General features: G+C 41.4%; 1 protein-coding gene across 1 annotated transcript; it reads right to left on the reverse strand.

The window, feature by feature from the left end:
• Window positions 1–9,995: 9,995 nt before the first annotated feature.
• On the reverse strand, window positions 9,996–57,490 carry epha4l (eph receptor A4, like). Its single transcript, XM_088299890.1, has 18 exons — window positions 57,066–57,490; window positions 55,536–55,603; window positions 52,763–53,426; window positions 35,325–35,480; window positions 30,537–30,872; window positions 25,735–25,859; window positions 25,497–25,656; window positions 24,179–24,290; window positions 22,875–22,933; window positions 22,507–22,620; window positions 20,131–20,316; window positions 16,779–16,840; window positions 15,949–16,158; window positions 15,684–15,833; window positions 15,257–15,453; window positions 13,769–13,927; window positions 12,273–13,395; window positions 9,996–11,310 (listed from the first exon to the last, which is right to left on the reverse strand). The coding sequence occupies exons 1-17, from the start codon at window positions 57,151–57,153 to the stop codon at window positions 13,281–13,283; spliced, it is 2,961 nt and encodes a 986-aa protein (XP_088156016.1). The 5' UTR covers window positions 57,154–57,490; the 3' UTR covers window positions 9,996–11,310; window positions 12,273–13,280.
• Window positions 57,491–72,089: the final 14,599 nt, after the last annotated feature.

The raw sequence follows: 72,089 nt of genomic DNA on the forward strand, positions 1-72,089 counted from the left end.
TATGTATAATGAAGTAGAGGTGTCTCTCATAACGGCATCACTACAACCAAGTAGTCACTGGAAGGGTGCCACAATGCAAACCATTTCCAAGTCATAACCCCCCCCCAAAAAAAAAAATATATATAATGCTCGTGTCAATGTGCTCTGGACATCAAAGAGTCATTAAACACACTTTCTTACCCCCTACAAATGTGTTTTAATAATATGATATGTCCAAATACTTTTGAGTACCTGAAAATACATAAAAATATATGCTATATTTATGAGTAACCGCAAAGTAAAAGACTAAGGCGGAACTCCACACAACACTTGGTCAGTGTCTAGCACAACATTTCACAAGTGGCTTTGTGTCCATGCAAAATATGAATGTAACATATATAATGTACCGATTTGGCGATAGTCCAAATGATAGCATATCAAATGGCACAAGAGCTTTCACACCGATGAAAAATCTGTTTCCAGGTATGAAGCGAGTGGGTCACAGCCACCCACAATGCACCTTTTAGAGTTTTTAATACAGTTTATAAAATACACATATTGTGTTTTACAACAATACATAACCATATTTCTATATTTAACATGAAATGGTGAAGCTTGTAAAAATATACAGCGAGGCGCACTCACCGTCAGTTACATTCAAATGAATGGAAGTCGGCCCCGCCTCCGAATATATTCCCATTTCTTTCATCTTGATTCTCAACCATGTCCTTTCTCTGTACCAACCTGAGTCTGCCTTAATTGACTCTCCATCTTGTTTTATGAATTGTAAAAAGTGATGGTATGGGGGTGGTTCTCAGAAAAGTGTGCTTCAGCATTGCGATATGAGACCCCGAAAATAAACGTATTCAAAACCAAACCAAACACAAATATACTTTTAAACAACCTGCAGTGTGCTCTGAATGAATAAAGAGAAAAAAAGAAGGAATAAAGTTCACTTACCCCTTTGTTCGCGAGAGATTGTTCAATGTCATGGTCTGTTCTATTGTGTTATGGCTGAGCATTTATTATTAATAATAATAGCAATGCGTACTTGAGCACCAGGCACTGAGCACTCAGGTAAACAAATAAAAACTCTAAAATAATTAACAAACTGTGCATGGATCCCCCATTAATATTTTTTAACATACGTCTGAGCTTCTTGGTTTGGTTGGGTTGGTGGTGCATGAGCCATTCGCTGAAGTGGTGAAAGAATTGAATAGCCTGCTACCAATTGCAGATTAAATTGGATATAATCATTGGTGTTTTCAAAGGCAGTTTAGAAAATCTACCATTTTAACTCTATTATGACAATGAATTGGATGATCTGCATACTTCCGAATGTAGTGGGAATCAATTTAGTGACGTATATGAAAATGGATGGCTCTCAGAAGTGTGTGACATGAATATAAACTAATTTAAAAAGGGACAAAATGATACATGCCTTAAAATCAAACCTTCCTGCAGTGTGCACTGACAAAAATAAAGATAGTTAACCCACCCCTTTGTTCACAAGAGATGGTTGAATGTCATGGTCTACTCCATTGTGTCATATTGAAACACTTGGAACCTGAGCGCCAATCACTGAACTCTCAAGTAAAAACAAGTTCCTTTATAATATTACTATACTAGTTACTTTTTTTTAATCGGTAATTAATTTATTTAATAATGATTTTGACACTTAGAAATGAAAATATATATATTTTTTTTACTGTACTGTAGCTGGTATAGTAATGTAGATATTTACTGTAACTATAAATTGTGGGCTATAATATTAAATCTTTCAACTCTATAGTGGGAGAGCACTATATTTGATCAATATTTGTATCAATACAAATATATATATGTTTTTAAATATAACTATTGGAATTTATATTTTGTCCATTAAATAAATCATCTTAGACTGTAAACCTTGTTTAATGTTATCAACATACACAAATTAACTTACACAAAAAAAAAATAGTGATGGATGACCTATAATTGGCGGCACGGTGGACGACTGGTTAGCATGATGGCCTCACAGTGCAGAGGTTTAGCTCCTTAATTTGTAACATGTTACCAGACTGAGTAACTGTAATAATATTACAAGAAAATTGAGTGTAACTCGTTATATTACTTGGGTACTGCCAAAATGTGATATATTACTGTACTGTGTTAGTATTGTAACGCGTTACCCTTAACACTGACAAAGATGATGATCCAAATTTGGATGAGATTAAATGGAGGAGTCTTAAAAATGTTCAGGTCCTACTTGGAGGAAAAGAGTTACTTTGTGACCATTGGAAGTTCTGACTCTGAGTGAATGGCCATAACATATGGCATGTCACAAATCCATTGGCTCCATGTCCACCCTTCATGACGCCATTTGATTTCCCGATTGTCTTGTCACAGCTGACCAATGAAATTACCGAACACGTCATAATGGACCAATAAAAATGGTCCAAGTCCGCACTCACTCTGAATATTTATATCAGTCATTCGCATATCAGTGAGAGGCTTGGATGATGAAATCTCTTACCAGAACTGCCTGCATGCGACGAGTGAAGCGTTAAAGTGAAAGTTCATGACATGAACATGACCCCCCCCCCCATTTGCATTGTATTTTTGGCTCTCTAAGAGTGTTTATAAATGCCCCACATGTGGTGCAGTACATTGGTAGAAGCGGTGTGATTTGTGCCATGGCATTTGTGACTATTTTCTCATCAAACAAAAACATTCAGGTACTTGTACCCTAAAAAAAACTCCTCTATACAGGACTCGCGTCACATCTAAAGGTTATCGTTTTTCGCACAAACACCATTTCTTAAACAAGCACACAGATGTACTTCATTCTTGAATTTTATAGTGTCTCCTGGGCTGATTGTATATGTACACACCAACTTGATGCAACCCAACGACCAGTCAGGCTTGCTTCTCTTTGGGCTCCGGAGGCTAGTTAGCAAAGGCTACCATCAATCATTTACCCGTAGAGAGAGCTTCAGTCAATGAGGTCGTGTGTGGGTGAAGAGCCCGGATCAGCACCACAATCCTTCACTCCAGGGGAGGGGAAGAGATGGAGCCAGGGTTGGCTGTGGGGGGCCAAATCCCAGAGAGTGAGGGATGTCTTGAATAGGACGTGAGGAAGCAAGCTCAGCAAGGTGGACTCATGAGGCTACGAATAAATCAGAAAGTAAATAGCTATTCTCTCAACCAGCTTATTACAGAGCTTTATTGCATTCTCAAAGTTTTATTGTCCAAAATCCAGCTTTTTGTTTCAGAAAAGCACAATACCCTCATACATTGTAATTCACTGAAAAGAACAAGAAAAACCATGCTTTTGCTGGGCTTTCTTCAAGGTCATTTTCACATCACTTTATTGAATTATTTATTTAGTACTAGTAGTGCTTTTTTAGCAAACTGTATATTGACGACATAGTCACTGTTTCCTGCCACTTTACATACCAGTCTTCATTTAAATATCATGTAAACGCAGACGAAATGTGTTCATTCAAATGACAGTCGTCTGGGTGGACTCTTTACATCAAAAATGCAAAAAAATGGCAGTAAGAACTAATGGCGTGCATTTAAGAGGATTTCCAATGGATTTGCAGCTGTCAACTGGATCATTTGAACAGCATTGTTGACGGCAAACTTCAAAATGCAAAGATTAATAGCATATATAGTGATCTCAAATGTTTGGTTTCTGCCAAAATGTTACAGCGCATGATTCATCCATCCTTTTATGAGAAATATTTAGGGACTCCTATTCATATCAATTTACATATTTCATCTTTTGATTCCAGTGTCATTCAGAGAGTAATGAGAAATTCAAACAATTGCCCCTGTAATGAATGGTATTTAATCCCATTCTCCAACTTGATGAAAAATCAGGATTAAGACTGTGGGGAATGTGTGTCTGTGCATGCATCTATATGTAAATGGGTGTGCGTGTGTGTGGGGGTGCGCACGCGTAGGTGTGTGCGTCTTTGCAGGCCCATGTGTCATAGCCCACACGAGAACAGCAATTAGAATCTTATTGCTGTCAGAGGTCTAAAAGCAAAAGCTACAATGAACAGCAAAAATATCTTTGCCTGACCCTCACATTAACCAGTTCTCTATCTTTTTTAATCAACCCTCCTTTTTTCTCGCCATCTCAAACCAGAAAATGATGGATGACCCTAGTAATGCTTTCATCCCTCTTTCATTTTTGTTTTAACTGAATACATAACGAAGACAGGGGAAAAAACGTTTTAAACGTTTCAGAAGACTGATTCACAACTTTCCATCTCTGAGTTTATTTTGATTTTTTTTTTCTTGTGTACCTTGGTCTTTCTATATATACTGTCCATATCTGTTTGCCTGTCAGGATTTTCAACTTATCTGTCCTTGGGATAACCAGGGTTCTGCTTGAACTGACAGCCTACTGAACCTTCATCAAGGGGGGGCTGTCAAGAAATGTTGGGGGAGGAGGAGTCAATTGATGGTGGTTGAGGAGGTTCCTTGATTAACAATCTTGCCACCATGAAAGCCAATCCACATCCCCCAATTACTTCCCTTTTGGAATTTTTGGATCCTAAGGAATAAGAGCAAGAGCCTTGGAGACTTGAGAACACTTGCTTGCATGCTTTCTCTTGAGATTAAAATGTTTGTGTCGGTATTTATCTAATATGTTCATGCACTAGCAAGGTCACAGGTCAGCCTCTCCAGTTGGGCTGACAGTGTGGTCAGGAGATCTTGATGAGAAGCAATTGAGTGGTCAAGTAGGTGACCTTTGGTGGCCTTCATTTGGGAAAAGGCCACCCGCTGGCACTCTTTAGCCCGGAGGTGAGATTAGTCTGGTAGGGCTGATAAAGCTCCGCGTTCTTCCAACAGGGAAACACTCAACGAAGGATTATGCGCCTGGAGAGAGGCGCTTCTCACACAAAGCAGGTGGGCAGACGGCAAAACATCTTTACTTTGGGGCTCCTCGTGGTGCTGGTTTGGTGTCTGTAGCCTGGAGCTTAAACATACCAATTTAGAAGTGCTGCAAACAATAGATGGTGTTTTGACAGACAAACTGGGATAGTCAGTGAGTGTTTGGCTCCTTATCACATAGTTTGGCTACCAATTGCCGTGTTTCTCTCAGTTTTGTGTTCTTGAACTTTAGACAGCTGTTCAAGGCCATCAACTATTTGGAAACAGAAATGTTTTATAAGGTGCAGAGTAGACAGTTCATAAACTTAGCGGAAAAAAATGCATGCTCTGCTCCCAGATCCCCCCCATCACGTCCTTTTATTATTCCTTTGTGTCCTATCATACTCGTCTACTGTGTAAAAGTGTTAGAGACCCAGGAAAATTTTTAGCACAACAACATTCTTTGACATCTGCTAATACATACAGTACAATCGCTGGATTCAATAAATAAACGCTCCCTCAACATAATTGGAACCAGTGTGTTGTCTCAAAAGGTCTGTCTTACAAAAAAAAATACAGACCTCTACTGAGGCTAAATAATAATACCACATAGTAGGGCTGGGCGATATGACCTAAAATCAATATCGCGATAAATTAGGCAGTTTTACCTCGATAACGATAAATGCGCGATAAATTCCCCCTGAGGACCAAAATCTAAATAAATGCAGGAAATGCATATTAACTGCTTTTTTTATTGACCAACTGGTACGCATTACTATCAATGAAAAATAGAAGTACAAAAATCATTTGAATAAACATTCAAACTAGCTTGCTTTGCGTGACTTGAACAATGTCACAAAGAACAGGAGAAAAAGGGTACCTCTCACAAAATCTTTTTATGTAAATATATTGTGCCGAGATGCTGTAATTCCATTTGCAAAGGCCTAGATTTGTGTAAAGGTATCGTGTAAACAATCTAAATAATGCCATGTGCAAAGGCGCTAGTCGCCTGTAAACAAAATGCTAAATAGAATGGGAAAAAAATGTCAATGGAATGCCAATGCCAAATAAACGCATGTGCTTCATCAGGAAAATGTGCCGTCTCGATTACCCTGGTGCGCAATCGCCACTTGCCGTCTATGTAATGCACATTCAGGCGCAAACAGGGATCCATATTGCGACAAGACCACAAGTCGGATGTGGATGCAAAATGCTTGACATGTCTCCGCTCCCGTCCCGATGTTGTCCATATCGGAAGTGCTGTTTGCGGCAAATATTTTCGTACCTCTTGTCGGCTACTTTCATGAGGCGTTTGAATCCTGTCCGCTCCATTGTAACAAGAGGAGCTCTATCTTTAGCTATGTGCTCGGCTATCGCGTCCACCTCTGAGACGTTCTCTCGTATGGTGTCGCCTCCGTTATGGGCTGTTGTCACTTGTCCAAACTTGCTCCTCACTTTGAACTTTTAGCACAAGCTCCAAGTCAACAGCATGGTTGTGTTGTGGGTGGTGAAAAAGAAAAGGTTGGACGCGCTGTTTCTGGTGCTTCCGACGCACTTTGTAGTTCATGTTTTTTTGCTTAAACATCGTCTTTATGGAACCCAAAACATTTCCAAACGACAGATGTCCACTTTATTTTCGGGACAAGCGCGACAGGAACAATTTCAACTAACGTTACTTCGTCCGCAGCCGTGTCAGCCGCTTCAGGATTTGAATCGCCAGCTACGAACGCGTCTTGTTTACATTCTTGTTCAGAAGGGAGGAGTCACGTGACTACACGCGCTGGAGCCGTCTTAAAGGGGCATGAGCATCGCCGCAGACAGAAAAGACTTCTTTTTCTTTTTTTTTTTTAGACACCGAATTTACCGACATGGGCAAAATGATGTCGGTCATTCTAATAAATTTCGGTAACGGTAAATTTTCGGTTTATCGCCCAGCCCTACCACATAGAGATGGATTCCCCTCTACTTCTGTAAGAAAGAGACATTTGCAGTAAATTACTATGCAGAAGGGTACAGAACTTCTCGTTTAAAAACTTTCATTCATCATTATAGAAGTAGGAGCTGAAGGGGACATTATTGACCGATATTGACACGGAAGGGCAGAGCTGAAATTCCAACCTGAATATGAGAACTGTGAGGCAGATGACCAGTAGGCCAATATAAAGCTTCCTTTATCTGCTTATTTTGGAAAATGTGTTGAGGTTGCCGCTCCCCCAGTTCCACTGTTATGTAAGAGTGGGGTCAATTTACGTAATAAAAGCCCTCATACTGTGATTATGTGAACACCCATGACTTCAGATCCACAGCAAGGTTATTGTAGCTCACAAAAACAAATGAAATAACTAAAATTAAAAGTGACAAAATGATTCATTGACAAAATAATATAAAAATGAGAGTGTGTTTAAAAAATTATAATTAACTGAAACTAGATTTTACATTTATAAAACTACCTCCAATTAATGTGGTCATTTTTTTTAGTTTACATCTTTGTCATTCAAACCATACATTAGCTTTCTGTGTTCATTTTAGAAATAATTTTTGGGGTGTTACTGTACGGCTGCACGGAAGCAGCAAGATCGTTTGGGTAGTGTTTGTTTATTTTATTACGCAATATTTAGTGACCTTTTTGGTCTTTCTAGTTTGTGCTTGACAAATACTTTATATAACAAAGACTAAAACTAATACTAAAATGAATAAAAACTAAATTAAAATAAAGCATTCATGAAAAAATAAAAACAAAGAAACCAGCTATAAAAATGTAATAAAACTAGCTGACTTTAACAAATAAAAATCAAAAGGAAACAACCAAATTACATTGTTTACATCAAAGCCAATAGAGAACAAGTCACACATTTAGTTAGATGCGCAGATTAGCTTTAGCTCAATCAGCTATCTACAAACATCACATATTTGATTCCTCAGTAAAGTTATCATCGTAGTGGGGGTGTGGCCATATTTGTGTTTAATGATTTTACATGAACACTGTTGACAAGTGTAATTCGGCGCCGTTGTAATGAAGTGTCCCACTAGAGGAAACAGTATCCTTGTTGTCCTGCAGATGTTTGCATTTGTTTGGCAGTCTGTTAGATTCGGTGCTCGACCTGCAGCCACGCCTGTATTTTCCAAACCCCTTTGCTCGTCTTGTAAATTTGATCAAAGATGTCTGCTCTGTCTTCATAGTTGTCACTCATCAGAAAACACCACACCGGTGACCGAAACTGCATTTCCCTTGAGGATCTTGGCTGTTGCGATTTTTAAGTGTGTGCAATTCATACGCCATTCAAGACCGATGGCTTGACATGTACGTATTTATATATACAGCAAACGACCACGCTCCCTATAACTTAATGCTTCATTTTTTTTTCACTTGCTCCATTTGAGAAATTAGTTTTCCTGGGTTTGTTTAGTTCGCTGACAGCTGCCTGTCTCCTGTTCCCTTCCATTACTCAGTCAAGAAAAGAAATACCTTCACGCTGTGTAGCCACTAAGAGGGAAAACATTTACGTCCGTTTTCATTACTGGGTGTTTTGAACCATACTTTCTGCCTTTAGAGTTTGACAACAACAAGCTCGGAGCTGAGAGATTTGAAATGCATTCCACACATTCCTTTTTTGTTTGACCATAACCATGTTTCTCAGATTATAATACCAATTATATATATCGTGCCGTTTCACCACTTTACCTCTGTGCTTCAGGGTAAATTTTAATATTCTTTGCTTTTAACAAACGATCCATAAAAAACTTTGAGGTCTTCAGATTGAGGAAAAACACAGTGCAAAGCAGCCTTTTATTTTCATGCTCCATTCCTGTGGAACACCCTTCTTGATCTGAAAGCTGCTGCTAGCGAGGACATTTTTAAAGGCAAACATTTGGCCTCACAGTGCAGAGGTCGGGGGTTCGATTCTGGCTCCAGCCTTCCTGTGTGGAGTTTGCATCTTATCTTTGAATTATGATGGTGATGATTGATTGGTGTTTCCTCACTGCAAACTGCCAACATGAATATTGCGCTTCAAAGTGCCATCATAGCGTGTTCATACTGTAAGTTTTTTGTAAGAAGTGTGGGTGTGGGTTTGTGTGTCTGCATGTGTGTGAGTTGCACTGGATTTTATTAGTTGTTTTGTTTGTATGAAAACTGCTACATGGTATAAATAACCACCTTCCATAATTACGACACACCGATTAGCAAAACCATTCATAAAGAGTGGATACACAGGTTGATTATGTACCTTGTGTCATCGAGTTGAAGAACATTTGATTTTTGGGCCTGTTACTATACGTGGGTGGCAAAGATAAACTGAAAAGAATTTTTTGTCAAAATAATTTTACATTGAATAATTTCCCGTAGCACACCAGATGATCTCAGGGCACAATGTGCCACAGCACACTGGTTGGGAATCACTGGTCTAGATTTTGAAGGTTATTGTTATGTACGCTAAGTATAAAATATTTACATTTCTAGACAAGAATCATGTTCATTTCAATGTTTGTAAACACAATGAATACGTTTTTCTGACTGGTGCATTTTTTGAATACTGCTCTGCCATGTACCTCCAAATAAGGAACAAACTCTCCACCACGCTCAGTCATACTAATTGCACCACATCATCCCACTTAAACTTGCTAAATCTCTGCGGAAGCCAGATGTTCCAAATGACTATCTACCTCTGCCAACTTCAATTCATTAATGTATGCATGCGTGTACTGGTGTTTGCGCAATAAATTGACAAAACACGCACAATTGGCAGGACATTCACCTCAGCTTTGTTGTTCGTCATTTCCCCATCATCCCCTTTCTCTGTCTGTTCTTATCAAATCAAAGACTGCACAATCAGTGGTTTATCCCTGCTGGAAATGAGCAAAGGAAGCAGATGTTATTCGTGCACTAAAAAGTGGCATTGGCAGCCAAACCTCTGTGACTAGAATCATAAACACATTTAACTTGGGAAAACAAATCCTTAATTAGGGTAATTTTTTTTCTCTCCAATGTTGGACAACAATGCAAGCAAACAGTAAGAAACTGATGATAGTGCTTCTTTGACATATATATATTTTTTTGTTACATGAAATAAAATTCGTCACCGCTGCAGTATGCAATCATGTGTGCATGGATGTGTGAGCGTGATTAAGAGTCAGAGGGTATCGTCTGGTTTCTACTGTATTAAGTGCGCTTCGGCACCCCTTTATTTTCTTCACTTGAGGCTATTATTTTACAAACTAGATATAAAAGGACATAAATAAATGTCATAACTTACATGTACCTATATCTTCTTGACAAACAGAAAGAAAAATATGATCATGTCAAAAAAGAGAAGGAAAAAAAAAGAATCAATGTTAGATCTACATGACTAGATCTTATGGCATTGGAAGGTATACAATTACAAACATCAATATCTGCGGGGTGTTATTTATGGTCATTTTTCTGTGTTTTTTTCCCAAATCATCAGACATTGAAGTAAAGGGAAAAAAAATATTTTACAGTACATTCTGGTTTCCTTCCCAACATGTCTTGCATATTTCCAAACAGGTCCTTTTACTTTGATCACTAAAATCTAAAAGTTACACATTACCATAGCGCTGTATTAAGGACGGAGGTGTTTCTGTGAAGTGTCGCTTATTTAAGTTAAAACATTCACATATGTATAGTTTCAAGAAATAAAAGAAGAGCAATTGAAGTCCGCTGGGCTATACCTATATATGTGTGTGATGTGTTCTGGAATAAAAATGAAGAATACCAGTCTTCCCTTCTTTGACACCTTGTCCTTTAAATCACCGTTTTGTACTGCATGGGGCGTCACCTTCTCATATCCAGAGACTGTTTTATCATCACAAGTTTGACAAGTCCAAAATTAAGTCCGAGACTTTTAGTCACACTTGTCAGTGATCGTGTATTAAATTGTAATCCGTGAATCACTGCCAAAGCACAAACAGGTTGCTTTCCAGAAAACTATTAGAGAGTCCAGCTCACGAAGACAGGAACAACATATTGTACATCATGTTTTCTTTAGCAAACAAATGCATGTTGTTTTTTCACAGACTTCACGGTGGCTTGTGAATGGACAAGGTTAGTGTTTTCCTGGTAGGTAAAACATACGTCATACTCACTTTACATTCACACACTCAAATCAGACTCTTCATATTTTACATGCAAGCAAAGAAGAAAACAACAATAAGAAATCCTGAAACATAAAAAAAAGAAAAAAAAAACAGCCCAGCATCCATTGGAGCAGGACTTTCTAGATTATATTACATTCTTCATATAGTCTTTTTCTATGCTCGTAATCATTCAAAATACTCCAGTACAGTGCTGGATGGCCAAAAGTCAACGGTGGGAAGAGAGAACTTCGTCTCAGTGTCAGGAGAGACTGAAGAGGAGGGTTTAGGAGGAGGAGGAAGACAATGAGCAGGGGAAGGAATTCTGGGGGTGGCGAGTGGAGACAGCATCCTGAGGATGGACGACTGCAGCTGGGGAGCAAAAGAGAAAGAGATAGGCTGCATCAGTCATTGTGTTTGTCAATATCAATGATTTCTGCTGGCCATCCAGTCCCGGACGGCTTCATAAAACATTCAACTCATCTGAAAGCAAAAGCAGAGATTTCAGGGACAGTGAGAGGCCTCATTGCTTACAGGCACACAACAATAGATAAATAACAAGATGTTTATTAAAGTCTTGGAATATATTGACTCATCAAATTAACTCTGTAACATCTAAAATAAAGGGGACTATAACTGTATGTTGTCCTTATAGAATATTTCTAATAATCATTATATGAATTGTTGTTTGGTTAGGTTCAAAACAAAACATTACAGATGTCATCATGATCTATTCCTTCCACTTGGTGATATTCCTGTTCATTACTTACATTGAAAGTCTCATTATTTGGGATCTGAACAGTTCTTCATTATGATATAAATACAATGCCCTCCATAATTCTTGGCACCCCTGGATGTGTCAAAAGCCTTGAAAAAAAATTGCTTTTTATTGCAGAAGCATATTCACTTACTGAAAATCTTAGAAATGGTTCATCATACACAGAACCAAGCGCCTACTATGTCCATGTCAGTCCCTAGACCTCAACCCTATTGAAAAGCTTTTGAATGATCTAAAGAGGAACGTGTACAGGAGAGGACCCAGGTCGTCCATGATTTCGAAAGATTGTGCAAAGAGGAATGGTCTGCCATTTTGTAAAACATAATAGGAGATGATGTTTTGGTGACAAAAATTAGTTTCTGAGAAGCTAAAGAGGACGTCTGAACCAAGGATGCCAATAATTCTGAATCAAAAGTACTGGGAACTCCCTTCTCCTCTCTTTTGCTTTCCTGTGACTGTAAGCTGTCTGAATATATTTGTCCTCATTGTGTATGTGATATTACTTCAGCACATTGCAATAATAGTCAAGGGAAGAAAAACAAATACCAACTCTCACCTTCATAACAGCTTGAGAAATCCTCAGTAGAGTTTGAGGTTTGTGATTCACTCCGTATCCATATTGCGTTGCATACATCCTTCTGATTAAATCCGGCCATATGGTCCTTTGTCTTGCCGCATGAATAAACCCAATTAAATCCAGAAAAACAATTGTCCACTGAGACCGCCGAGAAATGGTGAGGAAGTCCTGTCGCAAGATGTGGAGGTCGCCAGCGCTCTGATTCGGAGAGATGCATGGGATGATCCATTCCATGTGTTTGTCAGAGGGGAAGGAGGACATTTTCGGGAAGACAGGCCATTTGCTCTGGAAGATCAAAAACATTCTCTGCAAGTGTCCTGAGGGCAAAAAAAAACTGCTACAAAAAAAGAAAAAAGTCCATGATAGACTAAAGCAACATGCATCGCCGCAAAATGAACAGCCCCGTACCACCATATTCCTGACAAAGTCCACACTGGACTTCTCTGTCAGCTGCAATCCTCAATTTTGTGTGTGAGTCATCAAACAGATCCAGGTGAGCCAGAACAATGGCGGCCGGGGCAGCCTGTGAGTCCCCCAGAGACAATGCATGTGCGATAAACAGTCACAAGAAGGAAGATCTGGTCTACGTATCATTCCACAAAGAAAGTTCCAAAAATAACACTTTGCCAAGAAGAAGGATAAAAAGGTTCCCATTTGTCTTGCGTTTCCTTTCCATCCAATAAAGGCACTCCATTGGCCTCTCGGAAGCACTCCTAGCCTCCATCTATCCTCAAATGCCTTTTTCTCAGAAACAACAAGAAAAAAGGGCAGAATACAGGTCTGAATTTTTGAAAAAGTGCTATTGTCCCCACTTTTTGCTTCATCTTTTCTTTCAGACCAAATTTAAAGTGCACAGATGAGGTAAACTATTTCGTCATAGTTTGTCTCTTTTCAAAGAAAGTCTTTTTTTTGTAGTTTTTTTTAAAAATTGGTTTTCATAGGAAATGAAGTCATTTTGCGCCCAATTCCTTCTCAGTTTTGAATCTCTCAGACAGGAACCATTCTGCCTTGCATCTGTTGCATCTGGGAGAGCATTCCCTGGACACTTGTCAGGATCTTGCTCTGATGTGCTGCTGAGGAGATTCCAATGCGAGTCAAGTCCCTGCAAGGAAAGGACGCACACACTTCAGACCAAGAACATGAACAGAAATGACTGGTGATCCACAGAATGGATTTTACAGCTTTCCAATGACCTGACAGTTAAATTGCTGAATAAGGAATTTTAGCTGTCAACACGACAACACCAATCATGTCATTTTAAGGGATGAGATGAATAATTGAAATTACAGAGACTGACGCATGCCATAAACTCTTTCTTCACTAAGATTAAAAGAATGGCCACAAATACGTCGTATGTGTGTGATGTGCGTGTATAACTATTGCTTTAAGAACGCAACTGGTGTGCACAAATAACCACTTCAAAATCCCTTTAAATGTACAGAACAGTGTAATGAGAAGTAAAATGTCCGACTCACTCTTGTGTCATGTGGACCACTGCCTCTGGAGTTGTGTAGCTGGCGGCTGTAAAGTTGTCAATGTATTTCTCCATGCCAATGGCCTGAAGCCAATCCTCTACTGTGCCCACGGCTGATGACCCCTCGGGGCTCCCGGGCTCCAGCAGGGTGGTGGCGGGCCTGATCGGTGGCGAGAGGTAAGAAGAGAGGGATTTAAAAAAAAAAAGAAAGAAAGAGGGAACATATTATTTTATTTGATTTACCTTGATATAATTTCAAACAAGTACCGTTCCAAAACAAAAAAAAAACGATTTTTGCTATAAATCCCATAATTACATACAATGCATGACCACACATGCATGCACAATCCTCTCATCCTGACTGATCTATATCACTTTTTATTTTAAATCTCAACAAAAGCCAAGCGAAATCAAGCATAGGTTTCTCCAAACAGTGAGTATTTGAATGGTAGGATAGCTCAATTTAAAAATGTTTTTGTTCTGTATTGTAATAATTGCATTGTCAGATACAAAACACACATATATATTGATATATACATGCATAAAGATTATGCATACACACATATTCTCTTTCCCTCATTTATTCTTACAAGCTGTATTAATATAATGCAGTTGTGCTAATTACACCACAAGGAACCCATTTCACTCAACTTGTTGTGTAACATTAAGTGACCATGGGAACGTGGTCTCAAACACTCATTAAATTCAAACAGACTTCCACTGGGCGGCATTGAGTCTGTAAACACATGTAGGTCATTCGTGACACGTTTAGTCGCTCAAGAGTAATAGCGTAGAAGCTGTAAGGTCATATTTGTTTTTGACTTAGTGCTACATCGGATTTCTCCACACAGTTAAAATAGCAACATTCCGGAGCGTATAGCACCATTAAAGATAATTAGAAGAGGAATCTGTTATCCAGGGTCTTTGGGTTGAAATCACCCACATGTTGCTGGCAGAAACATTTAATATTTAGCAAAAAGAGAAAGAAAGGGCAGGTATATAAGCTGCTATGTGATAATAAAATGCCACGGATACAAAACTGTCAATTATGGACTGGTGTTTCTACTTCATTATTCTTTCAACACATCATATAAACAGCAAGTAAAAAAGTACAGACATCCCTCCTAGTACATTAATCATTGACTTCACCAAAACAAGCAAAGTCCATAAAGACATGCTTGGATGACGTTTTGAGAGCCCTGACCTCAACACCATCAAACACCTTTGGGATGTGAGCTAGGTCGCACAATTTAACACCCATCATCTTTGACCTCACAAATGTTTTTCTGGGTGATAGGGCAAAACAGACACTATATTTTTACAAAATTTATAGATGGTCACTCAGATTTTGGCAGAAGATTTCACTCTTGAGTCACATTTCAATACCAGCCACAATCATGTTGGCCAGTCAATACAATTGGAGTTGTCATTTTTCACCGGTTCATACTACTGTTAACAGTGTTAACATTGCCCCCACTCCCTCCCTCACCTAACAGCACTGTCGCCACTAGTCCTCTTCAGAGTGTTGGGGTTACGAATCAGCTTATCCAACATGTTGACAATCTGGCCAAACTTTGGTCGCTCTGCTCTCTCTCTCTGCCAGCAGTCCAGCATGAGCTGGTGGAGCGCCACCGGACAGTCCATTGGTGGGGGCAGTCGGTAACCCTCATCAATGGCTTTGATCACCTGTAAAAAGAAATAAAATGAAAAGTTATACATAAAGCCAGCATGTTTCTGATAACTTTCAAACTCATTGGTTAATTATTGTTCACTTAAGACTCAAATTGATTTTGAACTACTTCAACTTGTTTCTGTCTTATCATTGCTATTATTATTATTAAGTGGTGTATTACTCTCTGATAAGACAATGACAATATTTTTATTCGAGTTAAGTTGATCATTCAACTGTGACTTACATCTTGGTTGCTCATGTCCCAATATGGCCGCTCGCCATATGACATCACTTCCCACATGACGATGCCGTAACTCCACACATCACTGGATGATGTGAACTTCCTGTAAGCGATGGCCTCAGGGGCAGTCCAGCGGATAGGGATCTTCCCTCCCTACAATAATCAAAAATCATCTGATAAATAAAGACTGACACATCACACAATGGCAATAACTTATAGTCAGGCACCGTCCCCTCACACTCACACAGACACACGGGCACACACTCACCCTGGTAGTGTATGCGGCCTCGGGATCGTCCTCCAGCACGCGAGACATGCCGAAGTCAGACACCTTGCAAACCAAGTTGCAGTTGACCAGGATGTTGCGAGCTGCAAGATCACGATGGACGTAGCTCATGTCTGACAGGTACTTCATGCCTGACGCAATACCACGTAGGATGCCTACGAGCTGGATCACGGTGAAGTGGCCGTCATTCTTCTGCACATAAGAGAAACAAGTTGGTAACACGGTCAACTTTATCCATCCATCCATTAAAAAAAAAAAAAACAAAAAAAACAAGTGTCTTTAGTGAAATAGAGCACATAAAAGCATGTCACCACGGATGTGTCCTAGAAATAGCTCAACAGTGATGGGACATTGTGATTTTCAATGAATGCTGCTTAAGTGACCATAGAAAATTCAAACACTGGCCGAGATCTACAGAAATTAAGCGTCACAATATTTGTATTTATCTGTATATAGCAGATTTGTTAATTCACAAGTGGAAGCCCTTCATACAAATCAATTGTCAAAAGTTAGCTCTTAGTTTCAAAAAGGTTTGTGACTTCAGCTTTCCACTTTGTCCAGTATGCTTGATGCTAATAATGATCCTCAAAAGCCTCGTTAGTGAAGCTTACCAACAGTGAAACCTGAATACAATTCTTGTCACAAAGATGTTAAGTCGATAAAGGGGAGGATAAAGATTAGTGTCAATGTTTCGGAACAAACACTTGTAATTTGGGTGGATGACATTAAAGTGATAAGATTGGATCAGTATACTACAAGTGTATCGCTCTCTCTCAAACACACACACAGACACACAGAAGCGCATGACTGACCCTCAGGAATGCATCCAGCGATCTGTTTTCCATGTACTCTGTGATAATCATCACTGGCTTACCTAGAGAGAGAGAGAGAAAGAGAGAGAGAGAGAGAATGAAAGGCAGATGATTATAGAGCTAAATGATGCACATGACAGCCCAGCAGTCTCAGTGGAATTTAAGTGTGTATTAGTGTGTATGTGCGTGCGTGTATGTTGTGTGTGTGTTAGGCCACCCCTCTCTGTCCCACAGTGATTTAATTAGCTCAACGTAACGGTTGCCCAGACATCCTGTTCCTCTCGTTGCACATGCAAAGGCATCTTCTCTGAAACAAAACATGACTGCGCACCCATCTGGTCTAAATGCAAATATGACAGACTTTGGATATGTGATGTGAGATCTCCTCACAATCACCCAGCCAGAGTCTTTTTGACTGGCTATATCTGCCCCTTACCGTGCCTTTGACCTCTTTCTCCTCATCAACTTGTGACACATCTGTCAGCCTCCTCTGTGTTGCATATTTCCATCTCTTCTCCATACACTGTATCATCCGCTTTTCCCCATGACCCCGCCCATTCCTCTTTGGCCTTTTTCACCTCATCCGTCTATCTTGTCCAGGCTTCTCTTTGGGGAGCATCTGTGTCTTTATCTGAGCGGGACATGCGACGAGTAGGGTGGCTGGCCCTGGTGGGTCTCTGTCTGCCTTTGTTTCCCAGTGGATGAGGGGGATAGCGAGGCATGAATAGAAGAAAGAAGTTAACGATGGCTTGTTTTTATCCCGCATCCTTAGAAAGCAGATACTTCACCAGCCATGGCATCGACTTGTGGCAGAAGTGTAAAAAATAGTAACTTACTCAGAGAACAAGTTAAAGGCTGATTGCGACGGGAATTGCTGAGTTAAGGCTTTAGCTTTACATGCAAAATCTCTAATCCGTTCTTGAAAAATACTCAGAGTAGGAACGAGCTGAGCCGTTGGCAGCTGAGGTCCTGAAGGTGACGTTCCCTTCCACAGCAGGCTGCTCGACTTGCCAAGGGGCTGTCATTCACCTCCTCACCCGCTGTGTGACTGGCACGCCATTAATCAGGGGGCGCTCGGACGATGCCCCCAAAAGAGGAAGTGGATTTAAAGTTGGGTGATCGCGGGGGCCCCGTCTGTCAGCCATCTTTGTTCCCTTTGTTGAGCGCCTCTGCCCTCGAGGCGCCAGTGATTGACAGCTCCCCAATCCAGTCTGAAGAGCGTCTGACCTGCGACCTTAAATTCACGTCTTTTCAGCCCCGCCCTATTCCTCACGGCTTATTTGCATGCTAATTCCATGTTTACTGAATACGCCCTGCCGCCTTTGGCAATGAACCCTAGGCAGGGACTCTCGAAAGACTGCTGATTATCACCTGCCAATAAAGCTGGGTCGGGAGAATCAAGCAACAAAGGGACAATATTGGGAACTCAACAGGCAAACGCTCCTCAGAGGCCCACTCAAACGCAAAGACTAGGTTTTAATAACTCATCTGTCTTTAATTTAGAGGCTTGCTTTATGTAGATGAGACATTTTAATGGTGACTGGATTTAAGGCTGAAGGCATCCAAAGGCACTCCGGCAGTCCTCAGTGAACAGGTTTTATAAAATTATGTATTTTAGAAGCCTATTGAGGTATATTCATAATTAATGTGCCTTAACTGGCTCTGTTGGACATGCCAACAAGTTCATGCCACATTAAGAATTCCTTTTAACTTTATTGAAATAGAGAGGGGAGGACAATTCAAATAATGGCTTTTTAATAGATTCCACCGACACACTCTAGTGTGAAGGACCCATTTGCCCGAACCTTGAGTCGAGCTCTCAGAAGGGAGAGTGGAAGGAGGCGGAGAGTTAGTTATCAGATGCCCTTCTTGCTAAGGCTCACTAGCCTTTCATGTTGGCGGCTAGCGCTATGACACGGTTCATCTGTCTCCCTCATCTAACCCTCAAATGCTTGATCATTTTCAGCCTCTGGTTCATTCGCTTTCTTGGCCTCTCTGTTTCCTTTTGTTATCATTCCTGTTGTTGTCCTCTGTCGCTCCTTCAATCCATCACCTTCTAACCGCCTGGCTGTCTTTTTCTCTCCGCATCTCTATTTGCACCTTCCATGGCTTGTCTCCGATTTCTTTTCCTGGCGTCTGTCCATCTGTCTACATTTCCTATTCCTTTCTCACGGCTTCTCGTCGAGGTCTGAGGGGTCATATTAGGGGTGATAGGTGTTGCAAGAGATAAGTAATTCTGCCTGAGCCGCTGTTCACGTTCAGGTCGGTATAGGCCGTGCACGCATCTGTCTTGTGTGGTGTGCGTAAAAGGGTCAGAGACAGTGTTATCGAGCCGAGATAGGACCAGGCTGCTGCTATGTCACGACACATTAAGGCACTTCATCCATCTAACCTAAGCTGTGGCCGGCCATCAGCTATCGGCCATCCCGAACACATGCATAGAACACGAAGTGCACAGACGTGTTGACAAGAGTTTTACACAAACACACAAGCACCTCAGTCCTAACAAACAGAATCAGGACAAGGAGTAGACGGTTGAGTAAAGCTGGGGAGGGGGGAGACATGAAGGAGATAACACCAAGGGCAGAGGGAGGGAGATGTGACCAGTGTTTTGTGACCATGCAGCAGCAGATAGAGGAGGGATAGGGTATCACTCCCTAACCCCAAACACATTTAGAGCTGACACCATGATTAATGAGCCCAGTGCCGCACTACAGGGACTGTTCCTGGGCCATTAGCACCCCCCACCCCCTCACCATTTGCCCACCTTGCTCTATTTCCCCTTACCCTTCCCACTGACGACGTAGCCCGTCCATCTGGAAAAGGGCCACCCGGTGACAGCCTGACGGTGAAATACTTACAATGCACACAATGTTGGGATGCCACAGCTTTAATAGATTTAGTTCAGACATAATCAGCACACACTGCTACCAACTCACACAGTAGCCCGGTAAGGTTCAATTAATTAAATAAATATAATCATTTACATATCCTACAACCTTCTGAACCGGTCCAAAGCAAAGTCCTTCCGCACAGGGATACTACCACCCAAAGAAGACATTTGTCTGAATCAACCTTCCACCAATGTCACCGATAATGTAGGCTAGAATGATTTATTGTTGCATTTCTGAAGGGTTGGTGTGGTTGGTTGTGGGGAGGGTTCGGGTGAAATGAATATGGATGTCCTTTTAGTGTATTAAATATATTGATTATTGGACATATTAACTATGCGTTTGTGTGCACATATGTGTGTTTGAGGGACTGATGAATAATTGGGAATCTGCATATACGATAAGTCAAGGTTGACCGAAATCTGACTTTGAACAGCAGTAGAAAAGAAAAATAAACATACATTTGGTGACGACACCCTCCAGGTGGATGATGTTTGGATGGTCAAATTGGCCCATAATGCTGGCCTCAGCCAAGAAGTCCCTCCTCTGTTGGTCGGTGTATCCGGCCTTCAGCGTTTTTATGGCCACACAGATCTCTCTCTTGCCAGGCATTTTCAAACGCCCACTGCAGACCTCACCAAACTCCCCTGAAACAAACATAGTACTATTTAAAGTGCATCCCCCTGGCGCCAGTGCATGTTGGAGGGGGTCCTCTTTAAACATTGATCAGGGTCTCTAATCCTTTATTGCTCCCTGCCCGCAGCCGGTTGTGCGGTAAGAGAGAAACAAGAAATGGATATTGATTCTTTTCTTTATTGTTTTGTCATTGGTTGACTTTTCTTCAGATAGAGAATTAGTACAACATATGTAGCTTCTGCTGTCCACATCAAAGATAGAGAGAATGTTATTATCGGGGGGAAAAAAAACAACATTCCTCTTGAAGAAGGAGGTATTTGCATGAAATTAAATATTACACAATTCCATCCAAAGTGTCTGTCACAGCAACACATCAGCAAAAAAAATCAATGTAAAGCAACTGGTCAAAGAGGAATAGACCCTTCTTGCGGACGTCATTGTATCCACAATGCTTAGTTTCCTGCGCCACACACGGAAGGAAAACATGAAAAGAAGCCTTATTTATTGGTAGCATTGTTGGGCATCACTCTATTTGGACAGTTGGTAGGAGGAAAACACAGTCTCCTGGAATAGATTTTCAAAATCAGACCCGACAAATGAAGCCAGTTTGTTTCTGAAGTGAGCTGTCACAACATCGTGAATTACTTTATTTTAAAGAAGAGTGCCTACACTTGGAAGGACTTTAATGCCGTCAAAACCCTGAAGTCTTATAATTGCTTTCTGTCTGGATGGGTGAAGCATGTTTGCTTCATTCAACACAACGATCTTTGTCTTGTGACAGAAAAGGTATGTTACTTTGGGTTGACACACACACACATCGATCACATTTATTTTTATACATTTTTTTATTTATTTAATCATTTGTGTCCAGATGAACTCATCTTTCTGTACATCGAAGACACCTTTCAAGCTAGCTTAGCTTGCTAGCTGCTAACAAAGAGACGTTTGCAATACATAGCAGACAAAAGCCTGAGTTAAAAGTATTGAGATTATTGTGTGGAGATGTGTGTCAGACAAAAAATGTTTCAACGTATAACATTTGTATCTCTACAAAAGGTATACCCTGAACTGGTTGCCAGCCAATGGCGGGGCACACATATACAAACAACCATTCACACTCACAATCACACCTTGTGCAGGGAGAGAGCGGGGAAGCAGAAACATGCAGCTGCTGACAGACAGCACACCAACACGCGAGAAATCCACTTTTGTGTTAGTGGTAGTTCCAAGACAGCTGTTTGCATTCAAGCCATAAAATACGGTACATACATTGCACATACAATGTGACATAACCATATTGTTTGTGTTCATTTGTGTTCTAATTTCCCGCTAATTTATAATACACCATATGGAAAGCGCTTTTTACAGCTCCAGCTCTTGTGAAATGCGCTCTACAAATAAAGTTGTATTGTACACAGAGTATATTTTCACATGTAGTGGATAAAGCGAACCTGTGCCGGTAAAAATGTACAAGCATTCACCAGTCCATTCATTTGAGTGGGAGAGAATCTTGACTATCAAAATATCCGCCCTTTCCTTATGATGATCACTCACGTCCTGTTTCTGCACTTTCTTAGGGAGCCTCAAACACACAATCCAGGCTAGCACATTCACATCGCTAGGAGTCCACACCTATCATCGGCTGAGTGGTCAACTGTGTTATTTTGTTTTCCTAGTCCAAGTCGGGTTCGGAAGCATTATGCACTGTTGGGGCGGGCCTCAGTACTGAAGCTAGTACTGCGTCAAGTCAAATACATTGGACAAATTGGTACAGAACAACACACACTTTGTTGTAGTTAACATAAACGCATGCAAAAACAACAAGCGCCTCTCAAAATTATTTATAATTAAAGCTCAGTTGCAGTACAATATGAATCTAGTTCTTTTTTATGTAGTGTGGACTTTGTTAATGTTGATGGTTGCCAGGATATTCTTAAAAAAAACTGCACTTGCAACATCTGTTGGGTTAATATTTTGTGTCTTTCTTTCTAGTTTTCACTGTTTTCACTAATGTAAGGCGATATCTGGAAAAAATATCAAGACATGAAATTTTGTCCATATCACAATTTTATTTTGCCTATTATCTCACTCCCTCGACCGTGTGCCCTCGACCGCTCGCCCTCGAATGTGGATGCCTCAGCACACAACATACAAACATGATGTCACAAAAGAAGGGTTTATAGAAAATATTTTCTACTTACCAACACCAATAACTTTCTCAATCTTGATACAGGATGCATCAATCTCTTTGGCAAACTCACGTACAGCTTGGTTTGGGTCCTCATAGGTAAAGGGATCAACGTATGTTCTCACTCCTAAAGAAATAAAAAAGAAAAAATCACTCAGATTCTCTTTTTTATTTTCATTATCCTGCAGGCAACACCACACGTATCCGCGATCCTTTCTATCAGCTATACCTTGATTTACACTAATGCTTTTCATGTCACTATGGCTAACTGATGAAGATGTAGGTCATTAACTTAAAATACTTGTGGGACACCAATACCAATGCTAATGGCTTGGTGATGAGGTATTTTTCAGTAAGCTTGTGTGACAATATATCCGTTACCTTGATGTAAATGCTTCTCTTCATCTGACTCCTGCTTGGCCTTGCTGTATTTACTCCTTCTGGGGAGAGATAAAAACACGATGACAGTTGATACTGTGTCATAAATTCAAATATAATGTCGAAAAAACATTTCTCAGAACGGCAAAATTAAATATTTATGTCCCTTAAATTGGCCTTTCCTTGATTTGTGTTTTTATAAAATGTATTTTTACAAATTTTGTCATTCACAATTATTTCCTCCGTGGAAGGGATACAACTAGGACTTAAAGAGGAAGACTGATGAGGGAATCCAAGCTGTAAATCAATTTTATAGAACAATATGTTAAAATCCCTCAGGAGTATCATGATGCGCTGATGTCTGTGACCACATGTGTGAGACATTGTCCTCGTCTGCAGTTGTGTATTGAGGGGTTAATAGCTACGTGATTACAGTCCCTGCCCACAATCACCACATGGCCGCAACAACACAATAACAGTGGTCATCACATTCATACAGTATAAAGAACGCAAAGACAACCACCTGCTTGGTTGTAAAGCGAGGCAATCGCATGGAAATCTGGGACATAAAATGCATGTAATTTATTGCCCAAAATGAAGATTGGTTTGTTCTAAAAAAAAATGTTGAAACACCAATCAACAAGTGAAAGTAAAGTGTACAAGAATTATAATGAATTCACAACCTATGAATGCTCAAATGCCACCAAAATTGCACTCACACACACACTTACACACACACACACGGAGCATGGTTAGGACCCTGAGGTGAGGCAGCCCCATCTGCATGTAATCCCATCTGTGTGACGAAGCTTTGTCCTGCTTGCTGGTTAACACCCTGAGATTGGGTCACCGTAAATCCACCTGATGCCTCTCTGTCTGACTCTGTCTCAATTTTGCCTGCTACTTTTCATTTCTTGCTTATCTCACTGTCCACTGCTGTCCTTCTTTCGCCTTTTCTTAAACCGTTTCCCTTTCTCTCATTTTCTTCGCGCCAGTAAGCAAGGCACAGCAGGAGACAATAACCAACGGCCCAGATTGTAGTCGGTATAGGATAAGTAGAGGAAAGGGGATAAGAAATGAGGATGGATGCAAAGGACAAGGATCGAGGGGTCGCTGATTGCATCTCTTCAGCTGTCGCAGCTGTCGATCATGTCTCCGATGTGGGGAGTCATCACTCATCACGTGTGAGTCTGGTGCAATAGCTTACCTTCTGACAGCTACTTTTCCTGGTGCTAAGCGAGACATCGCTCATCACAGAGGAGACACGGACTGACAGAGAACAAAAGAGCCAGAGGGATGAAACCCACCTTCGGCTGATGACAAAAGCGCTGATGAGGAGAAGGAGGAGCACCACGCTGCCGACCACAGAGACGAGTAACACTGTAGAGTTTGTTCCATCACCGATTATAGGAGCTGGCACTGAGAAAGAGAAGAGTGAAATAATGATTAAAAAAGAGCAATACATTCGGTGTCGGTCATTGACCCCTCATGCGCCCTCTTGATATTTCCCAAATTCTCTCTGCATGCATTACACCCCCCCCCCACACACACACACACCCCTACACATCGCTTTGTTTTACGATTCCACCATAAAGTCTACTGCCGTTGGCCCTCATTGAAAGACAATGACAGCCCATTAGGTTGTGTGCTTGACCGTGTCATTATCATGCGCCTCTGTTTGGATCTGCATCACAAAGGAGACACCTGGTCCCTCGATCAGTAATCTAACCATGCACGCCATAATATGGCTTTCAGTTTATCCCGTCTTGCCTGCACTGTTAGATCTAGAATAGCAATAATCAACATATTACTTGTCGTCTAGAAACCCCCCCCCCAAAAAAAAACAGCAGTATTTGATATTGTAATTTCTGGACCTGAAATTTTCTTTCACCTGAGAGTAGTGTATCTAAACACTATCACTCATCTTAGCTTATCGCATTTAAGATGAAGCTGAAGAAAGTCAAAGCTCAGTGGCCAGCAGCAACCATCCATCCATTATTTGAGCCGCTTCTCCTCACAAGGGTCGCGGGGGTGCAGGAGCCAATCCCAGCTGTCTTCAGGCATTAGGCGGGGTACACCCTGAACTGGTTCGCCAGCCAATCACAGGGCACTCAAAGATAAACAACCATCTACGCTCACACTCATACCTAGGGACAATTTGCAGTGTTCAATCAACCTATCATGCATGCCTTTTCGCAAAGTGGGAGGAAACCGGAGTACTCGGAGGTAACCCACAAGACATGCAAAGTTCACACAGGAAGGCCGTCACCGGAATCGATCCCACAACCTCCACATTGTGAGGCCATTGTGCCGCTTGACCAATAGCGTTTTAGTCAAAATTATATAATTCCTCCAAAAATTCATAAAAGGTTGAACCTTTACTGTTAAACCCACTGAGACTGATTACACCGCGAATAACGGCGACTCCTCAAGGGAAGTCCTCAAGTCAGGTGCTGCAGTATTGATTTAATTTCTCTTTTACACACACCAGCTATGTTGAAAAATGGCCCTCTGAAAAAGTCACTTGTAAAAGATGCTATCATTGCAGGATTTTGCAAAAGTGGTTTCCGCCGTGAAAAACTGTCGCAGTCATGAAAAGAGCACGTAGTATGTGGCTCAACTCACCGGAGTTTGTCATAAACTCAAAGGGGCCGCTGCATTCACCATAGCCGGCTGCTGTGCGTGCACGCACATGGAACACATAAGAAGTGAGGGGAGTGAGACCCTTGATGTCCGCGTTCCTGGATGAGGTTTTTATGATCCGATAGCTTTTTTCATTTTGGTCCTTCAGGAAAAAAAAGAGGAATAAGACACAAAACTAGAAAACAATACTGGGCAATCTGCCAACGTTTCAACCACTTACCTTTTCATAGTACTTGACCTCGTACTCAAGGATCACCCCATTGGCTCGTTCGGGAGGTTGCCACACCAGCGAGATGGTGTGTCTTGTGATGTTCTTCGCTTGGACAGATGTTACCGGGGAGGGAGCTATACAAGAGGAAAAGCAATTTAAACCTGCTGTTTTCAACTTGTCTTTCATGCTGCAGCCTTGGAGACAATAAGTCTGTTTCTGTTGCCCTCTTAAATCTTCTGCTCTTTTATCCTTGACACCACATGGCATTCACTTGTGTTTGATTTGGGCTTTTATTGAGAAAGTGATGCTGTAAAACCACATAGCTGAATTAAAAATATAATATATTGCAGTGCTGATGGTAGAAAATACAATGGATCCCATGTTCCCTTAGCTGACACTCACCCCTACGAGGTGGCAAAGTAATAGCAACCTTGATTTTCTGCATATCTGCAGGTCACCTTGGGAGACCCTGCAATGCTACAAAGTACGGCCTGGAAAAGAACAAAAAAAAAATTTGGCCCGAGGCTTTTGCCTTTTTTGTCTTCAAGAGAGCAAATCAATTGGATTTCATTAAAGCACCACGGCGTGATCTTATCCTGGGCCATTTCTGCAGCAGCTGATAATAAGGCCATAATTCAAGCAACAGAGCTATCTGCATTTGGGCGCCTTTAACACGTGAAGGTTAAAGAATAGATAATGGCTCACTTTTCAGTATGTCACCGATGCACAAATCAAACTTCTATCCTCATGGAGCGTGCCAACATTAAAACTGGGTTATACCGTGGAAATAAAAAGTCTCCACATCCCCGTTCAAATGCCATGTGCTTTTTTACTTAAAGTATATATAAATTAGCCAAATTGTTTCCTTTTTTAAATTATAACCCCAACTCAGTTGAAAAGAAAAATGTACCTTTTCGATATTTATTTGTTTATTTATGATTTATCTTGGTCTCCTTTTTTAAAATTACAAAAACCTGGCATGGACAGTATTGAGTACACTTTCTACAGTGACTGTACATACCTAATGATGCAAAGGTAAAAACATGAGTAGAGAAGAAACTGTGCAGTACAAAGATCCGTCCCATCAAAAATATTATGAAAAAGAACTAGCAACGAACTAAAAATATTTCATTAGGATCTTAAACATATTTTGACAGTTCTGACCAACCAACTTCACAATCCCCTTCTTTGCCAAAGCAGCTTTTTGTTAGACCGCAAAGGTTTTAACAAAGATACTTTTTGGAGACAACACTGTAGCCTTCCTAATTTCACGCAATCTGTCTTTTAAAACATTACAGTGGAGTGATTAATGAGGGGTTGGTCATCCCCCGATCACGATTTGATTATATATGACATATACATTCTCATCATTTTGGCCTGGGCCTCAAGGGAACTGAGTATTTAGGCTTACGCGAACAAAACCCTGCTTTTAGCTGCGGATTGAGTTCAAACAGGCCTGGAATTTAAGCACCAGCCATGGATTGAATTTCAGGCCTGCGATTCAAAAACAGGAGGGGGCATTTTCAGTGGGACTTGGGGGAACTGAGATGGAGATGAAGAGGTTTGGGATTGCAGACATCTCTCGGTAAATGGATTAACCCAAGGTTGTGTCGGCCTAATGTGTTGCATCTCTGTTAAACAATTAGACGGCGGCCATTTGTATCCCTCGATCAATCTTACCCAGCCAGGGTGAGCCAATTTGAAGCCCCCTCTTGGGATGGAGCGAGGACACTCCAGCTACGAAAGAAAAAACCCAGAGGGTTCACTGACCTTCGTTCCACTCAGGTAATCCACACATCCATCTTTTCTCCAAAGATGACAGATATTGCAATTTAATTGTGTTCTGCTTCTCTTGTTGCATTTTTATTTCTCCTTCAACTAATGTGAGGATGAAGATGAGTGGACTTTTGAGTGGTCCCTGAGACCGCACAGTTACAAACAGCCCTGACAAGAATGAAGTGATCCATGAAGGCTGTGTTTGATCGCATAGGAAAAAACAAAAACTAAACCTCATATATGGTTAAAATGTTTAAATATTTCTCAACCATGTTACCAAGAAATGTATTAAGGCAACAATTTGGGAAGGCCAATGAAACATCACATGTGACATTCTCATTGGGGTTTGCATTTATCTTGAATTATCGCCACATAAAACACAGCTTGCTGAGGGTTTTACTTTGCAAACATGTTCATCGTTCACAGTTTGTATAGCATAGAACATACGTACTGTATGTGGTTGCCCAAATATGTGGTCGATTTCAATTTGACATTTGAAAGAGAAAAAAAAAAGAGACAGGGAGTGAGATGGCGGGGAGCACATGTGGTTGCCAGATTGAATCCCGGCTGCCAGATTGGAGTCCCTCAGTTTTGCTGTCACCAAGGGAAAAAAAGCTGGGGAGGGAGATGTATTTCACAGTGTCAAGAAAATGGCTTCTGCTTACATGATCCTTTCCCACCCCATGTAACGGGTGCTTCCATCTCCCCAAACACATTTGCACATGTCCGTTTTGCCAGCAAAATGGAAACACACGCATGTTCGCTGACAGACAAGCCCCCCCCCACGCACACTTTCTCATGCTCTCATTCACATTTTGAAACCTAAAGTTAGCAAGACTTTATTCTCGAGTAATAAACATCTCCATTTTAGATTATTTTTCGGCCTTTGTCACAATACACAGGCTCACACACAGTGTTTGATCTCATAAAATGGGAAAACGCATCCTATTACGGCAAAGGGTCAGTTTCCAAAAAAAAAACAAAAAAAAAAAAAAACCTCCAAGCACAACACACACACACACAGTTTCGCTCGTCTTGCAGTCCGGATGATGGGGTTACACTCCCACTGATTTATACCACTGGATTTGTTCTTGTCGAAGCAAAGAAGCTGACTCCATCATATACGCATGTTTAGCTACAGATTCATGCACATGTAATCAACAGTGCTAATGTGTTAATTTTCCCTTGGCGTGCGTCTGCGAAAACTTCCATTCATTTTCCCCATAGTCAGAAATCAGTGAGTGTTCCTTCATTCCAAGCTGCCCCCCCCTCCCCCCACCTCTTCCTTTGCGACTGAAATTCGAACTTTAATGGGGAGGCAGCGAAGGCTGGGCCGTCTTATCCACAGCAGTTATAAATCCTAATAAATCTATCATAATAAATGAGTAATCCACTGTGTCTGGATGAAGGGAGGCAGCACAGGGAAAGGGACAGCCGCAGATGACGAGCTGTATTACCAGAGGCTGAAACCAGAGATTCCAAAGCCTCTCGTGAGCATTAGCAGAAAGAAATCCAATCATTCGGGAGATATCCTCTTTAACACACACACGCACACGCACCCCCACACACACACGGGCATCCTAAAAGAGACATGGACACATAGGCAACATTGTGCGAGGGGCAAATGCTGATGGTCTCAATGTATAAACAGTCTCTATATCTCGCTTTTCACATCCGTATAGACATACACACACTTCAAGTTACAAGTGCCTTTTAACTACTCCTATGGAACAGTTGTGAAACATGCACCAGTGACAAGCCAAAGGCAACGTCTATCATAAAACTTGGGGGCCGCAGATAAATCTACTTAAATCACAGAGGGACGTCGCTTTGTGTGCTTCAGTCCATATGTGAGAGTGTTCGCGTTTTGGATTGTTTTGCGCAATTGTGCGCCAGTGCGACCACCCTGTCACACTATTGCAAAACCTCGGCCTTGACTCAGAGGTGCACTCCATTACAGCTCCTACACAAGGCTGTCTGGCGGTCCTCTCAGCTCTCCCACAGGCAGCACAGTCATTCATCTCTATTTTCCCGACCCCAGCTGATAAATCAGGCCACTGTGTCCTTAATTTGCTAGTCCAAACTGCATCCAAGACATTCACTTTTCCCAGGGATGGAAATTAGTGATAGAAAGTGACACAAAAGGGGCACTTAGCTTGCCACCCAAGAGCAGAACAGTAAACGAGACCAAAGTAATGATCAGCTTTAAGTGGTGGAGAGAAGGGAGGGATGACGAGAAAGGACTAGGGTCATAAAATCCATTTGCACAACAACCAGCTACAAAATGGCCAAATGACAAAACCAACGTTGGCTTTGAATGCATCCTCAAGCTTACATGGCTGCTCTTGAGCTCAAGAGAAGACATATTGTGCTTTTATTACACAACCAATTTCCAGCAACATTTGTACGAGCGCTTTTAGTGAATCAACACAATATATCTAATCCAATAGCTCCAGCTCTAAATATCACACCCTGCCGCTTGCACGTGCATGATTATGTAAAACTCAAGTTGAATATCGCTGGAAATAGTTTCACACTGAAAGGAATCCATCATCCTACTCATCATCCAGCTGTCATAGCAAATTATTCCCATCTTTAATAATCATGTTTTGTCATGCAGATTATAACCCTCAAATGGCAGAACGATCACATATGGTGCATACGACCAATGTATCGCCTTCAGGTGCACACAGGCTTTTATTCACCAGACAGAATTTTACATATGTTGTAGAAACAACATATGGAAACATCTCGCATGTCATTGAATATACAAATGGCAGGTGACTCACTGTATCGTTGTTGTTGACACGGTACTTAATTCGTAAGGATTTAGTCTGTACTGTACTGACTGTATGGGAAACCTGTTGATTACAAGTTAACGCTCCATTGAATCTACCTATTCTAGATGAATTGTCCAAGAGTAGCAGGCTTCATCTTATTGCCATTAATACTAGTCGGACCTGAACACTTCCCTCTGGCTCTTTAATGACATTCTCCTCCCACAAACCCAATCAAACCATGTCTGATTAGCTTACCGGCCTGGTTGGTGGTGACGGTCACAGACACAGCCTGTTCTGGCCCGGGGCTCTGTGGCGAGACGCCATTTACCGCCCACACCTCAAAAGTGTAGTTAGTATGGGCCTGCAGTTCGTTGATGGACACTCTGGTTCCCTTCAGACTCAGTTGCTGGGGGCTAAAGTGGATGGCATTGCCGCAAGGTTGACAGCGTCGCCCATCGGGCCCGCATCGTTTACACACTACATTGTAGGTCAGATCCTGCCGTCCTCCTGAGCTCCTTGGCGCGCTCCACTCAAGGTTGACAGACGTCTCGTTCACATTGGAGATGAGGTGGAGAGGCGCTGTTGGAGGCCCTACAGGGAATAATGAAAAAGTGTGTGGTTACGAGAATCAGTGCTGGGCAAAATGCTAAGCAGGTACCGAGTTACAGCAAAATGTTTCTGTGGTCACTGTTGAAGAGGAGGAGAAGCCATTATGGGATATATTTACAACAAATTGCTCGTTGCTAACAGCTGGGGAAAACCTATTCATAATAAATCAGCTGGCCAATTTGTGATATGGGTACATACACTACATACACATCATGTTTTAGCTGCACAATCTGAACAGACCTAGATTACAAATTTGTTCTACAAAATTATTTGTCTGCATCCATGAGAGAATTTTTTTTTCATTGAGGTTGTATGGTATCTAGAGTTTTTTTGAAAATTTTGCATCACTAAAATATTAAAACACGGGTGAATTGAATTTGCAAACTTGAATCACAGTAAAAAACTGCTTACATGCTTGTGTTACATAACATACTGGTGTACTTAATATCGTGAGTGAGTTTATATTAGGCGCTGAATTGTCTCGTCAAGCTGAAGCTCCTTAAATTCATTTTTAATGCCCTGTCGATCAAAACAGGGGAGGTTCCAATTTCGCCCGTGCATCTTAACTGAAATTCAATCAACCGAAAGATTTTTTTCACGTGTCGAATCTGCGGCAGACAGCGAAATGCCAGTCTGTGTCTAACAGACTGCCTTTATGGCTGCCAACAATAAGTGCAAAGCATGTTTGTGTTGGACCTCGTTCACAAGCACCCCCACCCCATCACCACCACAACTGCTTTGATCTTGAGTCTACAAACTGTGGTTTTATATGCAAGCGGCAATGCAGATGTGACACAGGCTCCCCTCATCATCAATTTCAATTTACATGTCAGCTCTACTTTAATGAATGTGTTTTTTGCTTGTTGCTTTCAAACATAAGATGCAGTAATTGACTTAACTCTCCCTGCCCTCTCTCCATCTCCCTCTGACTAATGAAGCGCCGGCGAGTGCGCTGGGGGGGATCGATGCACGCTGAAATATGAAATCTAGTCAGTTGGCAGACTAATCACTTGCAAAGGAAATTAATTATCGGTGTTATTTTTAGACGAACACAATGACACTGAACGATGTCACTGAGACACCAAGAGGGAAGATGAAAATGCCTTGAGCGGGGCGTATGTGTGGACAAATATTGCTGAATTAAGGAGACATCCAAAAGCAGGTTTACACATAATGGATTGGAAATGTCTGTAGACACTATGGGCATGAATTTGCACTTGAAACTTTGAAAATTTGAGCAAATGTAGAAGGTAGGTTTATGCTGAGAAGTAAGGGTTTGGAATTTGATTACTATGATCAAAGCATGCCTGGAGGAAACGGATAGAAATGAATGATATGAGGGAAAGTGCCATTGACGTTACTTCATACATAGTCTTCTCGTCAGCCATTCATCAACGACGCCAAAAATATTAACAAATCTCATTTAGAAAAATTAAAATAATGCACTGCCACACACACATGCAATCGCACACACACACGCACACACACACCCACACCTCCCTCATATTTTCTCTTCTCTGTCCACTTTTCATTTGTGGGAGTTATAGATGGGATTTCTAAATTAAGGCGCCTAGAACCAACTTATCAGCTTTTTAGGCTCAGCTAAACTCCCTGTCCAATTCTATATTTAAATGTGTACTGTAATTTCACAATCCATCTGTATTTTTAAGAGCTCTACAAGAATATTGTTTTGGTTTAATACTACTGTAGTCTAAACTGAGCATTTCAACTGTCTAACTTTTCAATTGGACAGATGTGCAGAGTTTCTTGCTTCACACGTCACTGCTTCTCAATGCTATTTAAACTAACGTTAGCTACACCTGTCGCTCTCCCAGAAGGCACCAATGGGGCCAAGGGAGAGTGGGAGAGCTGTTAGCTGTGACTGACACTTTGGAATTAATCCCAAGAGAGTGTGTGGAGAGGGAAATGGCTTTGTGGACGAACATCCAGTCAATGAGGCCTTCACATAGTCACACATCCAAAAGTTTGTCTAGAAAAAAGTTTAAGCTAAAACTCCCCCGCCCCCGCACTTTTTCATCCATTTATGGGTAGGCAATTTGCTCTGAGCATTAGTTCTTTCTTTCCTGTCAGCCCATGTTTCATCTGTCTTTCTCATTTTTCCTCTTAAATGTCTCCCTTCACATGCACCCACCTCTCTTCATTGTCTACCTTTTTTTTCCTCCTGTCTCTTCCGATCAGCATTTGTCAGCTGAGTGTTGTGCAGGTCTAAGGTAGAGGGCAGGCAAAATTGGCCTGAGCATCAAACTCCACGACTGCAATCCATCTGGGATATATTCAATGCCACCCTCGGGGCTTCCCCATTCCATCTTCATGCCTCTAGGCCAAACCACCACTAAGAAAACTGGGAAAATCTGAGAAACACATCAAGGGCCAAAAGAAACCCCAAATTGTAGAACAGCCCCTCCTTGTAACCAGCAGGCAGCAGAGCAACCAACTCTCATGGGTGTCTGTCCACAGCCTTCATTACTGCTCTGTGCTGAGTGTATGTGCAGTTTTATGCAAGTGTATACTGTATATATAAGCATTGCTCGAATGGCTACTCTCAATGGAACATTATATGGTTCAGTCCTGGCTAAGAAGCAGATTTCACTTGAGAGGCGTCCGCTACCTGCAATAAGAATTTCCTAAAGTAACCTGATCTTGTTTTTATAAAGTTGAAAGATACAAAAGGGAAATATGATGTCAAGAAAAGAAAAAACAAGTCTGAATATGTTTCCTTTGCACGAAATCAAAAAGCTTTAAAAAAGTTTCAAATGTAGTGACAGAAATTGAACTCACAAAGCCTTAAACCATCATTTTGTTGACAGACTCTTAGTTCAATTATTTACCCCCACCCTTCTGCGTTTGAACCAGAAAGGAAAAAAAAAATTTAAATGTTTTTGAGAGGGTGTTGAGAGGAAGACACCAAAATATGGGATGTAGAAGGGAGTGTGAGTGACAGTTGTAATTACACATCGGGCTGGGAAGCAAAAACAAAATGCACAAGGAAAAGAGCAGACGACAAACGGTGGATGGATAGTTCAAAGATCAAATTTTGAGCGGCTGACGAAGTGGTGGCCGAAGGTCGGTTGCAGTTTGGAACGCAGAAGATTGCGATGCACGGTCCAATAAAAGCAGCTAAGTAATGAGTTATGGCAGCTGTTGCTTGCAGCAGCCACAGTTGAATGCCACACTGACTAACTGGACAAAGGGGACGATGTCAGGCAGCAACTTCATGTGAGCGAAGCCACATAATTGGCTTAGGAGGACTTATGATTTTATTTAACTAATTTAGGAAACAACCACGTTGATATTTAAATCAGCAAAGAAACTATCTGGGTGTATGTATGTATTTGTAGTAAACCCATTTAAAGCGGTACATGCTAATGCGAATATTTTGATATTTATTTAGAAATTTAAGCAAATTTATTAATCATTTTTATCTTAAACATGTCTTCTCTGTTACTCAAATATTTAACAGGGCTATTAAAATCTACAAATCTGGCTATTACAAAAAGTGCACCAGTTTCATTGTAGAAATATTGCAGAAATCAAGCAGCAATTTATTGCATATTTATCAAACTCTATTGGAATCATTTAACTATTTGAATATGTTTCAACTTGGAGAGCCAAGGAATCTGCCTCTTGTCTGATCCAATAAACCGTTGAGCTGACTGATGAATCTACAGGAACTTGACAGTTCATTCAGGCCTAATGGTGAGCCAGCCATGAGCAAAGCAACTTAACAGATGTTTTGGTTGGTAGAAATTGCTTTATGACACATACTCAGTCAGACATAAACACCTGTCATATGAAAGCAAAATTGCTGTTATTTCCTGTGCAGCTAGGGAAAGGGGCCTTTTGTTTTGTGGGTTGATACTTTTTCTTAGTGCACATTTCTACCAATATGAACTCCAAGTACCATGACTCAGTGGGGATGAAGTATCAGGAGAATGCATGATCCTCAGTGGTATTTGTTACACCAATCATTGTGACTTTGGCATGGAATAATAGAATAACTGACTCATGCTGCTGGGTCAAGAAAAATGAAGACCAGGAGCGGGACAAAAAGGGATTTACTTTACTTTGCTCTCTATTTGTCTTTCTCTCTCACGCTCATCTCCTGTTTTGCAATGTCGGTGGAAATACAAATCTGGAATGTATCAGTTTGTACCCAGTTTGGATGTCAAGTTGTTTAAATGATTACTACAATGTGAACTCAAAATACTTTGAAAACAGCCCACGCCAGCGTTCAGTGTGTAGAAATATGTGTGACTGGAAAGCCCAGGTTAACATTGCGTTGAATAATTTATTACTTCTGAAAAAGCAGCATTTGTGTGTGTTGCTTAATTGCTACTCCAATTGTTCCAGACTTAAGTTGATATATTGCAGGCTTTAACACAAAACTTTGCACTGCATATGGTATGTACTTACGAGTGCAGAGCATGGATGCCGGGTCCGTTTCAGAGCGGAAATATCCCTTGTCGCAGGCGCAGGATGTGGAGCCCTCCCTGACAGAGTAGCTATGGAGTGGACACTTGGAACAGACACCATCAGTCGCCAGAGCACGGTAGTAACCAATCTTACAGGCTAGAAGAGAAAGAGCAGAATTGATTGTTTTGGGTTAGATGTGATCAATGGTATGTTGTAGTTTTGCCTGAAAGAAGAGCAAACATGGTGAAAAAGCCAGAGCGTTGATACAGGGTGAGCTATGCAAACAAGAACATATACCTGTTGTTAAAGTGAGAGAAGCAGCAAAGTGAAGATTACATTTTTTTTAACAGAGATTCAGGGTTATCTGTACGCACACCTCCATCTGAAATAGTTCGCAACCTACCGCTCCGTTTGGCGACTGCTCCCCTTTCAATGAGCCTCTCCATCGTCTTTTAGTTTGTATAAAGGCCGGGGGAAGCCACTGGGCTTATATTTCACCCCATGTGCTGCACGAGAATAGGCTGACAAAGGAACAATTCACTGAAAGGTGCAGCACAGACGGTCACAACAGCAATAGGACCAAATAACCTGTCGATCCAGGAGGCTGCCATGTGCAGCGAAAGGTATTCAGAGCAGATTACTCATTTGAATTTTGGTAAATTCCTCAGTGAGTGTACATCTGTCATGGGGTAGTTTGTTGTCAACCAGCTAGCATCCAACACCTAATCGCAATTTCTTTTCACCCGCAGTGAGACTCAACTTGTCATCCTGTGGTTGTAAAGCCAAGGACTTACAGACTGAGCCACTGCTGCCCTAAATCTACATCGGGATCTACACCAAATTGAAATGAGTTCCACTTAGGCCTATGCTCCACCCCTCAAAAAATTTTGCAGAATCCAGCAGTATGAAAACCTCCTTAAGGGAAACAATGAAATAAAATAGCTACATCCATAGCAGTCCCGCACACAAGTGCGATGTAGGTAGAGAATAGTTACTTTTCAACTTTGAATCCTCAATAGACTTTTAACACACATTCCACCAACAAACTGACATCCCAATAGACACAAATAGCAGAGGAAATCCAGAAACCGAATAAAATACTGGAAAATCCCTCTCTTGGAGGCATAATAAAGTCTCTATCGGGCTGCGTCTCCTCTTCATCTGCTGGATTAGCGTAGCATGGTGAGCTGGGCTAACTGCTGCCTGCTGAGCCATTCTTTGCCCACTCCCACTCACTTCATCAGGAGTAAATCCCCGCTAACGCCAAGCTAAGGGCTTCTTTGATTGTGGCCTGCAGGGGTGCGTGAAGCCTATATTTCTTTTTTTTTCACAGTCACAACAAAGAGGAGAGATTAGTCAGGAGGTGCTTTGTGTTATCTCGCTATCTTAACGTCCGGGCTCCAACACTCGAAGCAGGTATAACGCCTCTTTGGATTTGTGGGTTGTTTCAGGGGTTGTGACTGCTTCAGGTGACAAAAGCCATAGCTGCTTTCAGAGTTTGTACATGTGCGCTGACCAGAAAAGTGTCTTGAGTTGAGAGTCGGGTCACCCAGCTGTTTGAAACGGTGCCCCTCAGCTAAATGCCGTAGAGAGAGTTAATTGAGCTGCATGCTTCACAGCCTTCAGGTTTGAGCCTCTTAAAGAGACACAGTTTTAGGGCAGGATACCTCAAACTGTGCATGGTTGATGAGATTTTTGCTCTTCAATTATTAAGCTGATCCATGAGGCCCCACTGGCTATTTGAGAATACTTTGCCCACCATCCAAATCTGTTTGCCATCAGTCATGGCTTGGCATCATTTTTCTGTGGTTTTTAAATCCTGGATATTTCAAAATATGTTTAAAAAGGTGACGTCAACATATTCAGGTTTGTTTACAGCTGTGGCTGCCCTGCAGAAAGGAACATTAGAGGGAAGAGAGAGGTTGATGTCTAAGTAAAGCTTGGGAATTTGCTTCCTATTAGGAGAGGGAGCATATGTGAGGAAAGAAAGCCAATGCAGTGGGTGGTCTAAAAAACCGTGGCCTTAGAGAAGAATCTCCCTAAAGAGCCGATGGATTTATTACTGTCCGGGCCGTGGCAAACCCATGCACAAGCAAAAACACAAAACCCTCAACAACCGTCTATTTTTTGTCTTCATTTTTTAAAGTCATACCAAAAAGATCAGCCTGTCACACAGCTCTCAAAATCAAAAACACATTTTTTTTGTTCAGTCATTGTCTAACTTTCTCAATGTATTTTTCTCTCTCTTAGGCTTTCTCTCTGCAGGATTCTTTTTAGATAGAGACGGTTTGTCAGGTGCCAAATCCCTAAGCTGAGAGATCAAAGGCGGACAAAAGGCTGGTGACTTATGCCATTCTGAAAAGGCAAAAGATGGAATCCCACATAGTGTGGGACATCACATTCTTCCTCCTTTCTCTCCTAGAAGCCTTTTCACTCCTCATCTTTTCTCTTTTGTCAAGCTTCCACCCACCACAACCACATCACAGTTGTTTATAAAATAAAGCACATTTGGAAGAAAGGAGGCCATGGTTTGTGGTATTTAATGAGTACTTTTGTTCAAGTGATTGGGGGTTTGTCTGCTGGTAATTAGTTGCACTGCACGAGTCGAAGAACAATTTTATGACAATGGAGCATGGACAAGAAAATCAAAGAAAAAGACATGGATAGCCAAAGACAAGCAAGTAGTGAAGTATAACCCATCTAAGTTTTCCTGTGTGGCACCAGCCTACACAGCCGGCTTTGAACAGTGATACGTTCCAAATAAAACATCAACCTACACACTCACCCATGCAAGCCCACGATGAGTGACCTGCATGCAAAGTATACGTAAACTTTTCGCCTGCCTACACAACGAAGTACTCAATACACCAGGGACTGAACGCTTGAAAGAGGCTATGCAGCAATAGAACTCACAAATAAAACAGCCAGCACACAACACTATATAACCTTTGTTGCCAAAGTACAGCAATTGCCTCTCTTATGATAAAAAGAGAATTAAGTTAAAACTGCGGAGTTGTCATTCTTTTTTCCATGACTGTGATTCATCTTCTTTTGGGTGTTGAAAACCTGCACACTGTTTGAGTCAAAACAGACACTGAGCACTCTTCAGAAGGGCAGTTAGAAGCATCTTCACACAAAGCTGCTCTTTCAAAAAAACAAAAACGGAGCGATCAGTTTTCAGTACCTGAGGGCAAGGAGAACCACTGCTTTTGAGAAGCCACCGCTCTCTATTCAAGATGACTTTATGGCATATCCCTCTTTGTCTTTGTGACTCTTCTACAGGGGGATAGCAGGTGATATTCTTTATCCCAAAGTGTTTTGTTTATCCTGTGGCAGCAATTCCTGTCTGGGGTTTACAAACTGAACGAAATATTGGAAGTATATGTGTCTTATTTCGACACAGATGGATGACCATAAAACAATCACACCCGCCAACCTGAGCCACTGGTTGGTCGTGGGGATTAGTGAGGATGACTAGCTGCTGAACGTTAGCATCTGTCACGAGAACAGCAGGAGAGTGGAGCAGGTTAACTCATTAATTCTGTCACACGGGGTTATTAATTGCCTCCGGCCCTGACGGCAACTTGCCGCCACACGGCCAGCGAAACCTATCAGTGTGATGAATGAGGGACACACGGTCACCGAAACTGATCGCCGTGATTGATGATACTTTCTATACATGTCTTAACCTTGACCTGGCGGCAGAAATCTTATCAGATACAAAATTAATGAGTCATTAATGTGGATGATATTAATACTAGTGCTAATGAAGGCCAACAACAACAGACAGTAAGGTTAACAATGTTAATAATGTTCTATTGGTAATTGCCAAACTTGTGCTCATGTTGGCTAGCACCAGGAGGTGCAATGGTTGCCAGTATTTTTTTTTCCGATCAAATGATTTATGTTTGCAGCAGGACCCATTTATCACTCAGTTGCCTCCAACGACCCTGATTAAAAATGTCTGCAAATCACAGAACCCAATGCACATGTATGAATAAAATTTGCAAACAAATGGAAACCCTTATATTTAAAAAAAAAACACTTAAAAGCAGTGCCATCTACTGTATTGTATTGAAATTTAAGATGAAGCACATAGAGTTCTTTGTGGTGTGACATTTTGACTTATGTAACGAATTCTTATCCCTCTCCAAAACATTTAAATTAGATCATGAACGCACTGGGTTGCCAACTCATATTGTATTCTCCGGATTGCATAAAGCTGGAAAAATAATTAATATTTTCCAAGACTTCCTGTGTACCAAGCACTCCACCTTCGCATGGACACGTAGACCTTAACTTCCTCCTCACTTCTATTATAGCCTGACCCCAACAAAGAAAATTAGTACAATAGCCTTATCATAATTATCTAAAGTATCCCACCCAACCTCTTAAGAATGGTCAAGAGTGACTACACCTTAAATTCTGAGGCCTGGGGCACAGAAGGTAAATGTGAGAAAGAAACCGATGAGGGGAGACAAACGGTTTAAAAGAGAGCTGGTGCATTTTAAAGGCGATAAAAGAGCGAGCAAACTGATGTACAATTGGTTTATTTGCACCCATGCCAGACTTTTTGGTGAGGTTACATAATAAACCCATCTTGCCAACTAAAGAAGGACTATTTATGAACTGCAAAGTAAACTACGGATGTCTCATGATATAATACTCATGGCAACGATAATGCCATGTACGCAAACCATCTCTACACTAAGTTTACACACCTTCACATTCTAATGTGACAGTGTATATTTGATATCGCTTTTCAGCCTTATCTGATAATTATCAGAGAGTGTGCAGGTAAGTCTGGCAAAGGCCGTTGGGGGCACAGAAACTTAAGTATTGTCTTTATATAATTAATCTTCCGCAGAATCCCCAGGGATTTATGCGCATGTACATGTGTGTTTGATTAGGCAGTGGAGCTAAATGCTTTCCTGAGATTGTTTACAAGGAAAAAAGCTGGATCTTAATTTATCATAAACAAACGAAACAGAGAGGTGGGAGGTAGATGAGTATGCAAATGTAGTTACACTCAGGGACACACACATGGGGACACACTACTAAACAATGGAGACAGCCAAACTGCTCAATTCACAGCATGTCAAGGAGAATGGGGCAGGAAAAGGGAGGATGTGTGAGAACACACACAAACACACACTAAGAATAGGTAAGAGCAAGAGGAAGTGATAGGAAGCCACTCTCAGAGGGGCCTCATATCCAGTTCTGCAAACAAATGTAAGCCACATGTTAAACTGCAGGACAAACAACATAACAAATCGCTACAATCTCCAAATTCAACAAAGTTACATATGAGCAGGCTTAAATACTTTTGGATTTTTCATTTTACCTGTAGGGTTGATTTTATTTTGATTTGACTTTTGTTTTTTAAATTCAGTTAGTTTTCATTCGTATTCAGAGTGGGTTTTATTTTGTTTAAAAAATGTGTTGTTTTAGTTTTGTTTTTTTATAAAATGGTAAATTCAGTCCATTCTATCTACACCATATGGTGCCCAATGAACTTTACAAATCCCCACATTCACTTACACATTCATACAACAACAGGAGTTTTTTTTTTTTAATACATGCAGTATTTGTCAAGTGCATGATAAAATAACAAAAAAGTACTAAGATTAGTGAAATACAACAAACTACATTTGACCTAGCCTTCAGTCAAATACAAAGGACATTTTTGCCACTGTCTTATTTCACGATTATATTATTTTGTAAATGAGAGGATAATATTTTGCCCCCCAAACCAACTACACTATTCATCAAGCTCACTAAAAGATGGTATTGACATCAATCTGTAAGTTCATACAACCTAAATATTGCACAAGGAATACAAATGCCTTCCGAACATACGAAAGTCTTCAGAAAAACTACTTTGATTCATTATATTGTTGTTATAGTTACTCTCATATGCATACGTCTAAAATATTCCACACACAGTTCCATTTCTAATTTAACTACTGGTAATTCAAAGTTATTACAGACTTATTGCCCATATACACAAGAGCAAACTGCACACGATTATTGAATGCCTCTGTAGTGTCTCTCTCATAGAAAGCATGATCAATGTACTGTATGGTTGATGCATGTGACCTACTGTAAAGTCAAAGTAGTACAATCATGGGGATGTCGAACATGTTCATCCTTTGACCTGCTTTCCCCCAGTGTTAGTTAAGCAGAAAAAGAAGAGCGTGACATGCTTATCTATCGACAGACTTATCAATACAAACCAAATAGCAAAATCATACCTAATAATCTTGGAAAAAAATAAATGCGATACAGCAGCACATTGTTTTGAAAACTCACACTTCACATGGAATACAAAATCAAATCATAAACATGTGCCACATGTACAACCTGACAGAAACGACACATAAAACTCAAACTGTCTGTTGACTGTTGTCTAAGGGAAAAGTTTAACCACAACAGTGTCTCAGACATGGCTGGGATTTTTTGGGGGCAGGGCTAATCATAGGTTGACTTCCGGATGAAAATATGTATTTTTTAAGCTATTTGTTTAGGTAATCTATGTGGAGCTCGCAGACGACAGCCTGTCTGGGGACTCAAAACACCTTCTATTGTGCACGGACGTGTGTTCTTGAGGGTGTGTGCAACCTTCACAATCCATTGTGGCTCTGTGGCATGTGCGCCTCCACAACCTTAAAGTATATGCTATGTGTCTGTGTATGTGTTACTCAGTGTACAATAAATCTCTCCTGGATCACGAGTTCCTCAAAGGTTTAGGACAAAAGTTTATAACAACCCAAATGACCCATATGTTCACTATCGTGGCTTTAACCTTTCACCTATGCTGATGACAACCCCCACCTTTCTTTTCCCCTTGAAAGTTTTAGGTCATTGCTGTTGTGGTGGCAGTACTCATTTCATGTGTCTGTTTGTATATGTAAGTGTGGGTGTGTGTGCGTGCACGTGTGCGTGTGTGATGTGTGCGTGCACGTGTGCGTGTGTGATGTGTTCGTGCACGTGCGCGTGTGTGTTCGTTCTGAGTTTTTTTTCTTGAATTCAGTTAGTTTTAAATTAGTTTTCAGGGCACCTTTGTTTATAATTAGTTTTCGTTTTTTCAAAAACACTTCATTTTAGTTTTAGTTGGTATTAGTATTAGTTTTTGTTTTAACAAAGAGTTTTACTCTGCAAGATTAAGTATTGCGAAGTAAAAATTCAAGAATTTATTCTTTAAAAACATGGTAATAATAAGAGTAAAGTTTAGAGTTTAACAGTCCATAGACTTTGAATTTCAATAAGGGAAATGCACATCGCTTTTAAAGTTAGATGCAGGCTGCATGCATGCGCCCTAATTCCAATATAGCTAGGACCCCTTATTTGCCAAATTGCCAGCTTCTAAAGTGGGTTTGCATCTTGTTTCAATGTTGAGAAGCATTAAACATGGTTGTACAGTGTACTATTTTTTTATATACTGAATATATATTTTTTCATATACATGAAACTAAAAGGAAAGCACTTTTTTGCCTAGCGTTGCGTTTTGGGCTGAGTTAAATGCCAAGTGCAGGTGAGCGATTCGAGCAAAAGCCACACGCAAACTCGTCTCCAAGGAACGATGTCATTTGGCGGCCCTTTTTTATAGGCTGCTGTTTGATGATGTCGTTTCTGTGCGACACACTTTAAGAGCACTTTTCTTCTGGCTAACGGGTGTGCCGTTAATATGGAAATATATACAATCAAAATCTACTCCAAAGCTTGAGTATTAAATTATCAGACAAAGATAAAAACGAAAGACATTTTCAATGTAATTAATTAGTGTTAGTTTTGTAAATGAAAAATGTAGTTCCAGTTCTTTTTAGTTATTTTTAAATATTTTTCGTTTTTATTCTATTTTGTAATTTTTTTTTTTGTTTTGTTTTAGTTATTCCGTTAGTTTTCGTTAACTAAAATAACCTTGGCGTGTACATGTGTACGCATTCATGTATGCGTGAGTGTGAATGTCTGTTTGCGCATTCCAATGTTTGCTGATAATCTGTGCCGCCTCTCATCACTTGCCTGTGGGTCGATTCTTTCCCACTCAAACTTGTGGTTAGTTGAACCTGTCCTTGCTGCCAAGAAGGTTCACAGCTCGTGGTTACTTATTACTTATTAATCTTGGGCTACAATGTGTTTGCCTTAAGCTTTAATGTGAGAAACATGAAGGGTGTGTGGTCAGACAAAGGCGTTCAAGTAAGACCGTGAATGCCCCCAGAAGAGGACCAGGCTTTTTGTATTTTTAGGTCATGAAGTTATGGTGCATTAGAGATTATTGGACTATCACTGACACTGGTATTTGGGAGACCCAACCACCCTAAAAATATGCATGCTTAATTAGTGGCCATTGTGAATATGAGCGTGAATAGTAACTTGCATCGATTGAAGAAATGTTGTTGGGTGCACCGGGGCTCTGGCCCGAATTTGCTGTGATTCGCCACAGAATTATAAGAAAAAGAAAACCAGAGAAAGCAGCTTTGATGAGCCCTCGCAGGCCAGGCCACATTGGGAGGGATGGGTACCAACGATGGTACTTTTGGTGTACGGACTGATTTGGGTATTACCGAGCACCGATTCACGTGAAATCAAACAGTACCTTGTTTCGGTTTGGTAGCATGTCTTTCTATGTTACGATTGTGCGGGAGTGGAAGAGTTTTTCATGCCACACTTGAATGCATCAGAGTACACACAACAGCATGATGATGTCACCCACTCATGCACAACTCTCTACGAATAAATACATTTGCATGTGGTAAGCACGAATAACTTGGCTGCCAAGCCAAACAAATGTACACAGTGTATTAGTGTATAGTGTGCACAGTATATTGTAGCGATGGTCATGCCTCGCACTTCCAAGTATGCTTGACCCCCCAAATCAGCATTGCTTTCTTCGTTTACAGGAATTTGCCACAACAACATAGTTTTGCAAAAATTCACAAGTTTCGTGTTTTAACATCAAAAAGGCATAAACACTCTTCCAAGCAAAAATTAGGTAGATCTGGTTGACTCACCATATTTATTTTTGCCAGTAGATGGCGACCACTACGATGAAAAATATGTTTTTAGATGTCTTAAGGCCTGGACCCTCATCAAATGTATGAACGTATGAAGAGATAGGATCATCTGATTTAAGACGAATCATCAGAATTGTAGTGCTATAATGGCTATGCCTTCAAAAAAAAGATCAACTCATTATATATATATATATATATATATATATATATATATATATATATATATATATATATATATATATATATATATATATATATATATATATATATATATATAGTTGGTACAGAAACAATAACACCTCTAGTGGTTTTCTGGTATGCAATGTGATCCATTTTGTCACACTGCTTCATTACTTCATTAATAAACAATCAATTCAACACAATTGACACAATTCTTATCAAAAAGTAATTGATAGATTGCTTATAGTATAGTATAGTATAGTATATTTAGTAACATACAATGTAAAATGTGTAATAGGCAGGCCAAAGAAAACAAGCCAAATAAATTTAAAATGTACAGGGAAAAAAATCTGACATCTATCGCAATCAATCAATGATGTTCTGTCGAGGTCATCAGTGTTATTCTTAAATATGCACTCCAGCGTCCAAACAGATAACACAGCTTCTAAAAACACCATCTTTCTACCCCCATGTGTTTCTTTCTACATTAAACACCAGCCAAAATGTCATGTAAATTGTATGGAGCTAATCAATAAACATATGCCAATGCTGCAACATCTCCCTTTTGTTTAATTGAAAAGTCCTGATTTGCAGTCCATTTTTTCTGATGTGATCTAAAATCTGAGGATAAATCAGTAAAATTACCCTGCTAAAATAAAAATACTTGAGGTAATCTGCAGCATGTGCTCTGAACGCTATGAGGTACAGGTAGCAACAGTGACAGTAATATCGTTCGCAGCCACCACAGGTCATGACCCAACTACAGCCGGCTTGTTCAGAGAGCAATCACCATCAATACCCATAACCCCCCACTTCACCTTTCACATCTCCAGCCATTTATCACGCCAACTAGACAGAAGTCCATTCATCATTGTCTGGTCTTCCTTTCACACACTTCCTCCTTCTAACGCATTTATGCTTCTTCTTGAATATCTAAATGCAACTTGTAACTGTTTTCTTGACTCTCACCCATAATCAGTTTTTGCTTTTTTTTTCTCTTCATCCCTTATGCTCTGCATAGTGTGTGCCTGCAAGGGATTGTGGCTTTCCTCTTTCCCTTCCAGCAGTATTTGACAACTCACTGTGGATCAGAAGGGATCATGGTTTCTAATCCCAGAGACGTGCCCCTGCATGGACACACCTCTGCCTTTGGTCACTGATATGCAGCTTTGGATCCCCAGTGCTGAGAGCCCTACACATTCCCAAATAACATTTTCAGCTTTCCTGTAGAGATGGTGCAAAGAACAGGAAACCCCGAGATGTGTTAATGCACATCCACAGTATCCTATGTATGTATGCGCAGGTATGTATGTAATCACATACTCAGTCATTACCAGTCACTCAGTCACCTTCAACAGGATTCCAACGTTTCAGTGTTCCATGTAATCGAGGGATTAAGTGGTTACCAAATTCACTTGCAACAACAAAGAGTTCTTTGATTAGATTTGTTCAGGAAAAAAAGCAAATAAAACATTTCTTAGCTTTATATAAGGAGATTTAAATTGTGTTTCATGATGTGTGCAAGATATTATTATATATATATATAATTAGTAACTGGTCTCTCTAGCAGACATACTATAGTGAACGTATATATTTGTATTATAATATAGCTTGTATTTGAAAATGTCTCTATATTTATTTTCAAATTATATTACTAATATATTTCTTCAATGATTGGTTGGGTGTAATCAGTTACTGCCTCATATAAATTAGTGGGGCATTAAGCTCAATTTGGAATGCCCACAAGAATTACAAAATTAATGTGCCTTTCCAGATAAAAGGTTAAAGCAGCACCTCACCAAATGCACTTTGCACTCTGATTTAACAAGATGATTGGATTAGGTTATGAAATGCATCCTAAAACAGCCCTGAATTCAAATCCTGGGATAATTAACCACTGTACCATTTGCAACCACTGCCGTGATTATAAATGGGGTCTGGGTTCATTAAAATGGATCCTGCGTCCTGTGCCAGGGCCCATCAGATTACAGAGCAGCCCTTTATTGCAAGTTTTTTTTTTGTCATAAGACCTAACTGATTGCCACAGAGCAGCCTTTGATTGGGCCACTGAATCTGTGCCCTGGAGGGAAACGGATGACAACGGAGGAGTCGCGACCACCTTCTATTACCAAGGCAGAATGGGGAGAGCTTAAGTTAGAAATCAGCAAAAGAAAGCGACAGTGGAGGATGTAACATTATCAAGGAGTTTGCAATCACCCTCCTATTGTCAGACTGAGTGAAACACGGCCTTGCGTCTGATGAGCTGTTGGGCTGCTTTGTTTCCTGCCACAGATCTTACCGTGACTGCAACTCTAGTAAAAGTTGATGATACAACTTTGGATATGCCACCTAGAAATGCACAGACATATCTAGATAGGATGTTGTTGTTTTGCATTAGTTTTCCCAATACACATTGAACGGATTATTTTTCTTTGTCTTCGTCAACATGTCAGCAACAGGTTGAAACAGTGGAACAGCAAAGATCCAAATGTTCATCAAAAGCAGACAAGCCGTGGCTCACATTTGGTTAGTACGGTGTGACCACATCAACTGTTAGTTTTGACTTTCTGTCGCAGGTGATTTACTCCTACAGTGTGAGCTGAGATTTAAAACTGCCACTTTGAAAGTCGTACAGTGTATGTCCACATTTTGGTAACAGCTTGACCCAGAAGGAACTAACATGCAGAAAAAGCACAGTTGTCAGACTGGAACTAAATCTCTCTCTACTTCACTTCTTGTGATTTTTCTTTCACTTTGTCTCTCTACCTCCCTCCCTGCCTCTCCATCTCCAGCATCTATCGTCTCAGCTCTCGCTGGCGAGAAAGGACTGTTCTTCCTCTTTTGGCAACAAAGACGATGGCAGGAACCCTCTCTCTAAAATAGGCCTTTCCCATTTGATGGCCATCCATTTCTTCCTCTTTCTGTCCGTCTTTCTCTGCCTATACATCAGTCCGTCTCACTTTATAAACACCTCCTCTGCTTGCCATCTCTCAACTGAGGGTAGAAAAGGGTTTAGCGGAGGAGGGGAAGGTAGAGAGATTTAATGTGAGCTAAAGAGAAAGAGAAGGGCAAGAGAGCAAGGAGGAGAGTGTGCACAAGTGCGGGTTAAAATGGAGAGAGAAGGAGGAAAACAGCCGGAGGAATGGGGGAACGGCATTGAAGGGGGATTGAAAGAACTGCAGGGTTGTGATGGTACAGCCAGGGTATTGATTCGGGGCCTTTTGACATGCTAATTTGCTTGCTGACTGCTTTAATCGCTCCCCCTTCCCATCATGAGCTTCAAAGAGGATGCTTTTCAAAAAGATGGGCAAGAGGAGCGGAGACGAGATTGAAATTGCGACGTATTTCATCCCCATTCTGATGTTCGCAGAGCAAATGCCGCACTAGTGCCCGGGTAAAAACATCCATCATGTTAGTTGTCAAATTTGTGATGTGCTAATAAGTCTTTGTAGCCTGAACTGTTTACCATAAATATGCAATTGTGCCAATTAGTCAAGTTGACTGACAGGAAATTATGCAAGCGAATTAATGACAGTGAGAAAGTGACTTATTATTGGGGATGATTATATCTTCATTCTGTACTTTTTGTGTGTGTATGTGTGTGTGTGGAGGGGGCGGGGGGATTACAAGATGATCTCATGACTCACCGTAATGTGATTTTATATTTAATTTCACTTCTGTGTTGCCCCTTAGGACAGCACTGTCCAACAAAAGCACAAAAAAATTATGTATTATCGGAGCCATACTTATTTGCAATATGCTTTTGTCACGAGCCAAAAGGCAAATGGCGTTTTGTAGATTTACCGGGTAAATATTTTTTTTGTTGGTTTTTAAAGAATAAGTCTCTCCGTTCTGGTATCAATCTATACTCTGAAAACTGTTTGTTTAAGAATAACACAATTATGGTCAAAAACGGACCGATCCGAAAATTGGGATTGTACTTTATTCTCTGTACACCGGTGTGCTCTGAATAACAGGCAGAAGATTAAATCACCACAAAGCAATTTCGAACATAATTCCCTTTTTTGTACTACTGGCAAAAAGTAAATTAAATATGTTTATACTTGGCAGAATATACACATTGTACGCTACAAAGCAGGCGCAGTGGGAGCTGCAAAGCCATCAGCTCGGGTCACGCTCCATCACTGATGGCTTCCTGCCCTTAACAGGGCACCGCAAGGAGAAAGAGAGGGTGGTGAGTGTCAGGAACTCTGAAGGAAAAAAATGCAGCAGGACAACATCCCATGCAGGAAAAACATTTCAGCACCTCAGTTAATGATAGCAGAATTACCCCGGTCACTTATATCGCCTCTCCTCATTTTGACCAGTTAAAGAAATAAGGGTAAGGAAGTTTTGCTTTTTGACGCTAAACGAATTTCCAAATACTTTTTTTCTGATTTTAAGGGCAGTGGATTATAATGTGAAATGTTTTGTCTTGCATTCAAGATCTGTTGTTCTTTCCTGCTCTCGTTTGGTTGATCCCTTGTGTCTATTCAGCAGCACAAAATGAGCCTCTCTGGTGGCAGGGTGAGTGATGAGTACGTTCACCTCCACTCTGCTGGGCTCCGTTCCGTTCTCAGTGTCTATGCAGGTGTGCTAATGCATACTAATGTGTGCATCTGCAGTGCAAATTTCCAAATGTGTGTCTACTTGACTGTATTATACAATATGCAATTTTTAGATACAAGAGGGTAGATGTTAGTTTGTAGAAAACATGTTTGAGCATGACTTGGACTATTGCACAGGTTTTTGTGCACACTCCCACAATGACAGGTAATGATGTTCCATTGCCTTGTCTTTCTTCCAACAATAAATATAATCTCATTATTCAGCCCACTTTCATTGTATAAACACGAGCCACCTGGACTGCCAGAAGAGAGTGAGTGTAAAATCAAAGCAGCCTAACATTAAAAAAAGACCTTAATGACTATCAGGATCTCCAACTGGAAGGAGGTTGGAGAGAGAGAGAGAGAGACATAAGAGAAAATGCAACAGGAGACCATACTAAAACAAACAACCACACAAACAAGGACAGTTTGTGTGAAAGAATAAAGCTGGACAGAAATAAATGGATTGAGATTTTATTTGCATAAGGCCACCAATAGACTAAGGCTAAATAGAATTATGAATTGAATTTGGAATTATACTCCATCCATCCATTATCCGTGCTGCTTATCCTCACCCGCGACGGGTATGCTGGAGTCTATCCCAGCTGTCTTCGGGCAGCAGGCTGGATGCACCCTTGACTGGTTGTCAGCCAATCGCAGGGCGGATTGATCCTCCCAAATGCATATTTAACACTGTCAACAAGTGCAGTGCGAGAATGGGGGTAAATCTCTGCACACTGGGGAGCAACTCCATCCCTAAAACCTCTTAACAGATGTCTCGAGTGAAAATAAATCCTTAATACTTAGAAATATGTTGTGGTAGAAACGCAGCGTTCTGCATTGGAACACTCAGCAACCGAGATACATTTTTTGGAATTATTTTTAACAAAAGACATTCAACATACCATTTTTGTTATTAGCGTTCAACTTTGCATCTAAGGCAGTTTTCAATACCACACTACCATCACTGTATGTTTTCTATACATGTGGATTGGAGGTGATTAGGGGATTGTATGTGTTAGTGGGAGGTTGAGGGTAGCTCTGTCTAAAGTGTCTGTCACCTTCACGCCTGAACAGCACGTCGTCCTCAACAAACACACAGACCGATAAATGCAGCCTAGAAATAAACAGCTAATATAAAAAGAAAGCGCGCTCCCTTCCCTAAAACCAAACAGATAGAATATTATGATGACGGTGCAGAAACGAAATTGCTGCTAGCGCACCACCTTTCCCTCACTGACGAGACAAATTGTGATTACCATTGCTCCAAAGTGACACACGTAGTCCACTAATCTCCCCTCACCCCGCCAGCACGTCAACATCCGCCCAAAAGTATGAACCCCATCACCAGATGAGGAACGAGAGGACAACCTGACCCCCACCCATCAACAACAGAGAAGCGAAAGGGACCCCAAATGCAAACATACTTAGTCCTCTCTTTTTTAATCAGGGGCCCCTTGGACCTCTGTGCCCCGGTTGCCCCGCTCGCTTTAGCCTATATGTGAGAGCCTCAGCACCCTCGGCCCACCTTGAGCACAGACACACACTCTACACAGCTGTCAAAACCCTGATGCCTTAATCAATCCTGGATCCGCAACCCTGTCAGACACAGTGCTAAGATGGATGCACGGGGGGATCACCTCTGACCTCGGGCAGGGGTGGAGAATGCAACTCCGGCGTACTACACCACCCATCTCTCTCTCTCTCTCTCACTCTCTCTCTCTCACACACACAAACACACACACGCACACACCCTGAGTACCAGCAGCCATACTGAGCTCCGACGCTGCCCCCAAACAATGACGGAGGAAAGCCCATTCATCCTGCGCTGAGAATGAGAAGCCAAAGAATCTCAACACGGCACACAAACAGAGCCAAATAAAACCTATAATATAAAATATACACCTACAAATATAGAAGGGGTATTCAACCTGAATCAAGATTTGATGTCTCCAAATGCTTCTGGAGTGGAAATTTGATGAATCACAAAACACAGGGCAGTATTACACAGTTCCTCACAACTGAACCCCTATTTTTCAACATTGTGGTCACTTGAGCACAAGCAAGCATAAAAACAGTATTAAGTTACCTGAATAGAAGATCTTCAGATGTTCTTCGATAAGTATTAGGCGGTCAGAGTAAGAATGGCACAACTAACTTAAGTATACTGAAAGTAATGCAGTGATATAGGCCTTAATGGATATGTTGGCTTGAAAAGCAATGCTGATGGGACTGGGACTGCATCCTTCATATGATCATGGTTTCCAAATCCTATATTGCCTTGTGGGGTGTATGTTTTTTTTCTGCTGAAATGAACAGATTTGCAGTAATATTTAGAGTTCTTAGGAAAGTGGGACACTCAGGATCAGGGCCGAGGTTCTCATTTTGATTTGAAGTGAACAAACGCCAGTGAAAGCTATTTAACATTCATTTCAAGTCTGTAACTAAATACCAGTCATGCTCTCCTTTTTCAACCCTCCATCTATCAATCACTCTGGGGAAAGAAATAGCCTTTCTGACAAGTCGAATCCGTTCGTTTTTGTACGGGAGCACAAGCACATGTTGTCATAGAGAACCATCTGTGACCACTTGGACAACTTTTCCTGGGCTCCCCAAGCAGCTAGCGCTACCCTTAAATCACTAGTCCTGTTTGTCATGCAATTAGTCCAAGATAAAGGCTCCCCATAAATAAGGAGAGGCGTCCTTGTCTGCCCCCTTGTTAATCACCCGTGCTCAGCCTATGACCCCTCACTGCTGAGGCCTTGTGCTTATTGAGCATGTTAGTCACCAACAGTTAGTGGGTGTTGTGCAGGCTGCCCCAGTACAATACTTTGGCAGAATCGGCAGTGGCTTGTCTTGTCAGCTGAAAACCATGCCTCAACCTGATCACATGCCCCCTTCAATATGCAAAGTGATACTCCTTAAATCCAAGAAACCAGTAGAATAAACTTAATCTTATTGAAAAAGAAAGGTGTGAAAAATTACATTTTTTATTTGAAAGTGTACTCCGTTAATGAAAGATGAGTCTGTGTGTGTTTGTGTGAGTTAGTTCGTAAATTCATTGTCATGCTGGCAGTTGTGTCCTTCTGATTAAAAACCGTGAAAGGAGAATCTCTTCTCTGACCTTTGACCCCCGTCAAACAGCCCATTATAGGATCACAGCTAGCTAAAGAATAATCATCCCTGAAGGGCTATTCCCTACGACCAAATAGCACTTTTTTCAATCCCATTTTAGACCGACATCTTTTCACTCCTCGTATACCTGCTCCAAATGATAAACTCTCAACTACATTTTTGTCTAGAGCTCTGCAGTCCCATTAGAGCCTCCCACCCTCTTCCTGGAGTCGCCAATTCTCAAGGGACAAATCCCATTGCACAACATAGTGAGCCCAATAATTACTCCATCTACTCTCATTATTACATCTATCGCCCAAGCAGACACTGAAAAGAAAACTGCAGTGAGAACACTAGCGACAAAATATATCCGCCTGAGTGAGAGATTGAAGAAGCGGTTTGGGACAAGATGAGAGAGCACCAAGTATAAAGGCAATAGAAGGAACGAGACAGGGGAATATATTAAATGTAGAAATCGGGTGGAAAGACTGATCAATAAATAAAGAATGTTTCAGTTTCTTACCTTGGCAGTCAGCATTTCGTTCCTCGTACCCAGGGTTGCATAGGCAGTTTCCAATGGGCACCAACCACTCGCCATCGGCTCCACAGTACATTTTAGGAATCTCCTTCTCCTCTGAATTATCCACGCACGATCCACGAACTTCCACAAGCGAGGAGGTATCGGCTCCAGTGATTGTATCAGGAAACTGGGCCAAGTTACGCACCGCCAAAGGACATTTTTTGTAGAAGACCCTGACTGACACAAGTGCAATGCATGCTCCAACATCCTGGAAGGCCAAATAGAAGCCCTTACGGGTCAGGGCACCAACATCGCGCACCTCTGTATTTAGCTTCATGATGCGATCGCCGATGTCCACCTGAGTGAAGCTCTCGTCAGCAGCGATCGTATCAATTTTAGCAAACTGGTTTTCACGAATGTAGCGCTCTTTGTCGTTGTTGGACTCAAAGTAGTAAAGATTGAAGGTTTCCTTGCAAGTTCCCATGAGCCCAGGAAGGCTGTTGCAGTCCCGGAGAGTGAATTTGATCTCGATGTAGACACGCTGGGCACCACCACGAGGAATCCAGTCTGTACGGAGCCAGTTGTTCTGGTTTGGCTCCATGACATTGCACACCTGGTACGTCCGAATGGGAATGTTCTTCTCATCCATGATGCTCACCTCCTCCCACTGGTGGAAGCGGACAAGCAATAAATGTTACAAAAAGGCTTTCAAACATCTTTTGACCAATACTGAGGTCATTTTCATTAACACTGTCAGAAAATTCGATCAATCTTATGCTAGTTTAGAAAGTGAATGAATTACTGCTCAACTAATTGAATTTCTCATGCACTCATTGGTCACAAGTATAAGCTGCTCAATGCCCAGAATTCTGGATACTTAAAAAATAGCATGCAGGGAAGATTAGGCAATATTTCTGTCTTTGTACAGCTATTAATTGATGGCCAAACTTTCTGCATATTTTATGAATTGCACCTGATAGACTTGTTAGGGTCCAACAGACACTCATAGTGATATTTACCGTATATTAAAAAGATTTTCTTGACTGAGAAAGAGGAAATTTGCATCTATAAAATACAAATATGCTGCTTGATGAACTCATAAGATAAGTAAAAATATATATGGGTGGTCATTGTAATAATTGTAATACTGTTATGTGTGCCTGTTTAGAATCTGGCGTCATTATAAGACGTCAGAGACCGACACACACACACACACACACACATATATCCACGGTTTCTATCGGGATGAACTCATTGTAAGAGGAGACGTAGACTCCTGCCGCCTGAATTACGTTATCTTGCGTGACCTGTCTTATTTCTTTTCAGCAGGGAAAGTTTTTTTGTTTAGGTTTAATAAAATTTGCTTCTTAGCAAAGCACAACTCGGGGATACACAGAGATTGAAAAGTGTGTGTTTTGTTGTGAATTTGGCTAATAGTATGAGCATGGATGCTGCTTTCTCTACAACTTTGAAAAAACAAGATGACAAGAATCACAACAAGGAGTGTAGGTTAACCATTATGAGGTCACATTTCTGCATTACCTTAACGTAAACAACCTTATTTAAAGCTTTGTGAAGGTCAATGCAAAACATAGCTGTGACTATGATTTCAGAAAATATCCATTATTCCCCGCGGCTCAGAGATATTTCACTCGTCATTTGGCGCGCTTTTGTTGTGAAGTCAAGCAGAACGAAGATAAGGCCACACCGTTCCTTAATCGTACGGAGAAGGCAAAAAAAGACCAACTGGCTCTAATGGGAGGGTGAATGTATGCTTACTAAGCCTGCCAGAGCCCTGTCAGTCACTTGTTTGTGATCCAATGGCGGAGGAGGGAATATGAGCGCAGCGCTCGCCAAGTTCATTGAAAACAGCTTTTAAGCTGAGCCTGCAGCAGCTGCACCATATGTAATTCAGTTTCCCCTGGTTTCATTTTCATTAAATAATATAATAGATACTAATTTGTACTAATTTTCAGAAAACATTAAAAGGTTCATTTGAGGCCATCGTCAAACTTGACGAGTGATTCTAAGATATTCAATTGAACAGGAGGATATTCATTAATAGGTTGATAATATATCTTAGTCGTGTTTTTAGGCAACATTACAGTTACCGTGCGTTTTATTTTTCCCCCTCATCAAATCTATTGTAGTCATCTCATTAGACTAAGGATCATGTATTTGGGTGACCATAGCCCCTATTGCGGTAAAACACCCGTCGTTGCCCTCACCCAGTGGCTATAGCTGAACCCCACTGTACTTTCTCTTATTCATTCGTTCCAGAGGACCCTGGCTCTACAAGCAAGCCACCCCCTCTTCCTTCCACTCTCTGGTAGAAAAGGATATAAAGTTTCTCCACAAAGGGTGATTCAATTCACCGTGTATTCAGGAAACCTGACGCCTGCTGCATTGCACCTCTGACCATTACAGAGAAGGGCAGCAAGGAGAAAGGGGAGCACGTTTGAGGGGGTAACTACAGGGGGTGTTTCAAAGAGTCTTCATGAAGCATAAGGACTGTTTTTAATCATTTTCTCTTTGGGATTCTAAGACCTAACGCTTGATCTTCATCTCAGCGCAAACTTTGCTATAATAAATTATCAGTGATTTGGGTGAAGGGTTCGTCGTAATCCCTGATTGGGTTCACCTGAATAACAACTTCCCAAAGAGTAATGTGTATTTATTCAGTGGTCTAATTCAAGATCCCCTGCCAATGGCCGAAATATCGCTTCCATATTCTTTCAGTTGAGGTGTAAAACAGTTCTGACAAGGGAACACTTACCCCTCCTTCTGTTGGGTTGGCGATCCATCCTAGCTCCCCCTGTGCAGCTCTAGAGTCCAATAACGTGACTAGAAAGCAGGAATAGGAGAAATAAGTGTTCGTTCTGAGTCTGGTCAAATGACATCAGCATTGGCATGTATAAGGCAGTGAGCTCCAAAAATGGGAGAAAGAAGGAGAAAATATGATTTTCTAGGGAAATAACTATGATTTTTTTTTTACAAACGTGTGCACGGTCAAGGAAAAAAATATTTTTAATAAAAACTTCCAAGACAAGAAACAGTGATTAATTTTAAAATGAAATGTTCATATAATATATATATATATATATATATATATATATATATATATATATATATATATATATATGTGTGTGTTGTACGTGTGTGAGTGTGTGTGTCAGGAATTTAATGTTAAAATGCCATTTGCCGTTTGATATTTTAGTTTTAATGTATTAAAATGTCAAATTCGCTGTCACCCACCCCGTCCTTATTATTAACGATCCCCAACACACACACGTACACACGCGCACACACACACACTTTTATCGAGTACCTTCTTCAGGAGTGTTCAAATCTAGTCGGAATCAATGACGAAAACGTCTATTTAAACTTGGACGCAGGCGTTTAACTAGACAACTGATTTGAGTGAGCCAAAATCATTAAAATGGATATGTGCCAAGCAAATGGCCAAGAAAAACAGATTTTTGTACAGACGCATTTGTGTTGTTTTTTTCTTTCAAATTAGAAAATTACAATCATTCACGCATTTATTTTAAGATGAATACAAATATAACTGCATGAATTAATTTAAATGCCGCCCTGCGTGCAACACATTCAATTTGTTCCAGGCTACTGGACAGTTCAAATGTAAATAGAAATAGGGAAAACATTGCCCAATGTTCTAAACAAGCATTTATTTTTGGTATTTCATATTTGCAGCGTGACGCATACGCTTTAACATTTTAAAAGTTGCCGACATGCAAGGCTCCCGGGACCCGCGCAAGCAGACAGCGGACCAGTCGAGGACCTTAAAATCTCCAGAGCTGCGGTCGGTTTTATCCAGAATTTTTCACGTGACGCTTATGGTGCGTGCATGAACACCTTCAATTCTGTTATAATTTGCTATCCAGAGCACAATAAATTGTGATTTCGTCGCATATGTCCGTCTTTAACAAGAAAATGTAACCTAAGTGAATCAGAGGAATAAAGATTCCGTCCGATCGGATGCCTGGGTATGCGCAAATAACGCGTCCTCCTTGTATGATCCGCCAAAATATTTGGAAAACGCTGGGAAAACGGTATTTTCCCCTCGGGTTTTGGGTACAATATTTCTCTTCGGAAATCGTTTGAAGGTCCGAGCGGAGGTAAAGCTCCCCAAGTGCCCACTCGGCGAGCCTTTAGTTAGACTAGTATTGCCCCAACAAAGCAGTGTAAAAGTTGCACACTAACCGTGTCCGTGAATTGTTTTCAAACTCTAAGGTTAACACACAGAGAGAAGATGAGCGAAATGAAGAGTTCACGCCAATCTTACCTTCATTAGGCGGGTATGTCCGAGACGGTGAAACAAGTGTAGAAATCCCAGAAACAAGAAAGGCAACCGTGAACAAAATCCCCGCCATGAGTGCAATTTGTGTCACTGAGCCGGTTTCCCGTCTCTTATGCTTTTTCTTCTTTTTTAGTTGTTTGCTCTTCTTCTCTCGGGTCCAGCTTTCTCTCTCTCGGTCTCTTTCTCTCCCTCCCTCGCCCTCTTCCCCAGTGGAATAAGGGATAGAAGCGGACACCAGCACAGAGACGCACCACCCGGCGCACCACAGGCTGGAGGCGGGTCTTCACTGATTTGCACCCCTCGTCAATCCAAATGGGAAATGGATGGAGGGGAACGGGTGGGTTGGTCTATGTCACGAATAACTCGCCCCCACCAACTTGAACACCCCGCACACTTCTCACCAGTTGGCAGAGACGAGACGGAGATGGAGTGAAGTGACATTTCCACGCGACATTTGCCACACAATCATAAAATTCGGCGGGTCACCGAGTGACATTTAAGGATAAACTGCGCCGGGCATTGTCAACAAAGCATTTGATGCACAATTCAGCCACCTCCGGCCAGGTCACTTTGAAGCTGACAGTGAAAAGAAAGTATGCAGCCATCACTGTAATAACTATAGGACACATAATGGCCTGTACAATCCTCCTACAACTGAAGTAAAACGCTTAATATGCAATGCAGCGGTTCAGCGTGCTGATCCAGCTTGTTGTCTGGCACCAGTCAAGCACAGACGCCGGTCCAAGGTGAGCCGCTTCAGATCAAGGTCGCCACCTAGCGGGAATATTGACGCCTGTTCTGCTTGCAAAATTGAATAAAAGAACAAGCATCAGCGTGACCTCCTTAATAAGACACCACACGGTATTGCACTTTGTGGAATTGACAATGCCTATTTTGGGATCGAAGACGAGCCGACGCTGGTTTACAATCACTTGCTGTTGTTTTAAAGCTGTGTCAAGCATTTGTGGATATTTATGACGAAACATGCCGCTCACAAATGCATAGTGGTAGAAGTACAGATAATTCGTTACTTTTCTCAAGTAAATTTCTCAGGTATCACTGATGAAGTGGTACCTGTAGTCCTACATTAAAAAATAGATAATTATACTGTGGAGGCTACTCAGCTTGGTCAAAGTGGGCTCCTTACTTTTTTCAAGCTTCACAGATGATGAAACGTGACACAAATCTGCCATTGATTGATTAATTGGTTGATTGACTGGTTGGTTGATTGATTGATTAGTTGGTTCATTGATATCTTGGAGGCTTGTAAGGCTATGAAAACAGGAACAGCAGGTCATCAGCGACATACAGCTACAACTTGTCACATTTTTTAACCTCCTTAGCACAAGCACTATTTAGATACATTTTTAGAACAATTTTGTGTAAAATTTTGTGCCACATTATCAAAATGGGTATACTATGCTGCATGATTGACAGTATAAATTCATACATTAATGCAACACACACAAATGAAAATTTATTTCACAGCTTGAGAAAGTAAAGCACGGAGGAAAAGTCACAGGCCGGCGCTGGTCTCTGAATTAAAGTAATGCTGTAATTGCCTCTTTTCGAAGAAGCCTATTACAGTGGAAGTAGAGTAGTAGTACCAGTAGACCTCTTCATGAAGCATAATGTTTGTGTTAGTCTGGCCATCTGTTTGTTTTAGTCTGTCCTGTTTATTGTTCCACTGTTTCAAGTTTTAACCATCCATCAGTTTTCTTTACTGCTTGTGCTTATTGGGGTCACAAGTGAGCTGGAGTCCATCCCAGCTGACTTTAGATACAGCATATTCTGGATTGGTTGCTAGTCAATCGCTGGTCAATGTGTCAAAATGACTGCATGAGTCAGAAGTTTTTTGTCCTATTTATTTTTTGCAATACGTTACCCGAACCATTTGAGCCATTACCAGTCAAGTTCTTCACTTTGTGCTATACTCAGGGGTAGACATTAACACCCACCAACACGCCAAATGCAGTTTAAATTCATCAGCGTTGTTATACCACTCCCACAAGTTACTTACTGAAGGCCTCTACGGACCAATCCAACATCGGCCTTTGTGGCCAACTGTCGCATCGGCCTTGAAGTCGGCACGTCGGACCAGAAAATGACGGAAGAACACACTACAAAAGCCGATGGGCGCCAACTACCCCGGACCTTCTGCGCATGCGTGAGAAGTAGTAGCCCTCCATGCCATCAGTGGTGATAGTCACTGCGTAGCCTTTGACGGTGATGTCGAAGAACGGCAGTCTTACGTCTTTGTGCTCTTCTGTTCTTGATGAATAACCTCCATTTTTACAGTTTTTCCACTTTTGTCACTTGCCATCCTTGTTCTGTGCAATGATTCGCTAGCTAACAGCCAATCACAGTTCTCATTTAACCCGATAGCCTCAACCAATTGTACATGTTGATTCGGCCGAACACGTCCCCCACACGCCCAACGATTGAGATTTTATGGTGTTTTGCGCTGCACAAAATATCGTATTTGTGTGTCTTGGCCTTTAGGCAGGTTGTATTTTGAAAAATCATGCCAAGTTCGGCTGAATAGATACAATTACATTGATAATCAAAATCATCGGCAATTATTTTAATATAATTGTTCAGTGGTCTGGAAAATGGATGGCTGGACGTCATTTTTAATTTTTTTAAGATACCGATGATACCACTGCTGTCTGTCTTGTGTACATCACACACATGCGCAATGGTGACGTCAGGTTGTGGTGGAGGTTGAGGAAGCAAGGCAGGGGTTAACTTAAATGGCATTTAATAAAAAAAAAAATACAAAAGTACAAAACAAATTGGAGCAACAAAAGGCAAGGACTTGACGTGACTGAAAATAAATCGAGACAGGCAGGAGGCCAACGGACGTAGACTCTAACATGGCCATTAACAAGGGCAACTGACATGGGGACCAGCACCAACAATAAATGAAAGAAAACAGGGAACTAAATACTACCAAATTGACGAGACAACGAGGAGCACCTGGACAAGACACAAAGTGTTGGAAGGACCTGATTGGTTAACATTGGGGCTTGGGTAGACGAACGCAGGTGGACACAATGAACATGACGAGACACACCAAACACAAGGAAAAAACATGGAACTAAATAGTAAACCAAAAACCACAAATACATATCATGACAAGTGGTAGTCAGGATCCATCGTGATGTAAAAGCCGTTGCCAACTGCATCATGGATAGTCAGCGTTGGCAACAGTGCCCAAAGGTTTGAGCATTTTACCAAAAATACTAAAGAGGAGTCTGATGCAAAAACCTGTGAGACAGAACTTAACAAAACAACAGTGATACGATATAATCTAAAAAGCAAACACTTTTTCACTGATTCAGTATCTGATGAACAGGGAGAGTCATCGCGGTTAGCTATTTGGCAAGCGTGTTAATGTCAAGCCATGGTTGTACTGGGTAGCTTTTTTGTTTTTTGTCAAAAATGTTCAGGCGGGACTGAATTTAAAATGGCATTTTCAACCACCGTCCAATAGATTTATACTGCACTTCCTCTAAATAGCTTTGGAAATTACTTAAATTCTGTTATGGCTAGTAGATCAATATTTAGAAGTTATTTGCGGCGGGAAGATTTTCTAAGCTTTTGTATTCCATGAATAAAAAAAACCCCATTAAAATACATTAGTATTTGTTTGAGTTACTTGAATTTTAGTGCAGGAAAAGGTTTGTTGGTTGGATCTTATCATTGAATAATTTCTGACTTCTCAGATAAGATAACTGTACTGGCTCAACTTGGGAAATTCCTTATTCTTAATCTTGATCATTGTGGAAAAATGAGAGTTCAGCGCAGAGGAAACAGTCCAACTGAAGCACTTTTTTATGCTTGATTTTCTCTGAGCCAAAAAGGTGGTGGTGGTCGAATACATTTGTTAAGGATGTATATTCTATAATTCTTACTAATTGAATTTACAATGATTAGTTGTATGAGGTACACCGATGTACCTATTTAAGCTTTAGAAAGACAAAATTAGGCTACTATCATACACCTATCTGTAATATTATAGAGCAGGTCTGATTCTACAAAGTAAATTTACATAATGAGCAGAAAATGCCCAACAACTGATTGTCTTTTTTCCTTTCTTTCCTACACAGAACGGTCGACTTAATAGTATACTGCAAAATGCCAGTCTGGGAGCTTTGACCTCGCTCGTGTTCACTCATCGGGGTCCTCCTACTCAGGTTGTCTATTGCTTCCTGGAGAAGTGCCCATTGCAGGAAGAGGTGGTTCTGTCACTGTCTGGGCAGGATACAAGGTTCTTCAAGGCTACATGCTTCAAACTACAGATCATTTCCCACAACATCACATTCATGGGAATCTAAATCGTGTTTATTTAACACATAATATGGCCTTTATAAATTACTAAAATAATTATTCAGCTGGAAAAGATTCACCTTGCCTCCGTATCCTTGAGCAAATCATTGGATATCATCTCCAAGGTCGGAGAAGCCTCTCTCTAAAGCCAAAACAGAATTTTATCACATGGATCTAAACCTTGTATTTTATTTGAGGGAATCTTCATTTTCAAATACATCTGTACTGACAATGGCAGCCTTCATTTAGCTCCCAACTTGTGCCATGATAGTGCAACTGAACAGGATACTGTGGCTGTGAGACCTGCCGAAACAGAACAAGTGTCTGAAAGTCTTCTTTGGTGATATATGATATGACAGTGTGTCTGACTCTCTGTTGAAGGAATCACACTCTCTGGCATTTTTTTGGGGGGGCAAATCCAAGCCCTGACAGTCCCTGTGTCGTCTTGTACAGCAGTTGTTGTAACAACCTGGCAAGACTTACATTAACCATGTTGAGTTCATTTCTATAGATGGCGTGACTTCAAATAAAGCTGCCTTAACTTTAAAATATCGACACAATGTGCACACAGATGAGATAGTTTATGTAAATATGACATCACTGGAAAGATGCTACTTGTCTCAGAAGGGGGGTTTGTGCAGGTTCTGATGGATCCTGGTCTCTTTATCGCAGTGTAATCATGAAATGTTTGGTAGCAACAGTGAAAGAAGCAGGATGGCTGAGTGGTCTAAGGCGCCGCGTTCAGGTCCCAGTCTCCCCAGGAGGTCAGGGTTCGAATCTCGAATTTCCCCATTGTGGGACTAATAAAGGCAATCTTATCTTAATTTTAGTGAGAAGTTGAACAGTGGTCTCGTAGCGATGTGTTTTTATTTTTTCTTGGCCGAGCAATTGTGTTTGAAGTGGTCTGATTCCCGGGTGGGGCCCTTGCGGTGGTCTAACGGAGCGAGAGTGGGCAGGTTTGTGCCGCTTGCCTTCATTTGTTTGAGTCACAGTGTTTTTGATTGATTACACTCCCATCATTTCCTTTATTTTCCTGTCAAACAAAGCATCCTTTTTTGCTGGAGGATGGGGGATAAGATGAGCACACACACATCTTTCCCTCCTTCCACAGACCCACTCAGCTTTCTCCAGCTGGCATCCGCTGCCCACACATCTGCATTGTGTGCCAATCACACACTCTGACTCCCAATCCTTTGTTGGAAACAACACGCGCACATACACGCTGCCTCAAATTAACTCACAAACTTCAGGACAATTTTGCACATCAAGCTGATGGTTGGAATATTTTTTCATTTTGGATGTCATATGCGATGACATGATTAAAAAAATTGTTTTGTGATTCTAATAATCCAGGACAATAGGAAATTTCAAGCTTCAGAGTCACTCTCTTACCATCAGAAAACCTTAATTAACTATACAGATAATTTTAAGTAACAGTTTGCATTTTCACTTCAAAAAACTGTCCATATATATTGTCGATCTCCTCTTCTTACTTTTTTGTTTTGACCTTATTCAGGAATTGAGGCTTATCCTTCAGTGGAATACGTGTTCCAAAAAAAGCCAAACCAAATAAAAGCTCAACATGTATCCTTTGATGCTTGCAGAGTTGTGGTCTCGTGAGGTAATGTCAGGTTTTAAATGATGTCATACCCTACTCTGGTTCAACCTCTGAACTTTTGAGTGAATTTAATGGCCGAGGCATGCAACTTTAGAGGGTCCTCCATAGTTGAATAAAATGCGATAAAACAATTGATATGAAGTAGATCACGCAAAATGAATTTATATTTACGGACAATGAGTGCGATCTGCTCTAAATTATGTGAGACTGAATGTTGTTTTGAGCTTTAGGATGTTTAAGTTGAATATTTTTCTGTTCAGCTGGTGATATTGATCAGATCTAAAGTGCCAAAGGCAAAAAAAAAAAAACCTGCCACTATAATGTCAACAGGATAATGGCACAAGTCAAAAAGAATCTTATCCAATCAATCACATGGTGTCACACATTGATTGCCAACTATGCAAGATCCACTTCAGACCTGCCCCCTCGTCTTCATACAGTTTTAGCCATTGTTTTATCTAAGCTCCTAATACCCCCCCACCGGTCTATGACCCCCAGGCTAGGGGCCCTACCCTCCACCAGCGCATCTTCAGCGTCACACAGAGTTCCTGAGGCCACAGTGAGGAAGGTGGTGCCCAGAGGTCAAAGCAAGTGGGAGTTAGTGGAGAAAAGGGAGGAGATCAAAGCAGCAGCAGGACAGCCACGATTAACCAGAATGTTTCAGATGGGATCAGATCCACTGCACTGAAAATACACCCAAATAAGCGCACGGGCAAACAAACACTTGTACTTGAGTATAACAGTAGGTCCCATTGCTGCACATAATGATCCAAATCTCCTTACTTTCGCAATCCTATAAACTTTTGTTCACTGGTCCGACAAAGACTGCAAAAAATGTCTGTGTCATGATCCCTTTCACATTTTTATTCTTAGAACCTTCAAATTCATATCCAGAATCATGAAAGCATGTACATGCAATCATAATCCATGGCGCCATCGCGAATAAGTCCATACGGCCTGACATAAAACAAAGGCAAAGGCAGGCAGATTGGTAGGAAAATATGAACATGCCATACACGTTTTACATTCTATTTGTCTCCTGAGACCTTTTTCTCAATACCGACTATTGCTCCCAGGTTTCACTTCTTGCACATTCTCCATCCTCTTATTGACTTTATTTTTTAAACATAATATTTAACCTGCATTGTGTTACTATATATCTAACCCAAACCTATGATGGAACAGTCACTTGCATTATTTATATTTGCCTTGAAATGTGAAGCATTTGGAGAGTGCTGTTTGGTATTCATCAAAAGTAGAGCAGGGGCATCAATCAGCCTCTGCTCTGTGTGCTCGTTGCTAAGTTAAACATTCAAAAACATGAACGTGTTTCCAGCAAAGTACAGGTAAAATACCATGGCATACTCTGCTGAGGTTCGTTTTGTGCTAGTTTTGTAATGCCTGAAGGGGATTATCATCCAAATTTAGGCCCATGTGTACCAAGTTACCCCATTTTAACTTGGGTTTTATGAGATAAATTGTCACTCAGCGCTTGAGCATTAACTCAAGGTACACATCAGCTATCGCTGTGCAACCTCAACATTTTCCTGTAAAGGATTGCGCCCAGAAGTCATTAGGCAGGGTCATAAGGAGGGAAAAAGATATAAGGAGATATTTTTATAGCATGGTGTCAAGGCACTTTGGAGCACCTCTTAATTGTCACATTTGGACAAGGAGAGGCAAGGAAGTGCTGAGACGTTAGTATGGAGAAGATATCGGTCTATACTATATTTGTTTCCAAAAGAATGTAATAAAGTCCAGTAGGCGCTGTCACTGTCTGATGTAAATGTCAGTTTCACAAACAGTACATACACGCAATTGGTAGGACCAAAGTGGTATTGTGCATGTCAATCAAGTGATGTCATACTCCGGCTTGCTGAGTACCAAGAGGCACAGAAGGCAATGGGAGTTCTAAAGTAACAATGAACATTTGGTCATTCAAATATTCCTCCCACAAAATTGACAAAATAAAAGGTCCAGAAGAACAGTGGTTGTGACAATTGTGGTCATTCAACAGGTCTTAATGCCCAACTGCAATTTCATACATAGTATATGCAACTTTGTTAAATGATTTATATTGAGATTTATATGCAAGTCAATCCATTTCTGATATCATGTGTACCCAGCACTCGAAATAATCAAAATATACGCAGGCCCAAAACACAGGTAAGCAATTGAAAACTGGTGCATTCAAGACCAGTTTGGTGCGTTCAGGACCAGTTTACCAATATATAGATGGAAACAGCCTTGCCGAAACACCCAGCATGGCGCAGGGTCTTCTGCCAAATTCCCAAACATGCTAAACATGGCATGCACCGGCACAAAAAATTAGATATGCCAGTTTTTACGATAGACAACCAGCCTTATGATTCAAATATAGTTGTGATTTTGTACAGAGGAAGTCAGGGCACAAAAAAAAAAAATCCAACGGATTATGAACTCTCATATTTTGACACAATGTCAGCAATAGGCACAGTAGCTCTGGCTTGAAAGAGATGCCATGACTTAATATTCCTGTCTGGCCGTCTAATTAATTCCTAACTTGTCTTCATCTTTCTACGTTCCCCCACTCTCTATGCGGAAGCTATTGCTCCCCCGATGTCTGATAGATGGCTGAGGTAGGGCTGAGTATGGTAATCACCTACAGGTGGGTTGGTTGCTATGGCATCCCATAGCTGCACGGTGACAGCAACGCAGCCTTATTGAGTTGCACAGAGGGGGAGAGAGCTGTCGAGGGCACTGACAATTAACGTACACACAGGACACATAAGACAATATGGTATTACCATTCCTGGCAACAAATTATTTTGGGTTTATTAGTCGTTGCATAACATTTTACCCAAATCTTGGGCCCCAGTTAAATTGACCACACACATTTATTCTTGTGCAGAAAATCCATCCATCCATCCATTATCTGTACCGCTTCTCCTCACGAGGGTCGCGGGGGGTACTAGAGCCTATCCCAGCTATCTTCAGGCAGTAGGCGGGGGACACCCTGAACTGGTTGCCAGCCAATTGCAGGGCACACATAGACGAACAACCATCCACACTCACACTCATACCTAGGGGCAATTTGGAGTGTTCAATCGACCTGCCATGCATGTTTTTTTGAATGTGGGAGGAAACCGGAGTACCCGGAGGAAACCCACGCAGTCACGGGGAGAACATACAAACTGCACAAAGGAAGGCCGGAGCCGGGATCGAAAACGTGTCAATAAATTATTTACTGTAAAACATGAAACATTACATATGTAAAAACTAATCGCAATTCCAGTGAAATTGGCACGTTGTGTAAAATGTCAATACAAATAATGATTTGCAAAACATTTTCAACATAAAATGAATTGAATAAACTTGTCCAGTATTTTAATCAAATATTATTATTATTTTTTTTTCGTGGAACTAACTCCCTCTTGCCAAGGGTTAACAAGAAAGGCATGGCACCTACAGCTTTCTTTTTCATTTGTTCTTATTGCAGGCGTGCACACACACACACACACACACACACACACTCACACACACAACTTTACAGATATGCTCATTTTGTAAGTAGCAGTAGCAATATTAGAAATAGTTATTAACCATTATCATATTTGAAAGGCGTCGGCCGCACATTTTCAATGGGAGAGAGAGATCTGGACTAATGGCAGGCAAGCCTAAAAATCGCACCCTTTTTTTCCATGATGCCATGCTGAAAATTATCAATAACTTTTGGTAAAAAAATAGCTTAATGTGTGGCTTTCTCTGCATGAGAAACATTTACCGATAATAAAAACCAGGGCAGCAGAAAAAAATTCTAAATTGGGTTAGCAATTCCATAAGCCCATTGTCTAGACATAAAAGCTAAGCGCAGAAACAGAAGAGTAGTTCGATGGCCGATATCCAAGCAAGCGTGCCCAAGATGAAGAGCTGGGCAGCACGATGGCCCAACATGATTCATGACTACAGGCTAAAGAAGTCTGCCAGCACGAATGAACCAGCTGCTAATATCCAGGAGCCACCCTGAATGGCTAAATAAAGGTCTCTCAAACTTCATCATGAATGACCCCGAGGAGGAAATGACATAGTCAAACTACTGGCCTGTAACCTGCCTAAACACAATATGGATTGATACATGAGCAGAGTACCGAAGGATATTGGTAACAACACCATCCGAGGTGAATACAATGAGCTACTGGTCGATAGTGCAATCGTCCAAGACCGTAAAACCAGGAGCATTAACCTGTGCATTGACAACAAAAAAATCCCAAGGTTCAATGCCGCACACATGGATACTACAGTTCCTGGAACCGTATAACATCAATTGAATCCTAAGAACCTTCATAAAGACCTCATTAAGGCAATGAAACTCAAAGCCAACTGCACAGTTGACTATCGAATTCCAAGGAGACGCTCTGTCCCCGCTGTTGTTCTGCATAGGCTTGAAACTACTCAGTCTGGTCGTAATTAAGAGTAGAGTAGTGCCAGTTCAGAAGTGGGATAACCATCAGCCACCTACTCTACGTGGCAGACTTCAAGCTGTGTGACATTGACTCCCTGAATCACTTCACAATATACATACTTCAGCACACACACAGACATACATACATATATATATATATATATATATACATTAACAAAATAATTTATTTCATTTTTATTCTTTCATTCCTTTTGTTCCTTTTTAGGGTGACATTAACTGGCAGTTATATGGGTTATTTTTTTTTCCACATTAAGCACCCACCCACTAAGTTACACAATTGCCCAGTCACTGACATCTGTTCACATATTAACTTGCAATACGCAAATACACAGATACTGACTAAGGAGAGAGCAATGACAAAAATCCAGTCACACCAACCACCAAAAAACACACAGTAAGACACTTGCAGCATGTGTTGATACCAAACAGTGGCAAACTCACACCAAACATCAAACTATGGGCTGCAGATGCTGTGTGCTACCCCCAGAGGACCCGAACTGATCTGGCCCTTCATCTATATGTGCAGCCAGTGAGGGTAGAAAGCAGAAAACAAGTGAAAAACTTTCACAAATGTGACTGCTATTCCTATTCTGATTGACCCACTCAACTCACATACACGTTTATACACATTCTATTCATGAACACACACACACAAGTAGCAACTGCGTGCCAAAATAGCAATTACCATGCCACACTGTGAGATAGAAGCAGCTGGCCCCTGGAGCAGTCTCCTGCTATTACTTAGGTGTAATCGCACTGCGGTGTCTCTATCCAATTTGGAAAAGAATGGCATCATGTATTTGTGGGCTGGGGAAGTTGATCTGCATTGGAGATGAAGGTACGAGTACAGTGTGCCGAAATGGTTGTTCACAGCCGAATACATTTGAAGTCTTTTCTGACTTACAAAATTGTCAGACAGGCAAAAAAGACAAGATGGGGTTCAAAATACCGTATCATTAAGCCATCAAGTCATTTTGAATAGAAATGGGTTCTGTCTTAGTAGGTGTGTGGTGATATTCATCACACTATACAAGAATAGAAATACAAACATGAAGCAAAAGGTCACAATAAAATCAGAGTAAAAAGTCCAAATTAGGTTGGTATTTGTGTGTATTGCAAGTTCATTCATTCATTTTCTTCTGCTTATCTGAGGTCGATTTGTGGGAGCAGCAGCATAAGCAGGGAAGCCCAGACTTCCCTCTCCCAAGCCACATCGTCCAGCTCCTCCAGGGGGATCCGGAGGTGTTCCCAAGCCAGCTGGGAGACATCGTCGTTCTCAGGGCCTCCTCCCAGAGGAACATGCCTGGTGGGAATTCTGACAGGTGGCATCCTGACAAGATGCCCGAGCCACCTCCTCCGGCTCCTCTAAAGGGGAAGAGTAGCTGCTCGACTCTGAGCCCCTCACAGATGAGGGAGCTTCTCATTATACGGGAGGAAACCCATTTCGGCTGCTTGTATCCACGATCTTATTCTTTCCGTCAGCTCATTACCATAGGTGAGTGTTGTAACGTAGATCGACTGGTATATCGAAAGCTTCACCTTCCGGGTCAGTTCTCTCTTCAGCACGACTGACATATACAGAGTCCGCATTACTGCAGACATCGCACTGATTCGCCTCTCTATCTCCCGTTCCATCCTCCCTCACTTGTGAACACGACCACAAGATACTTGAACTCCTCCACTTAGGGCATAATGTCATCCCCGAACTAGAGCAGGGACTCCACACTTTTCCGACTGAGGACCATGTTCTAAGATTTGAAGGTGTTGATTTTCTTCCCAACCACTTCACACATGTCTGTGAACTGTTCAAGTGAGTGTTGAAAATCCTGTTGGTGCGAATTTCCAACTTATTTATGGTGGGTGTGTCAGAAGCCATGAAAGTGCACACGAAAATCACATAAGGATTTGACATAAACGTTAACGGGAGATTATGTCCCTTAGATCCTGGTTGGGATGGGATGTGTAGTTGTGGGAACTGATTTGTAAAGACTTCTGCTGACTGGTTGAAACGGAAAAGATGACACAATTATGCATAGTTACACCAGGTCAGGGGAAAACTACTGGTTTATAAAACTTGAAGCCTATTTCGTTGGATTCGTTGACCCCTGAAATTGATAGTTTGACACCAAATTTGTCAGGATAGCAATAACAGGCAAAGGCATGAGTTCTAGAGTATTTTTGCCAAATTGGCGCCCATTTTGTCTATTTCCAGTACGAAGTAGGATTTCTTAAATTACCTTTCCTTGTTTGACCCTAAGGTATTCCTAAACCAAATTGGACCTTAGCAGCACGACTTGAAGTCAAAGGACTATTTTTGGGGCTAAACTGCTGTATAATTATTATATTTTCACGGTTAAAATGCTTTCTTGGTCATTCAGCTACAGTAAGAGCACTCCTTTTTTTTATACACTCAGGGCCTTGATTTTGCCAGTAAAAGCATGTAACCAGCTGCCACAAACACTTGTCAAGTCAAGTCAAGTCAATTTTATTTGTATAGCCCTTAATCACAGACAGTCTCAAAGGGCTTTACATAGCCACAATCGACATCCCCGATCTTAACCCCCAGGAGGGCAAGGAAAAACTCACAAAACCTCATTAGGGGAAAAGTGAGAAACCTTGAGAAGGGACCACAGATGGGGGAATCCCCCTTCCAGGATGACCAGGCTGCAATGGATGCCAACTGGGCAACATTTGACACATACAATGATGCTATGCAATAATAGATGAGATAATATAAGAGTCAATTGAATGAAGTGCTGCAGGAAGATGACTTCAGTGGAGTGGGTCCTCATCCAGGGCCGTAATATCCATGGCAGCATATCCTAAGATGAGCCTTCGATCTTGTACCAGTCAGTTGGTGTAAATTCAGTACAGCCACTTCCAAGTGAATCGCCATCACCGGTTCGTCAGTGCCGCCAAACAACAGCAGGAAAGTGTAGGTATTGATGCAGCCCACTGGTTTTCATTCTTATGGAATTCTTACAATTGTATGACCAGTATGTGAGGCGAGATGAGAAAATATGCTGTAAAAATATGTATGAAATGTTGATCCATGAAGTATTTGATGAAAGCATGTCACAGACATGTTATGACACACGGGATCTGTTTAAAAAAAAAAGCATAATATCTGGATCTCCTTTAAATAAGAGATTGCATTTTTTTTGTCTAATAGTCATGGCTAGAATAACCTACTGTCATGATTTGTATTTGTTATTTTTGGTTTAGTAGTTGGTTTCATGTTTTGGCCTTGTTCATGTGTCTTGTCTCGTCTTGTCTATTGTGTCCACCTGTGCTCGTTTACCCAATCCCTAGTGTCAACCAATCCGGTCCTTCCAACCCTCCATGTCTTGTCCAGGTGCTCCTCGTTGTCTCGTCAATTTGTGTGTATTTAGTTCCCTGGTTGCTTTCATTTCTTGTTGGTTCATTGGCATTTTCACTGTCGCTTGTCCCTGTCGCTTGTCCCTGTCGCCTGTCCCTGTTGCCTGTCCCTGTTGCCTGTTCCTGTCGCCTGTCCCGATCATTAGTTTCCTGTCGTTGTCTAGTTTTTCGAAGTTCCCTGTTTGCCTTAGTTTTCTGTTAATTCCTGTCGTTGTCTAGTTTTTCCAAGTTCCCTGTGTGCCTTAGTTTTCTGTTAATTAAATGCCCTTTAAGTTACCCCTGCCTTGCTTCCTTGCGTTTGGGTCCTCACCTTCCTCAACCTTGACAGAATGAACCAACCAGTACTGGACCCAGCAGGAAGCTCACGGCGACGAGTTCGCCGTCGCCGCTCAAGCTGGTACCCCCCTCAGCCTGCCGACCAACCCCTTCGTGTGAGTTCTATATGTTCCGCCAAGCCAGTTCCCCACTCTTCTTCGTCTCGTGTTAACATCTTTGATTACGACACCATTTTGTCCCCCCATGTTTTTGTTAATTCAGATTTAGATGATGACCCCTATTTTCATTTGTCTGATTCCGAGTTTGACCCAGATTTTGATTTTTCTCAAGAGTTTTCTTCTCCCAGTCAGTTTTTGTCACGGTTTTCTTTTGAGTCCACCCCTGAATCCCACCCATCAGACCTTTACTTGGGCACCCGGTTGGCCATCTATCCCGGACCTCCGCGGGGTGGTCAACGACGGCGCCCAAGTAAAGGGTCTGCCACCTTTCGTAATAACACCCACTTTTTACACCCTGAGTCACGTTTTTCCGATTCACTTAGTTCACCTCGTCCGTCTGTTTCTGTACCTCGTCCACAGTCGGTTTCTGCACCACCTTCCGTTCGACCCACGTTTTGTAGCGCACGTTCACCAGCCTCTGTAGTCCCGGTCCCTCGTGTCCTTCGCGTCTCCCGTTCCCCTGAATCCCTATGGCGGCAGGCTGATAGGGATCAGGTCCCCGACCCGGCTCCTCACGAGCTGCAGCCTCCCGACCCAGCTGCTTGCAAGCTGCAGCCTCCCGTCCCGGCTCCTCGCCAGCTGCTGCCTCCCGTCCCGGCTCCTCGCCAGCTGCAGCCTCCCGTCCCGGCTCCTCGCCAGGTGCAGCCTCCCGTCCCGGCTCCTCGCCAGCTGCAGCCTCCCGTCCCGGCTCCTCGCCAGCTGCAGCCTCCCGTCCCGGCTCCTCG

The sequence above is a fragment of the Idiotropiscis lumnitzeri genome, chromosome 7 (assembly GCF_059441095.1).
Source record: "Idiotropiscis lumnitzeri isolate Australia: NSW breed Sydney's pygmy pipehorse chromosome 7, RoL_Ilum_1.0, whole genome shotgun sequence".
In the NCBI taxonomy this organism is placed as follows: Eukaryota; Metazoa; Chordata; class Actinopteri; order Syngnathiformes; family Syngnathidae; genus Idiotropiscis; species Idiotropiscis lumnitzeri.

Bases quoted from the DNA above. Each gene is read 5' to 3' on its own strand.
- epha4l (XM_088299890.1), bottom strand. From the start codon at position 57,153: ATGGCGGGGATTTTGTTCACGGTTGCCTTTCTTGTTTCTGGGATTTCT. The intron at 24,291-25,496 runs GTGAGTTGAGCC...TCTCTTTCTCAG, and splicing joins TGAGTTTATGACAAACTCCG to TGCCAGCTCCTATAATCGGT. The intron at 16,159-16,778 runs GTCAGTCATGCG...TCTTATGTGCAG, and splicing joins CGCTGGATGCATTCCTGAGG to AAGAATGACGGCCACTTCAC.